Source organism: Coregonus lavaretus (assembly GCF_964263955.1).
Source record: "Coregonus lavaretus genome assembly, chromosome: 3".
Classification (NCBI taxonomy): Eukaryota; Metazoa; Chordata; class Actinopteri; order Salmoniformes; family Salmonidae; genus Coregonus; species Coregonus lavaretus.
In genome coordinates, this window is record NC_139990.1 from 3,869,928 (window position 1) to 3,942,016 (window position 72,089).

Below are 72,089 nucleotides of genomic sequence, written 5' to 3' on the forward strand. Positions count from 1 at the left end.
TTGGGTTGTGCTGAGTGACATGTTCAACACTCGTTTATGAAGGGAACACCTATAACATATGATACAGTGAGGGAAAAAAGTATTTGATCCCCTGCTGATTTTGTACGTTTGCCCATTGACAAAGAAATTATCAATCTATAATTTTAATGGTAGGTTTATTTGAACAGTGAGAGACAGAATAACAACAAAAAATCCAGAAAAACGCATGTAAAAAATGTTATAAATTGATTTGCATTTTAATGAGGGAAATAAGTATTTGACCCCTCTGCAAAACATGACTTAGAACTTGGTGGCAAAACCCTTGTTGGCAATCACAGAGGTCAGACGTTTCTTGTAGTTGGCCACCAGGTTTGCACACATCTCAGGAGGGATTTTGTCCCACTCCTCTTTGCAGATCTTCTCCAAGTCATTAAGGTTTCAAGGCTGACGTTTGGCAACTCGAACCTTCAGCTCCCTCCACAGATTTTCTATGGGATTAAGGTCTGGAGACTGGCTAGGCCACTCCAGGACCTTAATGTGCTTATTCTTGAGCCACTCCTTTGTTGCCTTGGCCGTGTGTTTTGGGTCATTGTCATGCTGGAATACCCATCCACGACCCATTTTCAATGCCCTGGCAGAGGGAAGGAGGTACTCACCCAAGATTTGACGGTACATGGCCCCGTCCATCGTCCCTTTGATTCTGTGAAGTTGTCTTGTCCCTTTAGCAGAAAAACACCCCCAAAGCATAATGTTTCCACCTCCATGTTTGACGGTGGGGATGGTGTTCTTGGGGTCATAGGCAGCATTCCTCCTCCTCCAAACACGGCGAGTTGAGTTGATGCCAAAGAGCTCGATTTTGGTCTCATCTGACCACAACACTTTCACCCAGTTCTCCTCTGAATCATTCAGATGTTCATTGGCAAACTTCAGACGGGCCTGTACATGTGCTTTCTTGAGCAGGGGGACCTTGCCGTCGCTGCAGGATTTCAGTCCTTCACGGCGTAGTGTGTTACCAATTGTTTTCTTGGTGACTATGGTCCCAGCTGCCTTGAGATCATTGACAAGATCCTCCCGTGTAGTTCTGGGCTGATTCCTCACCGTTCTCATGATCATTGCAACTCCACGAGGTGAGATCTTGCATGGAGCCCCAGGCCGAGGGAGATTGACAGTTTCTTCCATTTGCGAATAATCGCACCAACTCGCACCAAGCTGCTTGGCGATGGTCTTGTAGCCCATTCCAGCCTTGTGTAGGTCTACAATCTTGTCGCTGACATCCTTGGAGAGCTCTTTGGTCTTGGCCATGGTGGAGAGTTTGGAATCTGATTGATTGATTGCTTCTGTGGACAGGTGTCTTTTATACAGGTAACAAACTGAGATTAGGAGCACTCCCTTTAAGAGTGTGCTCCTAATCTCAGCTCGTTACCTGTATAAAAGACACCTGGGAGCCATACTTATTTCCCTCATCAAAATGCAAATCAATATATAACATTTTTGACATGCGTTTTTCTGGATTTTTTTTTTGTTATTCTGTCTCTCACTGTTCAAATAAACCTACCATTAAAATTATAGACTGATCATTTCTTTGTCATTGGGCAAACGTACAAAATCAGCAGGGGATCAAATACTTTTTTCAAGTCAAGATTTTCTATCAATAGGCCTATTGATTATCTAAAAAGTACTCCTGTTCCCTTTATGGTACAGACAGAGAGCACTTTGTTTTGGGGGAAATTGTATTGCGCAACAGCACTGGATTAAACTTTTTACATATATCAAGGTCAGTGTAACAAGAACATTGTGCAATGCAACCATATTCCAGACTACTACAGTCTGTGAACTGTCTCGTCAGATAGTCCTTCATTGTCCTGACCAATGGACAGACTGAACACTTCTAACAGTTGAATGTAGGCCTACATAGGCATACACTTAATTCATTTCACGATTTAATTGTATAAACTACTATATGTAATGGTGGTGTTTGGTTTGGTCTTGTGGCGCAGGAGATCCAGGTTCGATTCCCCGCTGGTTGGTACCGTGACTTGGATTGTTCTATGCGAAGAAGAGGGGGTCAAGGGGTGTGAAGTTGCAGGTGGTTCGGTGAACCATGCTTGAATGATGTGATACAGTATGTCCTTGCCTGATATCTGAAGACTTGCAATAGCTCTGCGAGTGAATGCTTTGGCTTGGCGAGCTAACACAGTATTGTGGTAACATGTTGTTCACTGCCTCCAATTTCAGTGTGCGGTTTACTAACATTGTTGCTTTGCCCTTGGCTCTGACCTGCTTTTACTACTAGCCTACTTGTCAAACTATGTAGTACCTATCAAATGAGTGCAGACATGCGCCACCCCGAGGAGTGGAGGTCTTGAGTAACTGCCCTTCTTTATCTCAAACTGGTTGCTGGAGTACAGTGTCGCCATATTGTCATCCCGAAGCTCTGAGAGGTAATATACTGTATATTTTAATCGATTTTACACGAGTTTAATTGTCCCTTTTCACCTAGAAAACATATGAATGGTTAGAGTCGAGTGTAGCTTTCAACACTTGTTCTGTCGGGCATACATTATCGTCTCGTGGAATGGATGTGGTAGCTTGCTAGCTAACTCACTGTGAAGTGAGTTTTTCCCCGACCACGGCTTGCTTGTGAGCGGCTAACTTTAGCCAGTTAGCTATCTCTTATCGTTGTGGCAAGGCGTAAACCAAGGCACCAGGATCGAAATAGCTATGAAATATCCTACTCACGTAGTTAAGAACATAACACACACACTAGCTTTAACATTACTGAAATCCGTATATGTGGGAATTTTACTATGGGGAACCACTGGTTCCCGTTGGCTTGGCTATGCTATGCTAGGCTCATTAACTAATCCCAGACCCAGACTTGATTTAGCTAGGAAAACCCGAGGCTTGTGCGGCCTTGTGACCGTGCGGTTATCAATCAATGAAATGTGCTTTTTGTTAACGCCAACAAGAAGAACACTGTGATGGGAAATGATGTCCTTAAATGTGTTTGAACCTTTTAAAGATGTTTCCATTTTTAAGCTATAGCTACTACCAGGAACTAGCAAAGCATTGGTGAATATCTAGCTAGCCGGCTAACTAGTTGATGCTGCTGCTATGAAATAGGTAGCTAACTACTAGTACCAACTAATCTTGGTTAGAATGATATATTTAGGGATCTATTGATTAACTTTATTGTTGTATTCATTTAGTGCCTTGTACAGGCGAATGACCAACTCATCTAGCTAGCTAGTTGGGTTTACATTTTCACAGCTGACTTTCTGATAAATGTTGAGTCAGTCTGAAGCTAAAGTAAAGAGGACATTTTGTTCAATAGCTGATGTAGCTACCTAATTTATGCAATGTCTCTTGTCTTACTACTTACTACTGTTCAATTAAAATAATGCAAATGTTTGCTTCTAGAAGCCATTAAATGAAATGATTAACAACTCATTAATTTATTGAATGACCACAAGCTTGGTGCATGCTCTGGCTACATCTTGTAGCTAATTGTATTACAGGGGATTAATAGCAAGGTAAGTAGCTAACGTTAGATATCTCATTTTAACATTTATATTTTAGTCATTTAGCAGACGCTCTTATCCAGAGCGACATACAGGTGCAATTAGGGTTAAGTGCCTTGCTCAAGGGCACATCGACAGATTTTTAACCTAGTCGGTTCTGGGATTTGAACCAGCGACTTTTTGTTACTTGCCCAAAGCTCTTAACCGCTAGGCTACCTGCCGCCACATCTCTTGCAATTGATCTCTTTCTGAGTTCAATTAGGTCTAACACTATACAGAGTAACTTCTGATAGGAAAATTAAGGCAATGGAACCAAGGTCCACAATGTAGCTAATATGTTAGTTATTACTCATGTAGCCCAATTCTAGAAGGTCAATGTTCCAGATCACATTTTTGTGCTTCACTTCTTGGTTTGCAATGGTAACTGTAATGGTAACTAGGCCTAGCCTACATTTTCCGTATCGCCCCCTTACAGTTCAACCTCCAACTGAAAAGCCATTTGATTTGATACCAAACCCCTCCTGCCAATATACCCTTCTCGCGCTGAGTAGCTCCTATAACTACCATTCAAGGTGAAACCATGTTACCTGGATGGAGATATTTGTCAGCTGCTATGTAGGCTAGGTGTACTCTCACGGATCATGTCTGCCATGATCATTAGGCTAATGCCCCTCTGTCCTTCTATTGATTAAACCCAGTTGTTTTACCGTGCTATCTGTGAGAAAGAAAATCTGAATGTAGCCTATGTTTTGATCAAGCCTAGGTCTCATTGGTTTTTCCTTTGAATTTCTTGGGTATTTTAGATTTGACTCCCTAGCTTTATATTTTCCCTTTTTAATCTACGAGGTCAACAAAGATCTGCCATTGAGGGGCTGGCACATGCCTTGTGACTGGCTCTCATTTTGACAGAATCATGTGATCTGAAGTTTGTTTAGCCATGGTACTTACTGTTGAACAAGACTGCTGACTTTAAGGTAGTGTGGAAGCAAGTGTGCTTGTTGGAAGGGGGGCTTTGGAATCTCTGGAATGGTATTCAATCCAAAAAGTAATGCTGCAAAACACAGTATCTGTTGTTTCTGGTTCACCTGGTATAATGCACACGTCTCTGTTACATTTTTCTGTTTTGCGGTGGCTTTGGCGTTTTTAGTTTTTTATTTATTTGTATTTAACCTTTATTTAACCAGGTAAGCCAGTTGAGAACAAGTTCTCATTTACAACTGCGACCTGGCCAAGATAAAGCAAAGCAGTGCGATAAATACAACACAGAGTTACATATGGGGTAAAACAAAACATGGTCCTCTGTAGCTCAGCTGGTAGAGCACGGCACTTGTAACGCCAGGGTAGTGGGTTCGATCCCCGGGACCACCCATACACAAAAATGTATGCACACATGACTGTAAGTCGCTTTGGATAAAAGCGTCTGCTAAATGGCATATTATATTATTATTATTATTATTATAGTCAAAAATACAACAGAAAATAAATATATAGTGTGTGCGAATGTAGTAAGTTATGTAGGTAAGGCAATAAATAGGCCATAGTGCAAAATAGTTACAATTTCTTATTAACACTGGAATGATAGATGTGCAAAAGATGATGTGCAAATAGAGATACTGGGGTGCAAATTAGCAAAATAAATAACAATATGGGGATGAGGTAGTTGGGTGGGCTAATTACAGAATGGCTGTGTACAGGTGCAGTGATGGGTAAGCTGCTCTGACAACTGACGCTTAAAGTTAGTGAGGGAGATAAGAGTCTCCAGCTTCAGAGAGTTTGAGTGGAATGTCTACTTGTTTCAAATTTGGTAGGTGAAGCCATTGTGAGACTGTGTGCATTGTCATAGTGTGAGGTAATATGGGGTTGTGTTTCCCTTTGTTGCAGTAATGACAGGTTCAATGCCAATTAGGGTTGGGCGATTATTAGGATAGAATAGGATATAGAAGATGATTGACGGCCATTGTCGATAGTGACGTCATCGTGATGTGACAGACTATGTAGCCTATTTCAACTTGACTGGCACCACACAGTACAGAGCTGACCGGGCAGCCAGCAGCAGGGCCATGCCAAGTGGCCTATTCCTTTGTTATAGCCTGCATAACCTATTTCAATAAATATGGTAGAAACTATTTACAGAATGCAAGAGAACAATGTAGACAGAGCTAAGATTTTCAATAAAGTTGCGCAAAATGTCAGAAAATGTTTGGTTTTTTCTCTCTTAATGTCGGATGTTCTTGGCCATATAGCCGAAGTCTATTAAATTTTTTATAGCGGACACTCCAGTGTCTAATTATTGAAATGTTGTATTTTCTCTCCATTTGATATGAATATGACGTCAGTTTTTATAAATGTTGGCTTTCTCCCGCCTCATCCCACCGCGCTACTTCATGATCCCGTGTGGCTCAGATGGTAGAGCATGGCGCTTGCAACGCTAGGGTTGTGGGTTCAATTCCCACGGGGGACCAGTATGAAAATGTATGCACTCGCTAATTGTAAGTCGCTCTGGATAAGAGCGTCTGCTAAAATGACTAAAATGTAAAATGATCAAACAATGAATTTATCTAACGGCGTTCTCAACGTTTTAAGTTGTTTTTGAATAACCCAAAAACATGATGGGCCTAAGTTAATGAGCGGTAGAACAAACAACAGCAAGATAGTTTGAACAAACCTTACAGTTGAGCAAAGATTAGTCTATTATAAAATAAATGATACATGCATCCCTCCTACTTGCCGTTGTGAACCAAACGGCCAAAAGCCAAATCCTACGAATTAATTCTATCAAAAGCATTAAGACAGTTAAAGTTATGAAGAGTATTTTCCAAATTAGGTTATTCTAGTCAAATGTTTAATGTCCTAACGTTGCAGTATTCAAATGGGAACAATTGTGAAAGTCAGTCTATAGGCGATTCTCTATCACAGCTTTATTTTGAATTACAAATATTAGTCAAATTGACCAAACAATATCAAGATGTAAAAATCGAATGAGAAGTCAGAAGAACTTGCAGCTAAACAAAGCTTATAAAAGAAACGGTGTAAATTAGACCTATTTCCTATTATTAGCAATGTATAGAACCTAATAAGAGAGGAAGATTAGGCAAAAAAATGCGAATCATTTGAATAATTATCCAGTTCTGGGGACAGTAGAGTTGTGTGCTCTGCAGCCGGGCCTTTCATGATTTACAACCCATCACACATACATGATTTACAACCCACGCACACCTCTTTCATGACAACGGAGAGAAATAGGCAACTAAAAAAGATTTGGCTCCAAAATATTTTTGGTCAATCTTCTCTTCCCTCCTGTAGCATGCGAGCTCGTACCAGCTGTCTTTTTGTGTTATTATGTAACTTTTTTTGGGGGGGGGGGGGGTTGACCAGTAAGGGGCGATACCATCGTATATCACAATGTTTTATTGCTACTTAGTCACGATAGGAGAAAGGTTAACATCACCCAACCCTAATGCCAATGGGAAAGTTATGAATATGATATAAATAATATGCTAATAATGCATGATGATGCTTCACCGGGGGTTGTCCCACTGACCTTTGGACACACCGACGATTCATTATTATTATTGTTATTATTATAGAAAATTGAATGACTTCAATTTGGCCTAGGTCTAATTTATTTATTAATGTGGGGTAGGGGATATGATTCCTTATTTCCTAGAATTCATCAACATATTGCCATCTAGCCTTTTGTTGCATATAAGTGGAAAGCATCTTCCATGAACTAGCCTTGCCTACATTTCCTTTGAAATGATTTCTGTAGCATGCTACTGACCTTTTATGTTATCATCGTGGTTATCAATGATTAAAACATTTGAAAAACTTGGCCTCACCATATAAAACACAGACATTAAACACCATCATGAACACATCATTCTCGAGATCATTAAAGAAACCATACAAAGTACAGAAGTGCTACTGTACCAGTGTACTTCCAAGTTCATATATATATATTGCTTCATTGGTCTAAAACCATAATCATCATCTTTAGCTCGTATACCGGGTTAAATAAGGGTCAACAACATTCACCAGAGGAAGGACACAAGGACCTGTTCTGTGTTCTTATAGTGGGCTGCAATTATTATACCATTAGGTCTGCAGCACACTGCATGCATCACAGTCTCAGAAATAAGAGTTCTTCTGGCAACAGTTAATGCGCCCACATACCAGGGTTTCTGTTAGCCGGCTATTGCTGATAAATAAAACTGTTTCCAGCCAAAATGATTGAAATAAAGGATAATAAATCCAATTGCAAAATAATACTTTTATTCAGTGATGGAATACCAGTCGATGGAAATGCATTTGACCGTCAATGCTTATCGGTCTATAGGTAAATTTGCATAATTTAGTGAAATTAAATTGGTCTGTGTGTATTTTCATTAGTCATCATCAATGTTCCCTCTAAGCTGCCGGACTGCCACGCAGAAGAAAAATAAGCCTGTGCAGATGGGCACGAGATTTAACTTTCTACAGTTTTCCCCTTTAGTGAACACTATTAACATTTCACTCTACTATGGGAATTGTAATCGAATCAATGCAATATTAGCCACTTTCAATGTAACATATTGATACAAAACAAACTTTGCAAGATTTAGTATGCAAAACTAACTGTGCAAGAGATTTTCTTGTAGGCAGAGTGCGTTGGAGTAGGATTCAATTGCGTTGACAGGCAGGACTCAGGCCCGTACTCTAAACAGACCGGTGCGCCATAACCAATCAGAGCTGCAGTAGGCCTATATGCAAATAACAATTGCCATATATGGATCTGTGCCTTTCAATTTGAACTGGACGATGTTTAGGCTACAGTATAAGCGGTCGTGAGTAGATGTGCTTGTTTTGAGATCAAAGTGAGAGCTGCATGTAGCCACTTGTGCACATTTGTTCATATTCTTTGTGAGTTATTAGCCCAGTTATAGCTCATTTCTAGTCAACAATGGGGGAGTGGTGGCTTCTAACGAGCACAAAATGTGTGCATTTCTAGCCATCTTTGAAAAGCGAGTCAGGTAGACTCTTAAAGGGGCAGTGTATTTTGAGACAGTCTTGAATAAGCGAAGTAGCCAATAGGCAAAGTGTAGCATAATTTGTCTGATTCTCTGTATTAATGGTATGGGAATAATACATTTTATTTTGTAAAGTGTTTTCTCAATCAATCAATCCAATTTTATTTATAAAGCCATTTTTATATCAACAGATGTCACAAAGTGCTATACAGAAACCCAGCCTAAAACCCCAATCAGCATGCAATGCAGATGTAGAAGCACGGTGGCTAGGAAAAACTCCCTAGAAAGGCAGAAACCTAGGAAGAAACCTAGAGAGGAACCAGGCTCTGAGGGGTGGCCCTTTTGGCTGTGCCGGGTGGAGATTATAACAGTACAAGGCCATTAAGGCCAGATTTTTCTCCAAGATGTTCAAACGTTCATAGATGACCAGCAGGGTCAAATAATAATCACAGTGGTTGTAGAGGTTGCAACAGGTCAGTACATCAGGAGTAAATGTCACTTGGCTTTTCATAGCCGGGCATTTAGAGGTTGAAATAGCAGGTGCGGTAGAGAGAGAGTTGAAAACAGCAGGTCTGGGACAAGGTAGCACGTCCGGTGAACAGGTCAGGGTTCCACAGGCCTACATTATGATCAAATAGCCACAGTAGCCTACTTGGCCACTGTTAAAACTGTAACTTAAAGCAGGTACAGCCTCGGTGTTCCCAGTAAACGCCTGCCGGAAGTTACACAGAATGTTCACAACATTCAAGTTTGCGCTCAGCAGATTGGCTCAGTGGTGGAACATTTTTTAGAGGGAACATTTGTCATCATGTATCTTATTTATCCAACACAACTATCACACGCACAGCATACAGAGCCTATTTTGAGCGGGATTTCTCCTGCTGCTCCTCAGCTGGTTGCGGCTGGAGTAAAACATGCTTTTATAAGTCCGTTCATTGCGCAACAATTCTAAATGCAATCGAGGGTATGAAAGTTGGTGCACAATTTAAAAAGAGCTACTATTTTTTATTTCTCAACTGGTAATTGAAGCGCGCCTCCCATTCACCATTCAAGTGCAGGCAACAGGCTATCAGCGAGTCACCCACCACTTTACAATGTGAGCTGGAGGCGGTATGTTGAAAACATGCTTAATTGTTTGAAACCTGATTGTTTTATTACATATTATGAGGCATGTTTTACCTTGCTTCAAAGTAGCCTATAGGCAAAATCATGGAAACGTGGAGGCAATTATTTTATAAAGACTTCTTAGGCGGTACGTGCGTTTCAAGTTTGGAGACGCTTACAATTGATCCTACCATTTCTACCGTTCTGCGTGCCAGTGATGATTTTCGTGGAACAGATTATTTTAAATAATAACGTTTTTGTTTCTCAAAATCATTGTCACGTGGTTAATCATAAAAATTTGAATTAAAGTGATAAAAATAGAAAAGTTAAAAGTAAACTAATGCGAGGGGGAGATTGTTGGAAAGATTTTTCAAATAGCTTACTATGAGGAAATATATCAGGGTTTCCCAACTGGCGGCCCGCATGCTGAATTTGGCCCGCGGGTAGTTTTATTTGACCCCCCAAGTTTTCTGAGCAAAAAAAACATTACATTTTTTGTTGTTGTTGTTGGACATAAAAAAAAAAAACTGTAAAAACACCAGGAACTCAGCTCTGTGATTTTAATTTGGGAACTCTTTTCCCAAGTATTTCCACGCATCATAGAGAGACACGTGATCATATACAAATGTAAGCAAGGTTTGAAATGATGTTTTAGTCAAATATATCTGTTTGGGCTTCTTGCGGTCAATTTGCGGTCTACAAATGATTTGTAGTTATGTTCCGGCCCCCGACCATCTGCTCAATAAAAAATTGGCTGCGGCTGAATCTAGTTGATGATCCCTGAACAATAGTTTTAATATATTATCATTCACAATGGATGATAAAAAAAAACACTTTCCTACATTTCCGCACAGCAATCCAGGTACTTCTATGCGTGCTCAGCCGTGCACGCTCCCTCCACATCAGGACAGAGAAACCAGACACATGCTCATTGCTCACATGGACCACTCCAAACAAAAGACAATAAAACAATTAAATCTCGTAAATGATGGCTATGAAATCAACCAAAACTTGTTTCTCACAAGTGTAGCAGGTTGTGAACTCTGCAAACAACCGTTTCCACTCCGTGAATGACAACGGTAAATCACTGTAATACATTCATTAACAGAAAAAATTTAACCAAATGACAGGGATTAACGATACATTTACTACTGGTGACATATGTAATGGGGAATTGCAAAAGATCTAAGGGCAAATAATTCACACAATGAAACAATGTAAACAATGAATGCACAAGAATTGCCGGGAGACAGCTGAGCCATTCTGCAGAGAGACTGGCCTATATCTTCACCACACACCCCTCCCCTTCTTCTTGTCTCAACATAAAAAATTATACTCACACATATTTTAGATGGTTTTCACTGACAGCGAAACTCAATAATCAGCTAGGCCTATTGCCACGCACGCTGCCCAAATTACAGGCTTCTCAAATAGGCAAAGGCCTAAAAGCTTGTGATTTGAAACAATCCACAGCTATTTTTTAAAAGAAGCTACATTTTCAATTCCTCTTTGGCTATGTCATGCTTTCTGGTGAAGTATTTTGAATTATTTGATTTATTTCTGTATAGACAGAAGTAATTATATCATTCTGGTACATTATTTCCATTGACTTCCCAATTGGACCCACCACTATGACATTTCTCTCCTGTTCTATTCGTTTTCATATCAACTTTCTTTTACATTTACATTTTTGTCCAGAAGCCAAAGTCACAATCCTAGTCATATTAGCAACCCATTCGAGTTGTTGCATCTTTACATTCCCCCTCTTTCTAAGTTTCTAACAGAGATTTTCATCTCTTGTCACATATGGAACCGCTATAAGGTGCACTGTTTAGAATGGAATTTTCCCAGGTGCGCTGTTTAGAATGTTTTCTCATGAATTGCATTTTGGCAAATGTTAGAAAAGAATGTTTTATTGGCTGCTTCATTACACGAGTTGCATGTTCTGTTAACATGCATTACCATAATCTAAATTTGATTTTTGTAATTCTTAGCACACTGTGGGTGGACACCCTAGTGCAGGGTTCTTCAATTCCGGTCCTGGAGGGCCGAAACACCTCTGTTTTTCATCCTCTCCTTCTAATCAGGGGCTAATTCAGACCTGGGACACCAGGTGAGTGCAATTAACTACCAGGTAGGAATAAAAAACAGAAGTGTTTCGGCCCTCCAGGACCGGAATTGAAGAACCCTGCCCTAGTGGATTACGCACCCAATACATATGGGTCCGGTAAATTTCTCAAATGGCCGGTAAATTAAAATTTTCCTGGTCACGTTGTCCTGCGCCACGTTTTCCTAACGAAAACCCTGCAGCATACATCAGTTCAGTTTGCTTCTAGCAGAACTCAGCTAGGCGAAACAAACGTATGCGCTCGCATATCCTACTCCCCAAAGACCTTAGCTTGAAAAATGTGAATCATGGAAGTTTGGCGGTGTCGCCGCACTGGTCCATCCATGTTAGCGCGTGTGTTTCTGTCTGTTTGATACATTTCTATGGTCTTCTGTTCTCCCCCGACCCGCAGGTCCTGAGGAGAGAGCCTTTGCGTCCACCTGAAGATGTCCGGCCCGGTCACCAGCCGATCCCGGGTTTACCCCGACGTGAACACACAGAGACCCCGCGAGTACTGGGACTACGAGTCACACGTTGTGGAATGGGGGTGAGCTGAGCTAGCCATCTGATTGGTCGGTGGCAGCACCACACCCTTACCCCATTCAGTGTCAGATACAGCAGCAGAGTGATTCCTCACGAAACCAGGACCAAAAAATATACCATGATTTTCACAAAATGTAATGCATAGAATGGTCCTTTGGAGGAAGGGTTGTTGACATATATTTGACATTTGATTCTAAAAGCATAATTCACCATAATTCGTGAGGAATCACTACAACAGAGACTTATCAGGGTCAAGTTCAGCAGAGCAGGGCACAACTGTGTGGAATTGGAATGTTCAGATATAAATATATGAAGTAGAACAAACATTCATCTCTGAAATGTAGAGTAAGGTGTCATGTCGGCTCTTCATGACATTTCTATCTGCAACATTCCACAATGTTTGCCTACTGAACATGGCCCTGGGGCGTTGCAGGTCTGATTTTAAACGTGGAATGTGCCAGCTTTATCAACATGTATCACAGTGTTAACTATCAGTTGGTGGAATCAGGGTTTATCTGTGTTAACATTGTTGTGAATATTACTCATTGTTATCTGTCTCTGTCTGTCCCTCAGGAATCAAGATGACTACCAGCTGGTGCGAAAGCTCGGCCGGGGCAAATACAGCGAAGTGTTTGAAGCAATCAACATCACAAACAACGAGAAAGTAGTCGTCAAAATACTCAAGGTACTGGTGCTGGACTTCACTCCATTGAGACCCAGTGTGTTTCCTTCAAATATATATTTTGAATGTGTTTTTGACCCGTTTATTAAGACCGTTGGAAACAGAGGGGGAGACAGGCTTGTAGGAGTAACAGTAGGAAGGGTGGACGTGGGGATGGAATGTGTCTCAATTGGGGAGAGACATGTATGTGGCTGGGGTCAGGATGTTTTACCGCTAGACCACAGGCTCTGACCCAAAGTTACTGAAGCTGTGGACGGGCTAGTCTTTTACCTGTTATTTGGCCTATAGACCATATTTACTGAGTGATGCTTTCTATATGGGCCCTATAGCAGGGTTGCCCAAAGGCGGCCTATTTGGCCCCTCAAGTTTTCTGAGAAAAACAACAACCTTTTTTTTTAAACCACATTTTCATTGTTGGACATTAACGACTGTAAAATCACCAGGAAATCAGCTCAAAGTAATTTGTGGAAATCTGTTCCCAAGTATTCCCACGCATAAATGGAGGCATATGTGATCATATCCCAATGTAATCAATAAAAAAAATCAGCCCCCGGCTGAATATAATCGAGGACCCCTGCCCTGTAGTTTTTCTCTGTACTGCTCACAGCATGGTATTTCACAGAAGCTCTGTCAAACATTCTCTTTGCGCCAATCTCTCGCTCTGTTCTTCTCTTGTGCCCAACAGCCAGTAAAGAAGAAGAAAATCAAGCGAGAAATCAAGATTCTAGAAAATCTGCGAGGCGGCCCCAACATCATCTCACTTCTAGACATCGTCAAGGATCCAGTGGTCAGTTTCATCAACCTACCAATAATACATGCCATCATGCTGCTCGGTACATATCATATGAAATTTTGGCTACCACTCTCGCTGAAAATCCAGCTGAATCTGGTATGCATCCGCTATTTAATGATAGTTTATACTGAACATATTTGGTCTCATTTATTATTATTTTTAATAACTTTTTGTTTTTGTGTTTTTCATTGCAGTCTCGGACTCCAGCTCTGGTCTTTGAACACGTCAACAACACAGACTTCAAGGTAAGAAGAATCACTGTCCTTTTTATCCAGTCAAAATGGAAGCCGAAGCTTTGACCACATGCCTCTATTACATCTCTCACAGTGGCATTCTGGTGAAATGTGTTGAATTTTTCTTCTCTTTTTGCAGCAATTGTATCAAACGCTATCCGACTACGACATACGGTTCTACATGTACGAGATCTTAAAGGTAAGACCTCATTATTGTACCCTATAACTGGTTGTGCCTCCCAAATGACACCCTATTCTCTCTATAGTGAACTATAATAGAATATGGTGCAATTAGGTACACAGTCTGGGTGAGCGAGACAGGAGCTTCGATTCCCCCCGATTGAAAATAGCCTGAGGTGTTGAAGTGTTATGTTGGTCAGGACTTCAGCTGTAAGCCACAGCACTGTAGGGTTGGACGATATTATAGGATATAGAAGATGATTGACGGCCATTGTCGATAGTGACGTCATCGTGATGTGACAGACTATGTAGCCTATTTCAACTTGACTGGCACCACACAGTACAGAGCTGACCGGGCAGCCAGCAGCAGGGCCATGCCAAGTGGCCTATTCCTTTGTTATAGCCTGCATAACCTATTTCAATAAATATGGTAGAAACTATTAACAGAATGCAAGAGAACAATGTGGACAGAGCTAAGATTTTTTTTTTATAGCGGTCACTCCGGTGTCTAATTATTTTAAAAGCCACATTTTGCCTAAAGCCTAATCCCTCCCCACCCCTGCTGTCGCTGAGGGCCTCTCGCTCTTCACCGTGGCGATAAGCGAACCCTGAGCAGGGCAGGCGAGGGAGAGGCGAGCCATGTGGAGGAGTCGTGTTAAAGACAAGAGGATTTATCTGAGTGGACCGGCCTGACACTTCGCCTCTCTCTCTCTGCTCCCAGCCTCAACCCTAGCCAAACCCATCTCCAGCCTCAACCCCAGCCTCAGCCAAACCCATCTCCAGCCCCTGCTCAGCCAGATCACATACGCTGCTGCTTTTGAACTAACTAACGACTATGTCTGAGTCTTCATGAGTTTGTTATTATTATTCAGTTGTTTACACTGTAGCCTTTATGGATGGATCAAAACCTGCAGGTTTTATATTTATTTTAATAGCATTTTAAGCATTTACCCGTTGACTGGATCTCTGAGGACAATGGGAAGATATTGGAATTTTGTTTGCCCTCAGCATCTTTCTCGTGAAGACACCTGACATAAAAAAAAAAAAGGTAACTGGCTCTAAAAATGGCTGCCGGTGGATTACAGTACTATGGACAGGGTTCACGGAGGTTCGCTGCTCTACGACAGCTCTGTCTAGACAGTGTTAGCAGCCTTGTTTATTCCTGCTGCCAAGCTGGTGTGTGCTAAAGCTGGATCACTGAAAGCTCTCCCCAGCCCACAAGCACGGAAAAGCATCTGCTCCCATCCTTATCCCACTGACTTGGCCTTCTCGCATATCTAGCGCTCTCTCTCCCTGGCCTCACTGATGAAAGATCAGCTAACGTAGCTGTCAGGATAGGAGCCAGGATCCATGGTTGTTGACCTATAGTAGTATTAGTAGTGGTTCCCAATCACGGGACAGTACTGCTGCCTGCAGCTCTCCAGGAGCAGGGTTGATGAGGATCACTGGCCTATAATGTTCATGTTTCATCTGCACAATAGGTGTGTTAGCCAAGTGTTTTCCATTATGTTTATGTCAGTGGGACTTAATGCAGCCATAAAGATGACTGGCAAGGCCTTTCTCCCCACTTAATTGGCTGGAATACGTGAGCGGGACCTGTGAGCACCGTGGCTATGTTCCGGGGTGAGTTCAGTAAGCACAAAACTGAAGGAAACGCTCACAAACTGGGAGGTACTATCTGAACATGGCCAATGAGAAATGCTTGTTTTTGTCACGGTGTGCCGTAGTGAACATGAGCCAGTTGTCAGCTGTTTCTCCTCTCTGTTCCCACCCACAGGCCCTGGACTACTGTCACAGTATGGGAATCATGCACAGAGACGTCAAGCCACACAACGTCATGATCGACCACGAACACAGAAAGGTACTGGCCTATTAGTCTCTTTTCCCTCCCTCCTTTCTCTGCTCTGATTGGCTAATGTACGTATGGTCACAGAGACCAACTTATGGGCGGAGTGTTGCCCGACAGTCTGCTGCCGTTGGGTTTAGTAGGTCCACAAAGCACCCTGTCTCATCTGTGATTGGTCCAATTGTGCCATACAAGGCATTTAGCCAATTGTTGACTAGCGTGTGAGTGTTTAACCACCACAGTAGAAAGCTCAACATGAATCTTTCCCCAATAGAGAACTACTCAGCACAACCCCTCTGAGGGGTCTAATGGGACCTTTTCATTCACTTGGTAGGATAATTCATGTTGCCTCATGAGGTAAGACAAATTCCAGAGATAGTCTTTGGTATATTTTTCTAATATGGTATAAACATTAATCATATTTATTTACTAAGGTTCGGTCCCCCATTGTGACTAGAAAACGTAGAAATCTCGTTCATTAATTGATAATTTATCTGATTCTGTATACACAAATGACAATTCATGCACCCCCCCCCCCCCCCCCCCCCCCCACATCTGCTAAATTTTAAACAAACTCCTGTGTGTTGATTTAAACCATCTAGATGAATGTTAGTCCTGGCTGTTGGATTCTAATGATGTTTTCAAACTAACTGTATTTCTTCTTCTGTTTCCTAGCTTCGCCTTATAGACTGGGGTTTGGCAGAGTTCTACCACCCTGCTCAGGAGTACAACGTACGTGTGGCATCCCGATACTTCAAGGGTCCTGAGCTGCTGGTCGACTACCAGGTCAGTCAGTCAGTCGTGCCCAATTGAACACGGCCCTATTTTCTCAGCTTTCTCCTAGAGACTATATTCCCCTGTGATCTTCCTACTGCATGAGCTGGGGAACGGTTGTCTCAGTCGTATATAGCTATGGTTCTTCTTTGGTTACTTTCATCCTCAGGAGATTGAATTAGATGCATCTGTTCTGTACAACAGGTTTATCCAGGAAATAAATTGTACAGTCAGAGCAGATGTCATTTCACAACTCGCCCAGAACACCGTCCCTAAAATCACGTTTTTTAAAATAAAAGGGGGTTTCTTTTTCTAGTAAAACTTAACCTCAATAACCCACATCTAATTTCATTCTACTGTCTCCTTTTCCTTGACATATTCGGCGATGTGTTGATGTAGGTTTTTAACGTTGTGTCCTGATACCGTTCCCTGTTGACTGTGTCCCTGTATAGATGTACGACTACAGTTTAGACATGTGGAGCTTGGGATGCATGCTGGCCAGTATGATCTTCAGGAAGGAGCCTTTCTTCCATGGACACGACAACTACGACCAGGTGAGCTCAGCCACCCTATCAAATCAACCAAACTATGCATCAATCAATTGTATTGTATTTGTTTATAGTGCTTTTAACAAAAATATTTGTCACAAATTGTTTTAATAGTAACCCCGGCCTTAACCCCCAAAGAGAAGACACTTTAGTTTGTTTAGTAAATATTTTCTTAACTTTTATTTTTCTTTAAAACCGCATTGTTGGTTAAGGGCTTGTAAGTAAGCATTTTACGTTACGGTACACCTGTTGTATTCGGCACATTTGACAAATAAAATGTGATTTGATTAGAATATGACTTTATTGTGTCTGCTGCTTTATCCCCTCTGATACACAACTAGTAGTAGTGGTCCTAGTGATATTCAGACAGCAGGGGCTGCCCTCCAGTGTTTAATGCATGTCATGTCCTATTTGTTTTGCAGCTTGTACGGATCGCAAAAGTCCTAGGCACAGAAGACCTGTATGACTACATCGACAAATACAACATCGAGCTAGACCCACGGTTCAATGACATTCTGGGCAGGTAGGTTGGTCTCAAATCGCCGAAGTTGTGTTAGTGTTGCGTCTGTCAGTGTGTCAGTTTGAGCAAGACGAGGCATAGAATCACAATGAGTAGTTATTTGGGATGCAATGTGATTTGTAGAGCAGCGATTCTGCGCATTCCGACTGCGATAGTCAATCTTAAACACGCACTGTGACCATTTATGGTCTGTCTTTCCCGTAAGCGGTGGGAGAGGTTTGAGGGGAGAGGCTGTGTCCATGTTGTATTCTGTCTATGACCATGAGGAGAGGCTGTGTCCATGTTGAATTCTGTCTATGACCATGAGGAGAGGCTGTGTCCATGTTGTATTCTGTCTATGACCATGAGGAGAGGCTGTGTCCATGTTGTATTCTGTCAATGACCATGAGGAGAGGCTGTGTCCATGTTGTATTCTGTCTATGACCATGAGGAGAGGCTGTGTCCATGTTGTATTCTGTCTATGACCATGAGGAGAGGCTGTGTCCATGTTGTATTCTGTCTATGACCATGAGGAGAGGCTGTGTCCATGTTGTATTCTGTCTATGACCATGAGGAGAGGCTGTGTCCATGTTGTATTCTGTCAATGACCGTGAGGAGAGGCTGTGTCCATGTTGTATTCTGTCTATGACCATGAGGAGAGGCTGTGTCCATGTTGTATTCTGTCAATGACCGTGAGGAGAGGCTGTGTCCATGTTGAATTCTGTCAATGACTGTGAGGAGAGGCTGTGTCCATGTTGTATTCTGTCAATGACCATGAGGAGAGGCTGTGTCCATGTTGTATTCTGTCAATGACCATGAGGAGAGGCTGTGTCCATGTTGTATTCTGTCTATGACCATGAGGAGAGGCTGTGTCCATGTTGTATTCTGTCTATGACCGCTGAGTCTGTTTCCCAGGCATTCCCGTAAGCGGTGGGAGAGGTTTGTCCACAGTGAGAACCAGCACCTGGTGAGCACCGAGGCACTGGACTTCCTGGACAAGCTGCTGCGCTACGACCATCACGCCCGCCTCACCGCCCGGGAGGCCATGGAACACCCCTACTTCTGTGAGCTGCACCTCTTAAATAGCATACATACTTAACATGCATGGTTAGAGTGGAGGCCATTGATTCCTCCTACTTCTGTGAGCTGCAAGTCATTCCTACCTTACTATATACACTGCTCAAAAAAATAAAGGGAACACTTAAACAACACAATGTAACTCCAAGTCAATCACACTTCTGTGAAATCAAACTGTCCACTTAGGAAGCAACACTGATTGACAATACATTTCACATGCTGTTGTGCAAATGGAATAGACAACAGGTGGAAATTATAGGCAATTAGCAAGACACCCCCAATAAAGGACTGGTTTTGCAGGTGGTGACCACAGACCACTTCTCAGTTCCTATGCTTCCTGGCTGATGTTTTGGTCACTTTTGAATGCTGGCGGTGCTTTCACTCTAGTGGTAGCATGAGACGGCGTCTACAACCCACACAAGTTGCTTAGGTAGTGCAACTCATCCAGGATGGCACATCAATGCGAGCTGTGGCAAGAAGATTTGCTGTGTCTGTCCAGAGCATGGAGGCGCTACCAGGAGACAGGCCAGTACATCAGGAGACGTGGAGGAGGCCGTAGGAGGGCAACAACCCAGCAGCAGGACTGCTACCTCCGCCTTTGCAAGGAGGAGCAGGAGGAGCACTGCCAGAGCCCTGCAAAATGACCTCTAGCAGGCCACAAATGTGCATGTTTCTGCTCAAACGGTCAGAAACAGACTCCATGAGGGTGGTATGGGGGCCCGACGTCCACAGGTGGGGGTTGTGCTTACAGCCCAACACCGTGCAGGACGTTTGGCATTTGCCAGAGAACACCAAGATTGGCAAATTCGCCACTGGCGCCCTGTGCTCTTCACAGATGAAAGCAGGTTCACACTGAGCACATGTGACAGACGTGACAGAGTCTGGAGACGCCGTGGAGAACGTTCTGCTGCCTGCAACATCCTCCAGCATGACCGGTTTGGCGGTGGGTCAGTCATGGTGTGGGATGGCATTTCTTTGGGGGGCCGCACAGCCCTCCATGTGCTCGCCAGAGGTAGCCTGACTGCCATTAGGTACCGAGATGAGATCCTCAGACCCCTTGTGAGACCATATGCTGGTGCGGTTGGCCCTGGGTTCCTCCTAATGCAAGACAATGCTAGACCTCATGTGGCTGGAGTGTGTCAGCAGTTCCTGCAAGAGGAAGGCATTGATGCTATGGACTGGCCCGCCCGTTCCCCAGACCTGAATCCAATTGAGCACATCTGGGACATCATGTCTCGCTCCATCCACCAACGCCACGTTGCACCACAGACTGTCCAGGAGTTGGCGGATGCTTTAGTCCAGGTCTGGGAGGAGATCCCTCAGGAGACCATCCGCCACCTCATCAGGAGCATGCCCAGGCGTTGTAGGGAGGTCATACAGGCACGTGGAGGCCACACACACTACTGAGCCTCATTTTGACTTGTTTTAAGGACATTACATCAAAGTTGGATCAGCCTGTACTGTGGCCACTTTAATTTTGAGGGTGACTCCAAATCCAGACCATGGGTTGATAAATTTGATTTCCATTGATAATTTTTGTGTGATTTTGTTGTCAGCACATTCAACTATGTAAAGAAAAAAGTATTTAATAAGATTATTTCATTCATTCAGATCTAGGATGTGTTGTTTTAGTGTTCCCTTTATTTTTTTGAGCAGTGTATATGTTTCTTTCCATGGTGCACAGGAATGTATTGAACTCTGAGGTCACGGTTGTGATGCATAGCTGCGTTTGTATGAAATATCTGCTGCATCTCTGTGGCCTTAGCTTGTTTGCTTATCATTGATGGGCTTTTCTGTCTGTGTGTCTGTGTCAGACCCCATTGTGAAAGACCAGGCGAGGATGGGCTCTATATCAGGGCTGTCGACTGGTTCTACCCCAGTCAGCTCCTCCAGTATGATGACAGGTAACACACAGGGTCTGATGATATCAGGTGTCTGCAGGGGTCATAACAGTATGTTGCTCTTCTGAAGAGATGATTCTACAGCTGGCCAAGGAGGACCATTCATTATATAAAATAGTATCAGTTCTTATGTGATCATTTTCTTCATAGGGAAGTCCCCAGACTCTTCCGCTGACCCTGTTTCCCCCCCTCTTCACCAGGCATCACCTCCATATCCTCGTCGCAGCCCCTGGCTAACGTGGCGGGCTCTCCTGTGATCTCCTCCCCCAGTGCTCTGGCCACGCAGGTCCCAGCCGCCGGGGCCCAGCCCTGAACGGTGCTCTCAGCCTGGGGCCCGGGATGGACCCGCTGCCCCTGTCTGGCCCGGACTACCAAGCCCTCAGCAGGGCCAGGCAACAATCATTTTTATGTTGAGTATAACAAAGAGAGAGAGAAAAAAGAAGATATTAGGTCCCCCTTTTCTTTTCCATAATGATATATTGAGATCCGGGCGCACAATGAGAGGGAAAAGAAGAAAAAATAAACATTACTTGCGTCTGTGTCCGGATAAAAACTGTAGCTGCATTCTTTCCTGATGACAGTGTCTAGAAATGCAACTACAATGTAGAAATTAAGCAAAATGGATAATAAAATTTATTTTATATGTCCCTAAAGTACTTTTGTTTGAGTTTTATTTTATGGGTCAGTTTAAAAAAAAAAAAAAAAATGCTTTTGGTTGTTTGTCTTGATTTTCTAGTGTGTTTTTGTTTTTTAATCAACCGTTAGTGGTCACATGAAATTATTCATGGGCTGCTTGTCACACTTTGTTTGTTAAATACATTTCTTCTGTTGGTCATATGGTTTCAACATTGAATTTCTCTCGATAGAACGGCACCCCGGTAGTTATTTTCAGTGTCATCCGTAATGTGTTTATCACGAGGCAGTTTCACAAAGATTATGCTTGTTATTTAGTTGTGGCTATTTGAGGCTCATTGAACACCCATTTTGTACAAGAGTTAAGGTGACATCTGACTTTGTGTTTATAAAATGTATTCAATAAGCCCATGTTGTTTTTTACTATGCACAGTGTAGTTTACTGGCTAGTTGAGACTTCACTGACCCATTTTTACTAAATGAGTTGTTGACATGTTTGAAGCTGAGATGGAAAATGGAGACTGTGGAAAAAGTCCAGTTGACTTGATAAAAGATCATACACTTAGGTTTCTCTAGGTCTGCTACAGTTTCTTACCTTCTGGAAAAGCACCCAGATAAATTATTGAATCTCCTTTTTTGTACAATTAAACAATAATATGCCATTTAGCAGACGCTTTTATCCAAAGCGACTTACAGTCATGCATGCATACATTTTTTGTGTATGGGTGGTCCCGGGGATTGAACCCACTACCTTGGCGTTACAAGCGCCATGCTCTACCAGCTGAGCTACAGAGGACCACCATGTAAGTAGATATCAATGAGCCCCGGAATGGAATCGCTCACTCCGTAGCTAAAGGGTTATCACGAGTTCCAATTCTGAGATTCAATTTGGTTAACGGAGTGAGTTACTGAAAGCGATGTCGTGAGAGGCTGCAGCTCAAACAGTGGGTGAGGCAGAGTTCAGTGTCTGTCAGGTAGGGCTAGGGTTCAGTATGTCAGGTCCTGTGTGGCTCAGTTGATAAAGCATGGCGCTTGCAGTGCCAGGGTTGTGGGTTCGATTCCCACGGCGGACCAGTGTGAAAAAGTATGCACTCACTACTGTAAGTCTCTCTGGATAAGAGTGTCTGTTAAATTACACATGTAAGGTAGGTCTAGGGTTCAGTATCTGTCAGGTGGGGAAATTGAGGATTGTGTTCAGAATGATTTCTTTAAAATATTTTTTTTATTACTACTGGGAGCTACAACCTGAACTTGTCCAATAAGAGATGACTTTTATTATTTTTTTGCAAAACATTTCACTTCGGTGTGCCCTACTGAACATTACCCAGGTGGCCCGGTATGATGACCTGTAGATTTGGTAATCTACAGTCGTGGTCAAAAGTTTTCAGAATGACACAAGTATTGGTCTTCACAAAGTTTGCTGCTTCAGTGTTTTTAGATCTTTTTGTCAGATGTTACTATGGTATATTGAAGTATAATTACAAGCATTCCATAAGTGTCAAAGGCTTTTATTGACAATTACATTAAGTTTATGCAAAGAGTCAATATTTGCAGTGTTGACCCTTCTTTTTCAAGACCTCTGCAATCCGCCCTGGCATGCTGTCAATTAACTTCTGGGCCACATCCTGACTGATGGCAGCCCATTCTTGCATAATCAATGCTTGGAGTTTGTCAGAATTTGTGGGTTTTGTGTTTGTCCACCCGCCTCTTGAGGATTGACCACAAGTTCTCAATGGGATTAAGGTCTGGGGAGTTTCCTGGCCATGGACCCAAAATGTCAATGTTTTGTTCCCCGAGCCACTTAATCACTTTTGCCTTCTGGCAAGGTGCTCCATCATGCTGGAAAAGGCATTGTTTGTCACCAAACTGTTTTTGGATGGTTGGGAGAAGTTGCTCTCGGAGGATGTGTTGGTACCATTCTTTATTCATGGCTGTGTTTTTAGGCAAAATTGTGAGTGAGCCCACTCCCTTGGCTGAGAAGCAACCCCACACATGAATGGTCTCAGGATGCTTTACTGTTGGCATGACACAGGACTGATGGTAGCGCTCACCTTGTCTTCTCCGGACAAGCTTTTTTCCGGATACCCCAAACAATCTGAAAGGGGATTCATCAGAGAAAATGACTTTACCCCAGTCCTCAGCAGTCCAATCCCTGTACCCTTTGCAGAATATCAGTCTGTCCCTGATGTTTTTCCTGGAGAGAAGTGGCTTCCTCGCTGCCCTTCTTGACACCAGGCCATCCTCCAAAGGTCTTCGCCTCACTGTGCATGCAGATGCACTCACACCTGCCTGCTGCCATTCCTGAGCAAGCTCTGCACTGGTGGTGCCCCGATCCCGCAGCTGAATCAACTTTAGGAGACAGTCCTGGCGCATGCTGGACTTTCTTGGGCGCCCTGAAGCCATCTTCACAACAATTGAATCTCTCTCAAAGTTCTTGATGATCTGATAAATGGTTGATTTAGGTGCAATCTTACTAGCAGCAATGATGACGGTACGTGTTTCCTTGCAGGTAACCATGGTTAACAGAGGAAGAACAATGATTTCAAGCACCACCCTCCTTTTAAAGCTTCCAGTCTGTTATTCTAACTCAATCAGCATGACAGAGTGATCTCCAGCCTTGTCCTCATCAACACTCTCACCTGTGTTAATAAGAGAATCACTGACATGTCAGCTGGTCCTTTTGTGGCAGGGCTGAAATGCAGTGGACATTTTTGGGGGGGGATTAAGTTCATTTTCATGGCAAAGAGGGATTTTGCAATTCATCTGATCACTCTTCATAACATTCTGGAGTATATGCAAATTTCCATCATAAAAACTGAGGCAGCAGACTTTTTGAAAATTAATATATGTCATTCTCAAAACTTTTGACCAAGACTGTACTATGCAGAAATCGCTCAGCCATTAACCGGTTGTAGTTACTCATTGCGTCCAGCAGGTGGCATAATTTCTTCAAGAGTAATTAAAGTAGTGAGTCAATCAAAACAAAGTGGATGACTGCTACCACGCTCTTACATAATCCAATGTCACACACTACTCCCACTCAGCTCTTACACCAGACAGCACCAGGAATGAGACATGATGACAAACATACTTTATTTCTATACAGCTGAAGGTGGTTTCTTCAAAAGGCAGACAGAAGAAGGCGACTTCAATGTGGAGAACAGAGACAAGGCTGTGTGTGTCTGGTGAGGTGTAAACTGACTACACCCTGTACAAGAGTTGACCTGATATATCAGAGAAACTGGGCTAGTGACTAGAAAACAACGCAGAACGTCCATTCATTCTGGTAGGCCTAACCAACTATGCCGATGGGGGCGGGTGGGATAAACCAAATCAAAAGTGCTTCGACAGGCCATGGTGACCCTTGAATTCAGCAACAGCTTTTTACTCCATGTGAATAGACTCAGCAAACAGCTGCCGTGTAACAAAGAGTTTGGTGCAGAGAGCGAAAGAAAGGGACATGTATTCAGTACAGGATATGACCATAGAGCCACCCAGTGCTCTACTCACAGTCTATGTCCCTTAGGTAGTTTCCCTTCGGTACAGATCTAGGATCAGCTTCCCCTCCCCAAATCCTAACCTTAACCATTAGTGGGGGAAATGCTAAACTGACCCAAGATCAGAGTCTAGGGGCAATTTGACCCTACTTCCTCCCATACACCCATTAGCCCTGTGAGCCAGTGTAAGTGCATAACAGTCCTACCTAGCCTAACATCAGTTACAAAGTGGAGATCCAGTACAAATAAACCTGTAGGTTATCATCCAAGTGCACCCCACCCTATTCCTATAACCATCCCAACCCCTCTGTTCTCATCTGCAAGCCCACTGAATATTCAAGCTAGAAAGGGGCATTATGACAAAAATATATTACAGTAAACATTCAGGTCATTGGAACAAGGAGTGAACAGACAACAGCCCAGTCCCCACTGTAGGCAGGGAGAGAAAGGGTAACCAGGCACACTAAAAAAATCCCATGATTCACATTGTTTTTATATTCATACGGCTACAGCTGGCTGTCTTTCAGACCATGAGTTGAAGCGCTACCACCGTTTGGTAGCAAGGGGCGTTGGAGGTACAATTACCAACTCAACTACAAGTCAAGTCATTTCGCAGCGAGGCACCACCCAATGGTTATGATGGAGTTCAATGTGGCGAGAGTCAACGTCCTATGCCACATCCACTCCAAGCTACCTCCACCTGGTCTTGGATAAAAAGTCAGATTCAAGGAGGGCTGGATCCATCGACCCCCTCAGTAAGCGCTGTCTTTAGGCACCAGGGAGACGTATCACACCCTTCCCTTGGTGGAGCTGCTCAGCTCAGTTCATGATTTATAAATCTCAAAGTTCAGTCAAAGTGCATCGGCTGTGGACTCGTCCGTCGTCGTCGGTATCCATTCGGGTCAGATCGGTCGGTGGCAGGCAGTTGATTGGCTGAGGTGGAGGAGGAGGGGAATGGGGGGTCACATGATGCAGCACTTGTTCTTGAAGATGTGTGGGTCTTTGTAGCGAAGTCTCTGTTTGGGTCGGTACTTCTCCAGGTAGGTCAGCTGCTTGCTGTTGATCGCCCCTCGACGCTTCCTGGAAAACAAAAAACACATTGATATTCAAGAACAAGTAGCTACAGTGAGAGATCTGAACTCAACAGACCTCATCTGAAAAGGTTAATATCCTCTCTAATAATAGGGCCACTTATTCATACAAAACACATACATAACACTCATTTAATCAGAGTAAGAAAACGTGTGTCTGACAGCCATGACAATGAACGTAATATTACTCAAGAGCAACAAGTTTCATAACATGACCACAGTAGATGATGATCAAGAGAGCTTGGCAGAATAAAGAAGAGAAGAACAGAGCGATGGAAGGAGGGATGGAAGGATACTCACTGTCTGATGAACTGGATGGCGTCCTCATATTTCATACCACTCTCGATCAGTGCCAACGCCACCAGCACCGGGGCTCTGCCAAGACAGAACACCCACAGCAGCCCAGTCAGAAACAACCACTAGCTACATCACACTACACTAACTGATATAGAAAGATTACTTTCCAGATGGGATGCAAAGGGTCCCAAAGCTTCATTCAGCCTCCCCGGCACAATAAAAATAATAATAAAAGAAAATGGTCTATTGAAACCAAATTATTTTAGGCAGGGTGCAATAGAGGGGGGGGGGGGGGGGGGGGGGGTGGATAGATAGGGGGCTCAGGCCATCTATACAATGGTAGGGGACACACTGTGCTATACCTTACTGTACAGAACAGAATAACCTGTGGATGGATAGGACAGTGACTTCTCCTGAATATGAGGGCCAGAGTATGGCTGGTTAGTGTTGCCCTTTACTGAAACAGTGAGAGCTTGGGACATGGAGGGTGAAGTTGCCCCTAGATGCTGATCTGGGATCAGTTTAGCATTTCCACCACTAATGGTTAAGGTTAGGATTGGGGGAGGGGAAGCTAGTTTTAGACTGTACCCAGATGAAAACTTCACCCCAGAGTGTTTGGGACATAGAAAGGCAAAGTGTTTGAGACAATCCCAATGTGCATGTAGTTGGCTGTGTGTGTGTATACACTCTCCCATTCACAACCTTCGCAACCTTCTCAAGCCTCACGAGGCACAGAGAGAGCCATGTGCTCTCAGGAGACAACCTTCCATTTCCAGTAACCGGTTAAAAAAGCTTAATCTCAACACTGCTTCCTAATAGGGTGAAGGGGGCTCGTTCCACCATAAACTCTAACCCTAACCCTTTTTTAATGAGGGGATAAAGATGTGTACGTCTCCACAAAAACATGGCAATTCTCAGAATAACCAGGACAAGAATATTCTGTGAACGTTTCAAAACAAATCAATCACGGGCCATCAAGGTTTTTACTGTTAGAGACACACAAATCCAAAACACTTAACCTAAACTTAAGCCTGCAACCCCCTTTTAGTGAGCCTCCGTGCTGAAAGAGTCTTTCCCATCTGAAACATATGAAAATAAATAAGTTGGGCCAAGAAAACATTGGCACCCTTTCAAAAGCTGAGGCTAGCTCCTTGGGGAGAAGGGAGACGTGCGTCAGAGATGGGGTTATACTGCCCCCAAACCAGACCTCCAGGGTTATACTGCCCCCAAACCAGACCTCCAGGGTTATACTGCCCCCAAACCAGACCTCCAGGGTTATACTGCCCCCAAACCAGACCTCCAGGGTTATACTGCCCCCAAACCAGACCTCCAGGGCTATACTGCCCCCAAACCAGACCTCCAGGGTTATACTGCCCCCAAACCAGACCTCCAGGGTTATACTGCCCCCAAACCAGACCTCCAGGGTTATACTGCCCCCAAACCAGACCTCCAGGGCTATACTGCCCCCAAACCAGACCTCCAGGGTTATACTGCCCCCAAACCAGACCTCCAGGGTTATACTGCCCCCAAACCAGACCTCCAGGGTTATACTGCCCCCAAACCAGACCTCCAGGGCTATACTGCCCCCAAACCAGACCTCCAGGGTTATACTGCCCCCAAACCAGACCTCCAGGGTTATACTGCCCCCAAACCAGACCTCCAGGGTTATACTGCCCCCAAACCAGACCTCCAGGGTTATACTGCCCCCAAACCAGACCTCCAGGGTTATACTGCCCCCAAACCAGACCTCCAGGGCTATACTGCCCCCAAACCAGACCTCCAGGGTTATACTGCCCCCAAACCAGACCTCCAGGGCTATACTGCCCCCAAACCAGACCTCCAGGGTTATACTGCCCCCAAACCAGACCTCCAGGGCTATACTGCCCCCAAACCAGACCTCCAGGGTTATACTGCCCCCAAACCAGACCTCCAGGGTTATACTGCCCCCAAACCAGACCTCCAGGGTTATACTGCCCCCAAACCAGACCTCCAGGGTTATACTGCCCCCAAACCAGACCTCCAGGGCTATACTGCCCCCAAACCAGACCTCCAGGGTTATACTGCCCCCAAACCAGACCTCCAGGGTTATACTGCCCCCAAACCAGACCTCCAGGGCTATACTGCCCCCAAACCAGACCTCCAGGGTTATACTGCCCCCAAACCAGACCTCCAGGGTTATACTGCCCCCAAACCAGACCTCCAGGGTTATACTGCCCCCAAACCAGACCTCCAGGGTTATACTGCCCCCAAACCAGACCTCCAGGGTTATACTGCCCCCAAACCAGACCTCCAGGGCTATACTGCCCCCAAACCAGACCTCCAGGGTTATACTGCCCCCAAACCAGACCTCCAGGGTTATACTGCCCCCAAACCAGACCTCCAGGGTTATACTGCCCCCAAACCAGACCTCCAGGGTTATACTGCCCCCAAACCAGACCTCCAGGGTTATACTGCCCCCAAACCAGACCTCCAGGGTTATACTGCCCCCAAACCAGACCTCCAGGGTTATACTGCCCCCAAACCAGACCTCCAGGGTTATACTGCCCCCAAACCAGACCTCCAGGGTTATACTGCCCCCAAACCAGACCTCCAGGGCTATACTGCCCCCAAACCAGACCTCCAGGGTTATACTGCCCCCAAACCAGACCTCCAGGGTTATACTGCCCCCAAACCAGACCTCCAGGGTTATACTGCCCCCAAACCAGACCTCCAGGGTTATACTGCCCCCAAACCAGACCTCCAGGGTTATACTGCCCCCAAACCAGACCTCCAGGGCTATACTGCCCCCAAACCAGACCTCCAGGGTTATACTGCCCCCAAACCAGACCTCCAGGGTTATACTGCCCCCAAACCAGACCTCCAGGGTTATACTGCCCCCAAACCAGACCTCCAGGGTTATACTGCCCCCAAACCAGACCTCCAGGGTTATACTGCCCCCAAACCAGACCTCCAGGGTTATACTGCCCCCAAACCAGACCTCCAGGGTTATACTGCCCCCAAACCAGACCTCCAGGGTTATACTGCCCCCAAACCAGACCTCCAGGGTTATACTGCCCCCAAACCAGACCTCCAGGGTTATACTGCCCCCAAACCAGACCTCCAGGGCTATACTGCCCCCAAACCAGACCTCCAGGGCTATACTGCCCCCAAACCAGACCTCCAGGGTTATACTGCCCCCAAACCAGACCTCCAGGGTTATACTGCCCCCAAACCAGACCTCCAGGGTTATACTGCCCCCAAACCAGACCGTCAGGGTTATACTGCCCCCAAACCAGACCTCCAGGGTTATACTGCCCCCAAACCAGACCTCCAGGGCTATACTGCCCCCAAACCAGACCTCCAGGGTTATACTGCCCCCAAACCAGACCTCCAGGGTTATACTGCCCCCAAACCAGACCTCCAGGGTTATACTGCCCCCAAACCAGACCTCCAGGGTTATACTGCCCCCAAACCAGACCTCCAGGGTTATACTGCCCCCAAACCAGACCTCCAGGGTTATACTGCCCCCAAACCAGACCTCCAGGGTTATACTGCCCCCAAACCAGACCTCCAGGGTTATACTGCCCCCAAACCAGACCTCCAGGGTTATACTGCCCCCAAACCAGACCTCCAGGGTTATACTGCCCCCAAACCAGACCTCCAGGGTTATACTGCCCCCAAACCAGACCTCCAGGGTTATACTGCCCCCAAACCAGACCTCCAGGGCTATACTGCCCCCAAACCAGACCTCCAGGGTTATACTGCCCCCAAACCAGACCTCCAGGGTTATACTGCCCCCAAACCAGACCTCCAGGGCTATACTGCCCCCAAACCAGACCTCCAGGGTTATACTGCCCCCAAACCAGACCTCCAGGGTTATACTGCCCCCAAACCAGACCTCCAGGGTTATACTGCCCCCAAACCAGACCTCCAGGGTTATACTGCCCCCAAACCAGACCTCCAGGGTTATACTGCCCCCAAACCAGACCTCCAGGGTTATACTGCCCCCAAACCAGACCGCCAGGGTTATACTGCCCCCAAACCAGACCTCCAGGGTTATACTGCCCCCAAACCAGACCTCCAGGGTTATACTGCCCCCAAACCAGACCTCCAGGGTTATACTGCCCCCAAACCAGACCTCCAGGGTTATACTGCCCCCAAACCAGACCTCCAGGGTTATACTGCCCCCAAACCAGACCTCCAGGGTTATACTGCCCCCAAACCAGACCTCCAGGGTTATACTGCCCCCAAACCAGACCTCCAGGGTTATACTGCCCCCAAACCAGACCTCCAGGGTTATACTGCCCCCAAACCAGACCTCCAGGGTTATACTGCCCCCAAACCAGACCTCCAGGGTTATACTGCCCCCAAACCAGACCTCCAGGGCTATACTGCCCCCAAACCAGACCTCCAGGGTTATACTGCCCCCAAACCAGACCTCCAGGGTTATACTGCCCCCAAACCAGACCTCCAGGGTTATACTGCCCCCAAACCAGACCTCCAGGGTTATACTGCCCCCAAACCAGACCTCCAGGGCTATATTGCCCCCAAACCAGACCTCCAGGGTTATACTGCCCCCAAACCAGACCTCCAGGGTTATACTGCCCCCAAACCAGACCGCCAGGGTTATACTGCCCCCAAACCAGACCGCCAGGGTTATACTGCCCCCAAACCAGACCGCCAGGGTTATACTGCCCCCAAACCAGACCTCCAGGGTTATACTGCCCCCAAACCAGACCTCCAGGGTTATACTGCCCCCAAACCAGACAGCCAGGGTTATACTGCCCCCAAACCAGACCTCCAGGGTTATACTGCCCCCAAACCAGACCTCCAGGGTTATACTGCCCCCAAACCAGACCTCCAGGGTTATACTGCCCCCAAACCAGACCTCCAGGGTTATACTGCCCCCAAACCAGACCTCCAGGGTTATACTGCCCCCAAACCAGACCTCCAGGGCTATACTGCCCCCAAACCAGACCTCCAGGGCTATACTGCCCCCAAACCAGACCTCCAGGGTTATACTGCCCCCAAACCAGACCTCCAGAGCTATACTGCCCCCAAACCAGACCTCCAGGGTTATACTGCCCCCAAACCAGACCTCCAGGGTTATACTGCCCCCAAACCAGACCGCCAGGGTTATACTGCCCCCAAACCAGACCTCCAGGGTTATACTGCCCCCAAACCAGACCTCCAGGGTTATACTGCCCCCAAACCAGACCTCCAGGGTTATACTGCCCCCAAACCAGACCTCCAGGGTTATACTGCCCCCAAACCAGACCTCCAGGGTTATACTGCCCCCAAACCAGACCGCCAGGGTTATACTGCCCCCAAACCAGACCTCCAGGGTTATACTGCCCCCAAACCAGACCGCCAGGGTTATACTGCCCCCAAACCAGACCGCCAGGGTTATACTGCCCCCAAACCAGACCTCCAGGGTTATACTGCCCCCAAACCAGACCTCCAGGGTTATACTGCCCCCAAACCAGACCTCCAGGGTTATACTGCCCCCAAACCAGACCTCCAGGGCTATACTGCCCCCAAACCAGACCTCCAGGGTTATACTGCCCCCAAACCAGACCTCCAGGGTTATACTGCCCCCAAACCAGACCTCCAGGGTTATACTGCCCCCAAACCAGACCTCCAGGGTTATACTGCCCCCAAACCAGACCTCCAGGGCTATACTGCCCCCAAACCAGACCTCCAGGGTTATACTGCCCCCAAACCAGACCTCCAGGGTTATACTGCCCCCAAACCAGACCGCCAGGGTTATACTGCCCCCAAACCAGACCTCCAGGGTTATACTGCCCCCAAACCAGACCTCCAGGGTTATACTGCCCCCAAACCAGACCGCCAGGGTTATACTGCCCCCAAACCAGACCTCCAGGGTTATACTGCCCCCAAACCAGACCTCCAGGGTTATACTGCCCCCAAACCAGACCTCCAGGGTTATACTGCCCCCAAACCAGACCTCCAGGGCTATACTGCCCCCAAACCAGACCTCCAGGGTTATACTGCCCCCAAACCAGACCTCCAGGGTTATACTGCCCCCAAACCAGACCTCCAGGGTTATACTGCCCCCAAACCAGACCTCCAGGGTTATACTGCCCCCAAACCAGACCTCCAGGGCTATACTGCCCCCAAACCAGACCTCCAGGGTTATACTGCCCCCAAACCAGACCTCCAGGGTTATACTGCCCCCAAACCAGACCTCCAGGGTTATACTGCCCCCAAACCAGACCTCCAGGGTTATACTGCCCCCAAACCAGACCTCCAGGGTTATACTGCCCCCAAACCAGACCTCCAGGGTTATACTGCCCCCAAACCAGACCGCCAGGGTTATACTGCCCCCAAACCAGACCTCCAGGGTTATACTGCCCCCAAACCAGACCTCCAGGGCTATACTGCCCCCAAACCAGACCTCCAGGGTTATACTGCCCCCAAACCAGACCTCCAGGGTTATACTGCCCCCAAACCAGACCTCCAGGGTTATACTGCCCCCAAACCAGACCTCCAGGGTTATACTGCCCCCAAACCAGACCTCCAGGGTTATACTGCCCCCAAACCAGCCCCCAAACCAGACCTCCAGGGCTATACTGCCCCCAAACCAGACCTCCAGGGTTATACTGCCCCCAAACCAGACCTCCAGGGTTATACTGCCCCCAAACCAGACCTCCAGGGTTATACTGCCCCCAAACCAGACCTCCAGGGTTATACTGCCCCCAAACCAGACCTCCAGGGTTATACTGCCCCCAAACCAGACCGCCAGGGTTATACTGCCCCCAAACCAGACCTCCAGGGTTATACTGCCCCCAAACCAGACCTCCAGGGTTATACTGCCCCCAAACCAGACCTCCAGGGTTATACTGCCCCCAAACCAGACCTCCAGGGTTATACTGCCCCCAAACCAGACCTCCAGGGCTATACTGCCCCCAAACCAGACCTCCAGGGCTATACTGCCCCCAAACCAGACCTCCAGGCTTATACTGCCCCCAAACCAGACCTCCAGGGTTATACTGCCCCCAAACCAGACCTCCAGGGTTATACTGCCCCCAAACCAGACCTCCAGGGCTATACTGCCCCCAAACCAGACCTCCAGGGCTATACTGCCCCCAAACCAGACCTCCAGGGTTATACTGCCCCCAAACCAGACCTCCAGGGCTATACTGCCCCCAAACCAGACCTCCAGGGCTATACTGCCCCCAAACCAGACCTCCAGGGTTATACTGCCCCCAAACCAGACCTCCAGGGTTATACTGCCCCCAAACCAGACCTCCAGGGTTATACTGCCCCCAAACCAGACCTCCAGGGTTATACTGCCCCCAAACCAGACCTCCAGGGTTATACTGCCCCCAAACCAGACCTCCAGGGTTATACTGCCCCCAAACCAGACCTCCAGGGTTATACTGCCCCCAAACCAGACCTCCAGGGTTATACTGCCCCCAAACCAGACCTCCAGGGTTATACTGCCCCCAAACCAGACCTCCAGGGTTATACTGCCCCCAAACCAGACCTCCAGGGTTATACTGCCCCCAAACCAGACCTCCAGGGTTATACTGCCCCCAAACCAGACCTCCAGGGTTATACTGCCCCCAAACCAGACCTCCAGGGTTATACTGCCCCCAAACCAGACCTCCAGGGTTATACTGCCCCCAAACCAGACCTCCAGGGTTATACTGCCCCCAAACCAGACCTCCAGGGTTATACTGCCCCCAAACCAGACCTCCAGGGTTATACTGCCCCCAAACCAGACCTCCAGGGCTATACTGCCCCCAAACCAGACCTCCAGGGTTATACTGCCCCCAAACCAGACCTCCAGGGCTATACTGCCCACAAACCAGACCTCCAGGGCTATACTGCCCCCAAACCAGACCTCCAGGGTTATACTGCCCCCAAACCAGACCTCCAGGGCTATACTGCCCACAAACCAGACCTCCAGGGCTATACTGCCCCCAAACCAGACCTCCAGGGTTATACTGCCCCCAAACCAGACCTCCAGGGTTATACTGCCCCCAAACCAGACCGCCAGGGTTATACTGCCCCCAAACCAGACCGCCAGGGTTATACTGCCCCCAAACCAGACCTCCAGGGCTATACTGCCCACAAACCAGACCTCCAGGGCTATACTGCCCACAAACCAGACCTCCAGGGTTATACTGCCCCCAAACCAGACCTCCAGGGTTATAATAATATGCCATTTAGCAGACGCTTTTATCCAAAGCGACTTACAGTCATGCGTGCATACATTTTTTTGTGTATGGGTGGTCCCGGGGATCGAACCCACTACCTTGGCGTTACAAGCGCCGTGCTCTACCAGCTGAGCTACAGAGGACTACACTGCCCCCAAACCAGACCGTCAGGGTTATACTGCCCCCAAACCAGACCGCCAGGGTTATACTGCCCCCAAACCAGACCTCCAGGGCTATACTGCCCCCAAACCAGACCTCCAGGGCTATACTGCCCCCAAACCAGACCTCCAGGGCTATACTGCCCCCAAACCAGACCTCCAGGGCTATACTGCCCCCAAACCAGACCTCCAGGGCTATACTGCCCACAAACCAGACCTCCAGGGTTATACTGCCCCCAAACCAGACCTCCAGGGTTATACTGCCCCCAAACCAGACCTCCAGGGTTATACTGCCCCCAAACCAGACCTCCAGGGTTATACTGCCCCCAAACCAGACCTCCAGGGTTATACTGCCCCCAAACCAGACCTCCAGGGTTATACTGCCCCCAAACCAGACCTCCAGGGTTATACTGCCCCCAAACCAGACCTCCAGGGCTATACTGCCCCCAAACCAGACCTCCAGGGCTATACTGCCCCCAAACCAGACCTCCAGGGCTATACTGCCCCCAAACCAGACCTCCAGGGCTATACTGCCCACAAACCAGACCTCCAGGGTTATACTGCCCCCAAACCAGACCGCCAGGGTTATACTGCCCCCAAACCAGACCTCCAGGGTTATACTGCCCCCAAACCAGACCTCCAGGGTTATACTGCCCCCAAACCAGACCTCCAGGGTTATACTGCCCCCAAACCAGACCGCCAGGGTTATACTGCCCCCAAACCAGACCGCCAGGGTTATACTGCCCCCAAACCAGACCGCCAGGGTTATACTGCCCCCAAACCAGACCTCCAGGGTTATACTGCCCCCAAACCAGACCGCAAGGATTATACGGACCCTTCCCTCCACGTCACTCAGTTTATGACTCTACCCCTACTACATTCTGTTGGGCTGTTTGGATATGTGTACGTGTGTGTGTGTGTGTGTACACATGTACACCACACTCTATAATAAGAATAGCAGCAGCCACACAGTGTGTGTTTACACAAAGACTGATCAGTATAATACTGTCCTATTGTTCAAAAACATGTCCCAGTTGGGAGGGACACTTACTGTCCTATTGTTCAAAAACATGTCCCAGTTGGGAGGGACACTTACTGTCCTATTGTTCAAAAACATGTCCCAGTTGGGAGGGACACTTACTGTCCTATTGTTCAAAAACATGTCCCAGTTGGGAAGGGACACCAACTTCCCAGTTGGGCGGTTGCTAGCTAGAATGGATCCACCCCTCTGTCTGCAGCCGGGATAGGCTCACTTTCCCTCCCGTCTTTTTGAAGCTGTGAAGGGAGAAAGTGAGCCTATCCCTGCTGCAGACAGAGGGGTGGATCCAGGGTCATCTCTAGTTACCATTTACTCAGAGTTGGACTGTTTGGCTAGGGCCTGATATAAACACTAGATGGAACGGGATGGAACAGCAGATTCAATTATAGGGTATTGGCCCCCACTTCGCTCCAACTGGGCCGGGCCTGATCCCAGCTAAAAGGTCATGGAAAGAGCCCAGCGTACGTATAGTGAAGAGGGGACCGTAAAAACAAATGCCTCCTTCCTGTTTCGTCTTCAGACTTCACCCCCCGGTGCCTCTAAAAATACTGTGGGATTACTGCCTTACTGCGGCACGGGGGAACCAAGGGGACTTTTGGTATTGACTTTGGCCCAGTGCTAGCTTAGCTAGCTATCCCTCAGAGAGAGGGGGAGACAGGGAGGGGGTCTGAGTCTACAGACACAGGTCTAGAGAAGAGGTTCAGTTTGCTGGGGTGGGCACCTCACCGTTAGCCCGGTCCCAGATCTGTTTGTGATTTCTTGCCAACTCCTTTGGTCATTGTTACACCAGCACACACAGATCTGGGACCAGGCTCCCTCACTGTGGCTGTGTAGAGGGAGAGTGGGTACGGGGAAAACTCACGCTGAAGAGCTGAGTGAGGAGGATACTCGCCGCCATTATCTGTCTTATCCAGAAGGCCTCTCTCCTTTCCCTGGAGATTAACAAAGGAGGAGACAAATGCTGTGTCCCAAATGGCACCCTATTCCCTATATAGTGTACAGGGAATAGGGTGCCATTTGGGACACAACCAGAGGTGCCTATTCTATCCTTGAACCTGGAGAGGTGTCGGTACAGTGAGAATGAGCCCCCCTTAACCCAGGTTTAACCAACTGACTGTCAGATCATCTTGATTAGCACTGTACAAAGCTCAGTGACAGTCAACACAACCTCTTTGAAACCTGTTCCCCGTGATACCTTGATAACCTTAATCAAAAAGGTCTCCTTGATCTGATTATAGCCAATGATTTGCATGACGACTCAAACACTGTTGTCCATTCACTACAGAGTATCCTACTAGTCCCCTTCAGAGTATCCTACTGGTCCCCTTCAGAGTATCCTACTGGTCCCCTTCAAAGTATCCTACTGGTCCCCTTCAAAGTATCCTACTGGTCCCCTTCAGAGTATCCTACTGTTCCCCTTCAGAGTATCCTACTGGTCCCCTTCAGAGTATCCTACTGGTCCCCTAATACAGAGTATCAATAATATATGCCATTTAGCAGATGCATTTATCCAAAGTGACTTACAGTCATGCGTGCATTCATTGTATATACGGGTGGTCCCAGGAATCAAACCCACTATCCTGGCGTTGCAAGTGCCATGCTCTACCAACTGAGCTGGTCCCCTCACCTGCCCAGTCCAGCCACACAGTGCACGGCTACGCAGCAGCCCGGATCCTCTAGGAAACGGGACCTTAGCAGACTCAGCCAGTCCTCCACCACCTTAGAGGGAGGAGGAGCGCCGTCGTCAAACTGCCAGTCCTGGGGAGAGAGAGAGAGTTAGACTGTGGCCTTAAGATTCAGACACACCAGTAGTGTTTTCTGGCTGAGAGTAGAACTTAGAACCTCTGAACATAATTAGCGCACCGATTTTACATATAGAATCTTGTGAAAAATGTTGGCAGTCAGACGTCTACAGCGGTTGGTCCCTAAAACACAGCGCGCTGAACGATCGGCAGACTAATGCTAGATCTACAGTCGGTGCGATGTGTGCGAGCATTAATGACACGATGCTTCTGGGAAATGGTATGGTTTGGAATCTTATACACATCACTTTGGAATGTTGTGTTGACTGTACTGGAAGTGTTCATTATCTAAGCTTCACATACAAATAAAGTTGTTTCAAATGAAAGTTCAGGCGACCACAGTGGTGGAAACATTGGTTTGCATGCCACTGCACTGCCAAGCACACTAGTATACGGTATACCGGGGTATTTGGGATGGTTTTTCAATACCATCGAAACTATTTCTTTGAAGTTTTTCAATACATTTTAACATTTGTAGCTATTTGTTTAGTAAATACCTGCAGTCAACTTGTGCAATGCGTTCGGAGATAAAGCAGATTGCATTCTTATTTCACCTGTCACATTATTTTACATTATGACGCTTACTTAGTGTCCCAGCACAGTTGAGCCAGTCAAGTGTTTGTTTGTAAATAGCACAACAGGAGAAAGCTGAAGCAGGCTAGTCCAGCTGTGTATTGACAGAGGTCGCGTTTTATATTGAAAGTTAACAGTGTTGTTTTGCTTCAACAAAGTGATCAGGGATGTGCAACTATAGTTTTCCGTCACAGAAAATACATTATTGCAACACGTTTGGCTGAAAATAGATTCATTTTCATCAGATGACAACAGAAGTGCAACGCTATTTGGCTGGCAGCCACAAGTAAATGAGCTTTCAATGAAAAAGCAAAAACTATGCATGGCCATCATAGTTTATGCCTATCATAGAAAGAATGTAGCCAGCTACATTTCCTAATGTTTTGCTTAGAGTTCATCTTGCATTTTACCTGAGGAAAGTAGGCTGCCTAGTGGCTACACGGAGAAGAAACTTACACAGTCAGAGTGCTGTCTGCAGATAGAATGCCCGTTCGTGAATTCTCATCTGAGTTCAGAAGTGCAACTGAAGCACAGTCTGATGCAGAGCAGAAATTACAGTAAGAAGCATTTTAGATCTGCATTTACAAAACACAGCAAGATACACTACTTATACACAGTGTCTTCGGAAAGTATTCAGACCCACTGACTTTTTCCACATTTTGTTACGTTACAGCCTTATTCTAAAATGGATTAAAATAGATTTTTCCCCTCATCAATATTCACACAATACACCATAATGACAAAGCAAAAACTGGTTTTTAGAAAATGTTGCAAAAAATAAGAACTGAAATAACATATTTACACATGTATTCAAACCCTTTACTCAGTACTTTGTTTAAGCACCTTTGGCAGCGATTACAGCTTCAGCTTGGGTATGACGTTACATGCTTGGCACACCTGTATTTGGGGAGTTTCTCCCATTCTTCTCTGCAGATCCTCTCAAGCTCTGTCAGGTTGGATGGGTAGCATAGCTGCACAGCTATTTTCAGGTCTCTCCAGAGATGTTCGATCTGGTTCTGGCTGGGCCACTCAAGGACATTGAAACTTGTCCCGAAGCCACTCCAGTGTTGTCTTGGCTGTGTGCTTAGGGTCGTTGAACTGTAGGATGGTGTAGGTTCGCACCAGTCTGAGGTCCTGAGCGCTCTGGAGAAGGTTTTCATCAAGGATCTTTCTGTACTTTGCTCCGTTCATCTTTTCCTCGATCCTGACTAGTCTGCCAGTCCCTGCCTCTGTAAACCATCCCCACAGCATGATGCTGCCACCACGCTTCACTGTAGGGATGGTGCCAGGTTTCCTCCAGACATGATGCTGCCACCAAGCTTCACTGTAAGGATGGTGCCAGGTTTCCTCCAGACATTATGCTTTTTTCCCCTTCTTTTTATTTTTGCTTGGCACTCAGGCCAAAGCGTTCAATCTTGGTTTCATCAGACCGGAGAATCTGGTTTCTTATGGTCTGAGAGTCTTTAGGTGGCTTTTGGCAAACTCCAAGCGTGCATCATGTTCCTTTTACTGAGGAGTGGCTTCCGTTTGGCCACTCTACCATAAAGGCCTGATTGGTGGAGTGCTGCAGAGACGGTTGTCCTTCTGGAAGGTTCTCCCATCGCCACAGAGGAACTCTGGAGCTCTGTCAGAGTGACCATCGGGTTCTTGGTCACCTCCCTGACCAAGGCCCTTATCCCCCGATTGCTCAGTTTGGCCGGGCGGCCAGCTCTAGGAAGAGTCTTGGGGATTCCAAACTTCTTCCATTTAAGAATAATGGAGGCCACTGTGTTCTTGGAGACCATCAATGCTGCAGAAATGTTTTGGTACCCTTCTCCAGATCTGTGCCTCGACACAATCCTGTCTCGGAGCTCTACGGACAATTCCTACAACCTCATGACTTTTTATTTGCTCTGACATGCAATGTCAACTGTGGGACCTTATATAGACAGGTGTGTGCCTTTCCAAATCATGTCCAATCAATTGAATTTACCACAGGTGGACTCCAATCAAGTTGTAGAAACATCTCAAGAATGATCATTTGAAACAGGATGCACCCGAGCTCAATTTCGAGTCTCATAACAAAAGGTCTGAATAGTTACGTAAATTAAAAAAATGTCTAAAAACCTGTTTTTGTTTTGTCATTATACGGTATTTTGTGTAGATTGATGAGGAAAATTTTTTATTTAATACATTTTAGAATAAGGCTGTAACGTAACAAAATGTGGAAAAAGTCTAGGGGTCTGAATACTTTCCGAAGGCACTGTATAAAAGTATGTGGACAATCCTTCAAAATAGTGGATTTGGCTATTTCAGCCACACCCGTTGCTGACAGGTGTATAAAATCGAGCACACAGCCATGCAATCTCCATAGACAAACATTGGCAGTAGAATGGCCTTGCTGAAGAGCTCAGTGACTTTCAACGTGGCACGGTCATAGGATGCCACCATTCCAACAGGTCAGTTCGTCAAATTTCTGCCCTGCTAGCGCTTCCCCGGTCAACTGTAAGTGCTGGTATTGTGAAGTTGAAACGTCTAGGAACAACAGCAGCTCAGCTGCGAAGTGGTAGCCCACACAAGCTCACAGAAAGTGACCGCCAAATGCTGAAGCGCGTAAAACTCGTCTGGAACTCGGTAGTGAGTGTTGCAACTGAGGACAAACTGCCTCTGGAAGCAACGTCAGCACAATAAATGTTTGTCGGGAGCTTCATGAAATGGGTTTCCATGGCCGAGCAGCCGCACACAAGCCTAAGATCACCATGCACAATGCCAAGCGTCAGCTGGAGTGGTGTAAAGCTCGCCGCCATTGGATTCTGGAGCAGTGGAAACGGGTTCTCTGGAGTGATGAATCAAGCTTCACCATCTGGCAGTCCGATGGATGAATCTGGGTTTGGCGGATGCCAGGAGAACGCTACCTGCCCCAATACATAGTGCCAACTGTAAAGTTTGGTGGACGAGGAGTAATTGTCTGGGGCTGTTTTTCATGGTTCGGGCTAGGCCCTTTAGTTCCAGTGAAGGGAAATCTTAACGCTACAGCATACAATGACATTCTAGACGATTCTATGCTTCCAACTTTGTGACAACAGTTTGGGGAAGGCCCTTTCCTGTCTCAGCATGACAATGCCCCCGTGCACAAAGTGAGGTCCATATAGAAATAGTTTGTCAAGTTCGGTGTGGAAGAACTTGACTGGCATGCACAGAGCCCTGACCTCAACCCCATTGAATGCCTTTGGGATGAATTGGAATGCTGACTGCAAGCCAGGCCTAATCGCCCAACATCAGTGCCCGACCTCACTAATGCTATTGTGGTTGAATGGAAGCAAGTCCACGCAGCAATGTTCCAACATCTAGTGGAAAGCCTTCCCAGAAGAGTGGAGGCTGTTATAGCAGCAAAGGCGGGACCAACTCCATTTTAATGCCCATGATTATGGAATGAGTACCAGCCACAGTGGTCTGGACTCAGGGCCTGTTGATCTACAGTCACAGGATCAGCCACAGTAGTCTGGACCCAGGGCCTGTTGATCTAAAGTCACAGTATCAGCCACAGTAGTCTGGACTCAGGGCCTGTTGATTTAGTCACAGTATCAGCCACAGTAGTCTGGACCCAGGGCCTGTTGATCTATTCACAGTATCAGACACAGTAGTCTGGACACAGGGCCTGTTGATCTCCAGTCACAGTATCAGCCACAGTAGTCTGGACCCAGGGCCTGTTGATTTAGTCACAGTATCAGCCACAGTAGTCTGGACCCAGGGCCTGTTGATCTATTCACAGTATCAGCCACAGTAGTCTGGACACAGGGCATGTTGATCTAAAGTCACAGTATCAGCCACAGTAGTCTGGACCCAGGGCCTGTTGATCTACAGTCACAGTAGCAGCCACAGTAGTCTGGACCCAGGGCCTGTTGATCTATTCACAGTATCAGCCACAGTAGTCTGGACCCAGGGCCTGTTGATCTAGAGTCACAGTATCAGCCACAGTAGTCTGGACACAGGGCATGTTGATCTAAAGTCACAGTATCAGCCACAGTAGTCTGGACCCAGGGCCTGTTGATCTACAGTCACAGTATCAGCCACAGTAGTCTGGCCCCAGGGCCTGTTGATCTAAAGTCACAGTATTAGCCACAGTAGTCTGGACCCAGGGCCTGTTGATTTAGTCACAATATCAGCCACAGTAGTCTGGACCAAGGGCCTGTTGATCTACAGTCACAGTATCAGCCACAGTAGTCTGGACCCAGTGCCTGTTGATCTACAGTCACAGTATCAGCTACAGTAGTCTGGACCCAGGGCCTGTTGATCTAAAGTCACAGTATTAGCCACAGTAGTCTGGACCCAGGGCCTGTTGATTTAGTCACAATATCAGCCACAGTAGTCTGGACCAAGGGCCTGTTGATCTACAGTCACAGTATCAGCTACAGTAGTCTGGACCCAGGGCCTGTTGATCTAGTCACAGTATCAGCCACAGTAGTCTGGACCAAGGGCCTGTTGATCTACAGTCACAGTATCAGCCACAGTAGTCTGGACCCAGGGCCTGTTGATCTACAGTCACAGTATCAGCTACAGTAGTCTGGACCCAGGGCCTGTTGATCTACAGTCACAGTATCAGCCACAGTAGTCTGGACCCAGGGCCTGTTGATCTACAGTCACAGTATCAGCTACAGTAGTCTGGACCCAGGGCCTGTTGATCTAGTCACAGTATCAGCTACAGTAGTCTGGACCCAGGGCCTGTTGATCTACAGTCACAGTATCAGCCACAGTAGTCTGGACCCAGGGCCTGTTGATCTACAGTCACAGTATCAGCTACAGTAGTCTGGACACAGGGCCTGTTGATCTACAGTCACAGTATCAGCCACAGTAGTCTGGACCCAGGGCCTGTTGATCTACAGTCACAGTATCAGCCACAGTAGTCTGGACCCAGGGCCTGTTGATCTACAGTCACAGTATCAGCCACAGTAGTCTGGACCAAGGGCCTGTTGATCTACAGTCACAGTATCAGCCACAGTAGTCTGGACCCAGGGCCTGTTGATCTACAGTCACAGTATCAGCCACAGTAGTCTGGACACAGGGCCTGTTGATCTACAGTCACAGTATCAGCCACAGTAGTCTGGACCCAGGGCCTGTTGATCTACAGTCACAGTATCAGCCACAGTAGTCTGGACCCAGGGCCTGTTGATCTACAGTCACAGTATCAGCCACAGTAGTCTGGACCAAGGGCCTGTTGATCTACAGTCACAGTATCAGCCACAGTAGTCTGGACCCAGGGCCTGTTGATCTACAGTCACAGTATCAGCCACAGTAGTCTGGACCCAGGGCCTGTTGATCTACAGTCACAGTATCAGCCACAGTAGTCTGGATCCAGGGCCTGTTGATCTACAGTCACAGTATCAGCCACAGTAGTCTGGACCCAGGGCCTGTTGATCTACAGTCACAGTATCAGCCACAGTAGTCTGGACACAGGGCCTGTTGATCTCCAGTCACAGTATCAGCCACAGTAGTCTGGACACAGGGCCTGTTGATCTCCAGTCACAGTATCAGCCACAGTAGTCTGGATCCAGGGCCTGTTGATCTCCAGTCACAGTATCAGCCACAGTAGTCTGGATCCAGGGCCTGTTGATCTACAGTCACAGTATCAGCCACAGTAGTCTGGACACAGGGCCTGTTGATCTCCAGTCACAGTATCAGCCACAGTAGTCTGGATCCAGGGCCTGTTGATCTACAGTCACAGTATCTCCAGGGAGGGAGGGACAAACCTGGCTGGCTGTCTGGGGAGCTTTTATAATGCACCACTGACTCATTCCTCTTAACAATAGTCCCACATAGCTACAACAAATACACAATGCAACCACAAACAGAGACACATGCAGGCTAGCATTACATACACACATACAGTCACACACACACACAGGTATAAGAACAAAACAGTGTGAGACACAAACACACCATTTGGCATCAGCAGGTGTCTATCATTTCTAGTAAACAGTGTGGAATGACCACACTAACACCTCCTAAGAGAAGAGGGAGTTGGCCTTTGATTAGGAAGCAGAGACCGAGAGCCTCTTACCCCCACTGGACTCCACCAAGCCCACACACATACACATAATCCCTAGCAGGCAGCTGGGGTGGCAGCCACCACCAAAACAGGGGTTAGGTTATTTCATTTACCTTGGGCCATGTCTTACTGTTTTCCTAGGCTTTCTAGCATCAGCTCATGAAGGCTAAATATTTGCAGTGTGGTACATCATGTAAACTGCTGCATGATGCTGGCTGAGGTAATGTGGGCTCAACAGGGCAGGAACAACAGGAGTACTGGCCTACTTCGGAAACGAGGTATGGTCACACACACGCTCACCTCGGATGCTGGCAAACACACTCACACACACAGCCCCAGGGTTCCGTTCCGGTCAAAGTGACCTCGGAATGCTTTTTAGAATGTCATAGACACAAGATGACCTGCTCCAATACCATGCCATCAACACACTGTTCACATTAACTATCCAATGAGACCCTAGCTTTGAAATCCTGTAGCCAAGGCAACTCACAGTGGATACATTGAATAAACATACAATTCACTATAATCAATTCCTAGTTAACAGTGATATCCCAATGGAGTTTAGACTTCAACTGAAAAGCGCCACATCCCCTGTTTCTTACATATTATAACAGTTAATCAATAGTTGAAGCAGCCTTTAAAGAATAACAGCCATCCTCCCAGGTCTCCCACCATGTGAGTGGAGTTCTAGGCAACACACCCTGCATGCCAGACAGGTCGAGCTATGATAACAGAATACAGCTCTATCCATCAGGCCAGACAGGTCGAGCTATGATAACAGAATACAGCTCTATCCATCAGGCCAGACAGGTCGAGCTATGATAACAGAATACAGCTCTATCCATCAGGCCAGACAGGTCGAGCTATGATAACAGAATACAGCTCTATCCATCAGGCCAGACAGGTCGAGCTATGATAACAGAATACAGCTCTATCCATCAGGCCAGACAGGTCGAGCTATGATAACAGAATACAGCTCTATCCATCAGGCCAGACAGGTAGAGCTATGATAACAGAATACAGCTCTATCCATCAGGCCAGACAGGTCGAGCTATGATAACAGAATACAGCTCTATCCATCAGGCCAGACAGGTCGAGCTATGATAACAGAATACAGCTCTACCCATCAGGCCAGACAGGTCGAGCTATGATAACAGAATACAGCTCTATCCATCAGGCCAGACAGGTCGAGCTATGATAACAGAATACAGCTCTATCCATCAGGCCAGACAGGTAGAGCTATGATAACAGAATACAGCTCTATCCATCTGTCTGGCCCTAGCTTCATTGTTGTTGTCGATATTTTGGGGCACTGGACAGCTGATTGCTTGATCGAGTACAAGCCCTTTAACTAGATACTAACTGTAAGTCGCTCTGGATAAAAGCGTCTGCTAAATGACTAAAAATGTAAATCTCTCCAGATTTCCCCAATATCCCTATGGAAATAAAGGAGAGGGTGGGAGGTAGCAGAGGTGTCATTCCCATAGGGGGCACAGTGCCCCCTCAGATCTGTCCTGTTTAGAATTTGGTAATTTCTCTGTAATACTACTAGCCACCTAGCAATTGTATGAAGTTGGCTTTAGCTAGCCCAGATTGGGAACCAATCTCCCAACCTCATAACTACCAAGAAGCCATTTCAGGCTATCAATCAAGTTATAGTAGCTAGCTTGTCTAACCATCTTAGCTGGCAAATTCCTTTCAATCTTTTACCTAGATTTTAGCAGAGAAGCATATTTTGTTTCTTAAACAAAATAACCACCAGTCAGGATACAGACAGCTCAAGAGATATGCTTAGGTATGCAGAAAAAAAGTACCTAGAATTAAGCGTAATGATTATGGCTCTAGATTGCGCAGATTTATGTTTATTGTCATGAATCTTGCCGTGGAGGCAGAACTGGGCGATTTCCGTTAGATGGAGCAACTGCAAAGTCAAGACTGGCTATATCGTAAAAATTAATGACAACAAAAATGTGCTTTTTAAAATCTTAATTTAAGGTTAGGGTTAGGCATTAGGGTTAGCAGTGTGGTTAAGGTTAGGTTTAGAATCAGATTGTATGACTTTGTGGCTGTGCCGGATAGTGACCACTCTGTAGAGCTGCAGGAATAAGCGGTTTCAGGTGTTTGAAAAATTCTAAATTCTCCACCTTCAGGACAGGGGCCTAGCCCCTCTCCGGACCACCCCCCAGCCATCCTCACGTACTTTGTGCCCCCTCAGATTGTTGGGGTGCATGTCGCCCCCGAGAGAAAGGCTACTCCCTCCCAGTCACTCACTTCTGGATGCTGGCACGCTATTGGCAATTGCCATGATCCTCAATGTTTTCCAGCGCTCTGGCAGAAAGCTAAGTATGGCCTTCACATAAACAGCAATCCAGGGTCTTGTGTTTACGTAACCTCGTCCCCAGGCAATTGCGCACATAAGCCTGGGATATCAACGATTAAAGGTTGGCCTTAGTGGGAGTGACCATAGAATTCTATGGGGGTGACCTACTGAGTAAAGTATTTGTCATCATTGTGTGTTGTGGGAGATGAAGTCAATGCCTTTCTGCATTGGCTAACGAAGGCCAAGTTGACACGTTGGTCAACCAGACTCTTCACGCATTTGGGTAGAAGTGTCTGGCAACAAGATTAGTGCTTACGTAACGAGAGAGCGAGAGAAAAAAAACGAGAGATGTGGAGGCTGTGCGGAATAACCAGGCTCTGCAGCTGCCATGGCAACGGCGGAACGTTGACGTATGGGTAATCAGGAACTGTGTGTCTTCGAGTTCAGATACAGATGTTGGCTGTTATCAGGATGTTGGGGGTATATCAGTATTTATTCATGTATGTGTGCGTGTGTGTGTTTACGTGCATATAAGGACCGGGCGTGCTCCAGGGATTTGCCCCCATCCCCGACTGAACACAGAGCAGTTTGTTTGATAACACTTTGCCCCCTCCTTCCCTCCCCCGTCGTGTCCTTCTGGGAATCAGTAAGGGAAGTCCTGTTTGAGACACTCCCCTTCTCTTCACGGGGAAATGTGAGGGACATGTGACACTGTGGTCTGTACTCACCACCACGGTGATGCCGTCCTTCTCCAGTGGAGCCTTGTCATAGGTCACCTCACACACTCTAACCACCGTCGTGGCTCCGTACTTCTTAAGGTCCTACGGGGGGGGGGGGGGGGGGGGATAGGTTAAAAGTAACTCACACTGTGTGTGTGTGGGGGGGGGGGGGGGGGGGCTTGGAGCAGTGTCGAGAAAATGTGATAGTGCAACCAAAGCCGAGAGAGAGAGACGGGGGGAGAGAGAGAGACTGGGAGAGAGAGAGAGAGAGAGAGAGAGAGAGAGAGAGAGAGAGACGGGGAGAGACAGACGGGGAGAGAGAGAGACAGACGGGGAGAGAGAGACAGACGGGGAGAGAGAGCGAGAGAGAGAGAGAGAGAGACGGGGAGAGAGAGAGAGAGAGACAGACTGGGAGAGAGAGAGAGCGCGAGAGAGAGAGAGACGGGGAGAGAGAGAGAGAGACGGGGAGAGAGAGAGAGAGACGGGGAGAGAGAGAGAGAGAGAGACGGGGAGAGAGAGAGAGACGGGGAGAGAGAGAGCGAGAGAGACGGGGAGAGAGAGAGAGAGCGAGAGAGAGAGAGAGAGAGAGACGGGGAGAGAGAGACGGGGAGAGCGAGAGAGACGGGGAGAGAGAGAGAGAGCGAGAGAGAGAGAGCGAGAGACGGGGAGAGAGAGAGACGGGGAGAGAGAGAGACAGGGAGAGAGAGAGAGACGGGGAGAGAGAGAGACGGGGAGAGAGAGAGAACAAATAGGAGGGAGGATGAGAGTGAAAGAGAGAAAGGAGAGAAAAGAACGAGGGAGAAAGAGAGGGATAGAGCGGTCCTCACCTCGATGAAGCTGTTGAGGGTGGAGTTGGTGGGGTTGTGCGTGATGAGCAGCCGCATGTTCTTGTAGCACACCTCGGCCGGCGCCGGACGGTTCATACGGGCCATGTTGACAACCGTTACCCAGCTGGGGGGGCGAATGCAACACGGACAGGGACGCACAGGGGACACAAACTGGTGGACCACGGTCGCCACGGTAGCTGGTGGGCTAAACTCCTCCGAAAACTCCTCTTCAACCCTGCAGACGTTATCAGTTCTTTCCCTCCTTTGAAAAGATCCGTCCTCGGGTTGGTCGATCCTCTGGGGTCACTATGGTTGGTTTAGATGAGGAAGAGCGTAGCCGCGGTCTTGGGGCTTTCACTGAAGAGTAGTGGAATAGTTAGTCCAATCACCCCATTAGAGTTCCTGAGAGAGGGTCTTAAGGTGAGAGATCTAGGGGGGTGGAGAGTCCTGGGAGGCAGGGAGCCCTTCAGTGCAGGGTAGTAGGTAGAGAAGGCAAAGCAGTGGGCATCCTCCCCTGGATCAGCCTATGCTCTGGGATGTTGAGCGTGGCAGTAGTCTCCAGTCTTCTGCAAGAACGCCATCAAAAGCACAGTGCCAAGGGTGTAAAACTGTGTGGTGCCAAAGGGGAAGGGGCAAAGAAAGACAGAAAATAGAGTTAGCCCTGATAAATCTGAGACCCATTGGCTGCCTCCTGATGAAGGGCTGTCTGGAGAACAGATTACACAATGATATTTCCCTCACTTTCTCTCATTCCCCCCAACTAGCACTATGTAAATAAACTATGATTGATGATGTGCAACATCAATTAATGGTCTAATGTTTCAATGAGCAACAAGGGCATTCATTTCACCTTCAGTCAGTTTTAATTTCCCCAACTAATTTGCCACATTAGATATGCTGGAAATCATTCTCAAGGTTCAACATAATAACAAGCATGCCAATTATAAAAAAATATCACAGAAAACTGAGCTTATCATCTGCTCTACCACTTACAATTTTGTCTTGTGTAAAAAAAAAACATTTGAAAAACATTGTTTACAATTGCCCACATTAGTCCTGATTCAAATATAACATTAGCCTAGCCTACAGTGATGCCTTATGGAACATTGCATTGATAACAAAACACACACACACACATTCATACAGATTAACTTCATAACCTAAAAATCTAATTCAACCTGTGCAATCAAAAGCACCACTGTTATAACATACTGACCGACCTACTGTAGCCTCCCCCCCACCACCCCCGCAAAGTCGCACCTTTGTTCACTCCGGCGATTTAAAACTCCCGGTGTGAACAAAACATAATACTAGTCCACATCATAGCCATATACTTAAGATAAATATGGCTCTGGTCCACAGCCACCGAATCTTCCGACCGCTCCTCGAATAATGAATACGACACAGACAGACCAAACAGCTATCTTGCAGAACCGCTTTCAGTTTGTACAGGGTCGATAATAAACCCTACATAACCCTCAACGAAAATGCGCACACTGGTTATATGAGAGAAGAGACGTATATGACCAAACTAGATTATGCGCCCGTCTCTATCTCTCTCTAGTTGCTCTCTCCCCTCCCCTCCCTGTGCCACTTACCTTACGCAGCTCCCTGCTCGGAATTCAGCCTGTTGTTCCCAAGAGAATAAGAGGAGGTAAACAGTCTCTACAGCCGACACCAAATGCCCTTTTCTCTGACTCGGTTGAGATAGTTCAGACTTGATTTATGGCACGTAGCACACTGTAGCCTACTCAGCTCCACTCCGTCGGGTCTGATGCTCCTATCACAGCAAAGCGGACACAGCCTCCTCTGCTCATACGAGCGGGGAGGGAGGGAGGGAGAGCCGCCCACCACTATCTATTCCACCCCATTTCCATTATTCAGTTCTCATCTCAGTATCTGTCGCTGAAACCGCCAAAAGTTTCTCACTTGCAGCAAGAAATCAACATTGTCAGGAAAGTCTTAAACTGTCTGCCACTACTAACTCTTGTATTTATCCCCACCGATTATGCTACTTTACGCATTCATGTCGCCCGAGTTCGTTGAGATTACGAGAGAGTGAATTTGCGAATGGAGAACGCTTCTATATTCCCAAACACTTAATATCTGTGGCAATGTTACATAAATTCTTGACATGTTGTGAATGAGATATTCTTGAAAGAGGTCACATTTTAAAACATTACAAGTGCCTCTTAGGACCCAAATAAATAAACAACCAGTAAAGTAAATTTGAAGAAGGGAGATATAACAGCCCATGCTAGATTAAGCAACATAAGGATTTGGGTTGCTTGGAGAAAGATGCTGACCCGACATTTCATGAGGACCCAGGGGAAAACACACTGAGTCCTTAAAAAGAGCATTGGGAGGGAGCAGTAAAACAGACAATAAAGGGGTCGGGTCCCCCACCAAATAAATCCATGACATGTTTGGCTGGACATTTGCACTCCAAATAAACAATGAGAGTAAAGCGATCTAACTTTCCCATCTGTGATTTTCATTGCCTCCGCTCATGCCTCATCTGTACAGCAGCTCTCTCTTTTTCCCCTGAGCTCCCCGTCTAAACTATTAGCCATACAGTTCGAAAGGCCTGGCCTCTACCTGTCTTGCATGCCCAAGCAACTGAACCACAAGTAAAATGGAAAACCTATTCTATACCACCCTGACAATCATGCTTGAAAAAACAGTGAAGTCCAAACCTATAATCTTAAAGTGAAGTGACAAACTGCGATTCTAGGTGGGTAGATGAGTAGCACAGGCAAAGTTAAACAGAAGCACACAATTACAGGCTGAGGTCCCCGAGTAGGGTCCAGTTCCATTACAGGCTGAGGTCCCCGAGTAGGGTCCAGTTCCATTACAGGCTGAGGTCCCTGAGTAGGGTCCAGTTCCCAGACGTCAGTACAGTGGGAGCTATGGTGGAGCTTAATTGTGTGGTGCTGTGATGTGTGTTTGTGCCGGTTAGACTCGAGGGTCACATGCAATCAATGTGTGTGTGTGTGTGAGAGAGTGAGAGAGAGCGAAATCAGTAAACATCCTTAGAAAAAGTACAAGGGTGGTGGGTGAACACGTGCATACACATACACACAACAGGTGGACTGACTGGCTAAATGAAACGATGGAATCCTCAGTAGAGGAAATAGCACCACTGTCCGCCCCACGGCTGTTGTTATTGTTTATGTTGACGAAGTGGATGTGAGGAGCGTCATCCAACGTGGTAAAACAAATGGCAGTATATATATATTCTGCTGTTCTATCGAGGGGGGGGGGGGGACAGTGTTGGTTGTTTGCAGTACCTTCTTTGTTGTTGTCATATCGCAAACGTACGTGGCCGTTTCACTATTAAGGATTCCAGCTTGAAGTATCTGATCTAATGGATCTAGGGGTGTTGAAACCACAGAACTAGAATGTGTTCTTTTCCATTCTATTACTATTGTAGACACATGCATTATCCTCCATTGAGCTCCTACGCCCTTAATCAAATGGAGTGGCAGTCTCTTCTTCCTTCAGAACAATTACCCAGCTCTTTCCCACAAGGGTAACATCAATAACTATTTACGCTGACCATTTTAAGAGCAGCTGTTGGTATCTGGGACCTGGGTATGACGGCACTTCAATAAACCGCAAACCAGGGAAAGGAGAGGAGCGAGCAGCGTTGCAGTCAAGTTTAATTGATGGCAAGGAGGTTGGGGATTGGTGGAGGTGGAGAAGGAGGAGGGGGAGGAGAAGGAGGAGGACAAGGAGGAGGAGAAGGAGGACAAGGAGGAGGAGGAGGCCCCTGTTAGCAGCATCCAGGGCTGGTTCGCTGGGTCAACTGCACACCTTTCAGGACCAACAAGAGTTTAGATGAGAGCCCATGTGCTATCCCCAAACCCCCGCCCCCCCCACCCCGGATCAGCATTGGGGGTTGCAAGTGCAGATGCATCCCTAGTGCTCGTGCACCCATGTCACGTTGCTGCAACGTGTCCCCTTGGAACCTGGAGATAAATATTTCTGCACCTTGACGGTGGCGGTGGTCACAGAGAGGCCTGTCTGGAGGTCTCAGCTCAGAGTCTGGTTTCTAAATTTGGAGGAGACTCCGACTTGGCGGGTGGTTGGACCGATAGGTCGATTTGCTATTTTGAAATGCCAAGTCATATGACTGTGCCGAGATGGTGTCCTCCTTAAAATGCTAGCGTTTCTTATTATGAAAATGACCTCTTCAAAGAGTGACGGTTTTTAATCTTGTGGAGACACACGATATGAGAGGTGTAAGGACAAGTGAGTCTAGCATCATGCGACGGGGTGATAGTTGTGACTGACTGTAAGTGGTTCGGGTGTGTGTTTTTGCCAGTGTCAGTGTGTGTGTGTGTATATGTGTTTTTGCCGGTGTCAGTGTGTATGTGTGTGTGTGTTTGCGTGTGTGTTTTTGCCAGTGTCAGTGTGTGTGTGTGTGTGTGTATGCGTGTGTGTTTTTGCCGGTGTGTGTGTGTGTGTGTATGCGTGTGTGTTTTTGCCGGTGTCAGTGTGTGTGTGTGTGTGCATGTGTATGCGTGTGTGTTTTTGCCGGTGTCAGTGTGTGTTTGTTACAGTGTGTAACCTCCATGTCCAACAGGGTTGTTTTGACACCAGGCACTTCAGTGAGGTGATTTTGATGAACGGGGACCTGATGCGCTCTGGACTGAAACTGAACTAAAAATAACTCTGCCAGCAGCTTTAGGCAGAGAGCTGAGGGCTGCACAGTATGAGATAACATGGGAGAGAGGGGAGGGGAGTGTGTGTGCTTGTTTTGAAATCAAAGATGCGCTCCATGAAATTTGAGCAATCCGCTGACTGCTGCCATTTGAAAAGGTGAAGATTAAGATGGCATAGGCTAAACTTGGAAATTAGGAAATGAATATTCTTGGCATGGAAATGGAAGGTTACATTAAATGAGTAGTGTCAAATCAGTCCAGGACTAGCTACAGAATTGGAACGGGATATGTGATGCTCCCTTACTCATTACAGCTTAGCTAGTGTAAAGCCTCTGAATACATTTTTCAACTAAACTTAACGTGGCGATAACGTTACTTCCTCTCCACCAGGAAGTGACCAGGGTCTTCTCATCTCCCATTGCAGGTGGAACGTAAGAATTTAGAAAATGCTCTGCTATTAAATTGTATCAATTTTTACTCCATGAGGTAAACCAACAATGTGTACACCGCCATATTGTCTGTTTCTGATCTTCTCTCATTGATCGAGACAGGTGAGTGTCATTCAAAGTGACGCTAGATTTCTGAGTCGCACTCATTTTGGGGTGGGCACCCACCTGTCTCGAGCAATGACAGAAGATCTGAAATATGCAATATGGCTGTGTTGTGTTCTGAGGGGAGAGACCTGGGAGCTCTCTGTACATGGCTGGGTCGTGTTCTGAGGGGAGAGACCTGGGAGCTCTATGTACATGGCTGTGTTGTGTTCTGAGGGGAGAGACCTGGGAGCTCTATGTACATGGCTGGGTCGTGTTCTGAGGGGAGAGACCTGGGAACTCTCTGTACATGGCTGGGTCGTGTTCTGAGGGGAGAGACCTGGGAGCTCTCTGTACATGGCTGGGTCGTGTTCTGAGGGGAGAGACATGGGAGCTCTATGTACATGGCTGTGTTGTGTTCTGAGGGGAGAGACCTGGGAGCTCTATGTACATGGCTGGGTCGTGTTCTGAGGGGAGAGACCTGGGAACTCTCTGTACATGGCTGTGTTGTGTTCTGAGGGGAGAGACCTGGGAGCTCTATGTACATGGCTGGGTCGTGTTCTGAGGGGAGAGACCTGGGAGCTCTATGTACATGGCTGGGTCGTGTTCTGAGGGGAGAGACCTGGGAACTCTCTGTACATGGCTGTGTTGTGTTCTGAGGGGAGAGACCTGGGAGCTCTATGTACATGGCTGGGTCGTGTTCTGAGGGGAGAGACCTGGGAACTCTCTGTACATGGCTGTGTTGTGTTCTGAGGGGAGAGACCTGGGAGCTCTATGTACATGGCTGTGTTGTGTTCTGAGGGGAGAGACCTGGGAGCTCTATGTACATGGCTGGGTCGTGTTCTGAGGGGAGAGACCTGGGAGCTCTATGTACATGGCTGGGTCGTGTTCTGAGGGGAGAGACATGGGAGCTCTATGTACATGGCTGGGTCGTGTTCTGAGGGGAGAGACCTGGGAGCTCTATGTACATGGCTGGGTCGTGTTCAGAGGGGAGAGACCTGGGAGCTCTATGTACATGGCTGGGTCGTGTTCTGAGGGGAGAGACCTGGGAGCTCTCTGTACATGGCTGGGTCGTGTTCAGAGGGGAGAGACCTGGGAGCCCTCTGTACATGGCTGGGTCGTGTTCTGAGGGGAGAGACCTGGGAGCTCTATGTACATGGCTGGGTTGTGTTCTGAGGGGAGAGACCTGGGAGCTCTATGTACATGGCTGGGTCGTGTTCTGAGGGGAGAGACCTGGGAGCTCTATGTACATGGCTGGGTCGTGTTCAGAGGGGAGAGACCTGGGAGCTCTCTGTACATGGCTGGGTCGTGTTCTAAGGGGAGAGACCTGGGAGCTCTCTGTACATGGCTGGGTCGTGTTCTAAGGGGAGAGACCTGGGAGCTCTCTGTACATGGCTGGGTCGTGTTCTGAGGGGAGAGACCTGGGAGCTCTATGTACATGGCTGGGTCGTGTTCTGAGGGGAGAGACCTGGGAGCTCTCTGTACATGGCTGGGTCGTGTTCTGAGGGGAGAGACCTGGGAGCCCTCTGTACATGGCTGGGTCGTGTTCTGAGGGGAGAGACCTGGGAGCTCTCTGTACATGGCTGGGTCGTGTTCAGAGGGGAGAGACCTGGGAGCTCTCTGTACATGGCTGGGTCGTGTTCTGAGGGGAGAGACCTGGGAGCCCTCTGTACATGGCGGGGTCGTGTTCAGAGGGGAGAGACCTGGGAGCCCTCTGTACATGGCTGGGTCGTGTTCAGAGGGGAGAGACCTGGGAGCTCTCTGTACATGGCTGGGTCGTGTTCTAAGGGGAGAGACCTGGGAGCTCTCTGTACATGGCTGGGTCGTGTTCTAAGGGGAGAGACCTGGGAGCTCTATGTACATGGCTGGGTCGTGTTCTGAGGGGAGAGACCTGGGAGCTCTCTGTACATGGCTGGGTCGTGTTCTAAGGGGAGAGACCTGGGAGCTCTCTGTACATGGCTGGGTCGTGTTCTAAGGGGAGAGACCTGGGAGCTCTATGTACATGGCTGGGTCGTGTTCTGAGGGGAGAGACCTGGGAGCCCTCTGTACATGGCTGGGTCGTGTTCTGAGGGGAGAGACCTGGGAGCTCTCTGTACATGGCTGGGTCGTGTTCTAAGGGGAGAGACCTGGGAGCTCTATGTACATGGCTGGGTCGTGTTCAGAGGGGAGAGACCTGGGAGCTCTCTGTACATGGCTGGGTCGTGTTCAGAGGGGAGAGAACATTTTGAAACTGGAGGTAGACTAGGACTACCTGAATTTATCCATTATGAATCCACACAGATTCTTGCTTTCTGTGGCAAAATGTTTCGCTATGGTGTGCCCTGCTGAACATGGCCCTGAACTGAACTAGGCCACCTAAATGGCTTATGTAACCTGTCACATGGTGGGGGTTAGTAGTTTTAGTAGTTTTTACCAGTCGGGGGTCAGGCGAAAATGGTTTTGGCTTTCATCCCCTCAATATGGCTCCTGAATTCCCTCGTCCTACATTTACATAAGTTGACCCTTGAGTGTAACCTTTGCCGACCGAAGCTGGTCCTCGACTGACTGTCATCACGAGGGCAACAGAAGAGACATCCGCCATCGATCAACAACATACAGAACTGGAGCAAAAGACCAGCCATGGTACGTCCATGCCTGAACAGATTAACAGAAAATGTCCTCCATAGTAAACTGAGTAGGCCAAGTCAGCAAGCAAGCCACAGTGAAACACATTAGTCATCATGGCTGAATACATTACCAGAGTAATGATGGGGATAGGGAGTCCCTAAATACTGATCTGAATAAGGTTGCCTTCATAGGCCCATTATGGAGATTGTCTGTGACCTGCTGTGAGGCAGGCAATGGTTGCATCCAAATAATCTCTCCTTCCTCCTGAAGTGTGCACTCGTTCACTAATCCCCACACTATTAAAGTAATTGGATTGGTGTTGGCATGGGGATAGAGGGAGTTTCCATATACCAGTAATTTCCTTTCAAATCCATTTAGGGAAGTGAACAAGTGCACACTTAGCGAGAGAAAGGAGAGATAATTGGAACATCCCCCCTGCTGTGAGGGTGTTAGTAACTTCTGCAGACAGGAGGGAGTTTTTAGAAACCACTCATTTACAGCAGGGATCCACTTAAACTTAATTTCTCCTTTCACTCCTGACACTGCAACCTAGTAGGTAAGGTGACAATTCAATCTTATAGCACAATCTAGGTTAATCTACTCCTTCCACCCAAAACCAAAGCATCCTAAGGTGATTAACTAGACCCAGTTAGAATGTGCTTGACATTACACTAAGCATTCATATTTTTATAAGGCTAAAAACACTGGCTTAACAGCTATAGCCTAGTGGCTAATTTCAGTTTATAGCCAAGTGCCTCAGACACCACCACAGAACCATATTAAAACTACTTGGCAAGTTGGCCTTCCTCCCCAGGCCAGGCGGGCGTTTTCAGACAAAACACCCCACAATGACTGGGTGTGTTAAACAGGGGGGCTTTGTGCATCTAGGTGGCATTGACTTATTCAGTGTGTGTTTCATTCTCTGTGGGTATGACTGTGTTACATAGTCTGAGGAAAAACAGGTCAGTCAGGCTGAGTCGTGACTGAACACAAAAAAAACATGATTCACTGACAGACTGCTCTCTCTCACCCTCTATCCCCCCACTCCCTTTCCCTCCCTCCACCACGTTCTCTCTCTTGTTTCCCTCTCCCTCTATGCATTTCAATTCAGTCAGCTATCACAGAATGACTCTCCATGTGCGAGCAGAGCAGCAAACAGATCTGACAGTGCTTACTACGACATTACAATGCTCGCAGCAGCAGAGGTACCAGGGGAAATCAAATCACACTAAAATTAAAAGATGGAGGGGGGATGCTAAAAACATTAGCACAAACTAATAGCGAAATCACAGAAGCTGTTAGCTAAATGTTAACAAGCATAAACTAATTGCAAAGACAGGCTAATCCAGCTCAAGTTATACAAGCATAGCTAGGAGCTACCGAATGTAATTTGCCAGTGTGGACATTTACAAGCGAAAGCGAACTAAGAAAATGGTGCAAATGAACAAAGTTGTGATGCATGCTTTTCTGAATGAAGAGCAGCATGTCGAAACGGAGCAGAGGGGAGAAGAAAAAAACCCCGCTAGTATGAAGCAGGGGGGAAAATGGCAGCTGTACAGACAACCCATCCAGAGCTCTTTGACTTCTGGCAGAAAGTCATTTTAAGATATCTAATGGCAAACATTTAGTAGAGAATTGCATACAAGTGTAACTTCATCACCTCATGTGCGCCGCACAACAGAGACTCGCCTATATATATATAGAACGCTATGGACTCACCAGCTCCTGCCGTCTCCCGTTGTGCTATTTACAAACAAACAAGTGACTGCTTCAACTGTTCTCGGGAACTACGTTAAACTTCATAATGTAAAATAATGTGACAGGTGAAATGAAGAACGCAATCTGCTTTATCTCCTAACGTATTACACAAGTTGACTGCAGGTACTAACTTAAAAAGTAGCTACAAATATTCAAATGTATTGGAAAAACTTCAAATAAATAGCCATCCTGTGGCTTTTTCCAAATACCCGGTATACCGCCCAAGCCTACCTAGCACATCCTTTGTTTTGTTGTTTTCGACAGCTAAATCTGATGCCGATTCCAGTCATTGTTTTTAATCAAGATTGTGTTTAACCTCGTGGTCACTTGACTGAACTGTGTCAAAGCCAAGGCTATTGGTGCAGAAGAACAGGTGCAGAGTTACTGGCAGGAACACACTATATACCAGACAACAGCAGAGCACCACTTGATAGAGAGAGAGAGGAAGGGGTATGGTGCAAAGGGTGAAGGCAAGTAGGATGGAGGAAGGACAATAGGAAGAAAGGAAGAAGAGATGGATTTAGAGTGAGATCATTCCAGAAGGAGAAAAAAAATTGTGGGGGTTCGAAAGAGAGCGATGGGATAGAGGAAATAAAGTGAAAGAGATATAGAGAGTTGTTATGTAGGCTAGAAGGAGAGGGTTTGGCAACGAGATTTTTATAAATCTGTATGCATTTTTCACGTTCTAAAAACAAATTTTTTTTTCTATTTAATCCCAATTGTTTCCTTGTTGCTCTCGGAGTCGGAATTCCCACAGTAATCAGTAGGTCATGATTGTCCCATCGTGGTTTTGGTGGGTGGAGGGGTTAGGGAGTTCTAGGGAAGGAGAACCACACCACAGGAAGCCCCTCTGCCTGTCCCAGGGGAAACATCAGCAACACTCACGGACACAACGCACACTGCAGAGAGACCCCCCCCCCCCCCCCTGAGTCCCCTTTCAGACCCTTCCCTCGCCCCTCTCAACCCCTCGTGCTGTCAGTAAGGGGTCAACAGTGCGTCCCGAGTCATCATGGCCAGCGTCCCCAGAGAGCTACAGAAAGTACTGGTCGATAGGAGGAGCTGAACATTTTACATTACATTTTAGTCATTTAGCAGACACTCTTATCCAGAGCGACTTACAGTTAGTGAGTGCATACATGAACTCACAACAGGACTACTAGGCCCAAGTCTCCCTACACAGAGCTGCTCAGGCTTCCCTGGAATTGTACCGAGGGATAGCCTTGTCACATATCAACACAGAGGGATAGCCTTGTCACACACCATCACAGAGGAATAGCCTTGTCACATATCAACACAGAGGGATGGCCTTGTCACATATCAACACAGAGGGATAGCCTTGTCACATACCATCACAGAGGGATAGCCTTGTCACATATCAACACAGAGGGATAGCCTTGTCACACACCATCACAGAGGAATAGCCTTGTCACATATCAACACAGAGGGATGGCCTTGTCACATATCAACACAGAGGGATAGCCTTGTCACATACCATCACAGAGGGATAGCCTTGTCACATATCAACACAGAGGGATGGCCTTGTCACATATCAACACAGAGGGATAGCCTTGTCACATACCATCACAGAGGGATAGCCTTGTCACATACCATCACAGAGGGTTAGCCTTGTCACCAGACGTGGCACCACAGGTTTCAGAGTGGTGAGGCAAATATATTTTTTCTGTGGCACAGAACTAGTAACCTAACCAGGTAAAACGCCTGACCCTATACGGCAGTGGTCGATCGCCAAACATTTATGTAAAAATAAAAATAAAAAAAACATCAATTGTATTCGTTTAGCGCTGTTGACGGTAGGTGCACTTGCGCAGGGAAGGCAAAGTGTTCCCATTTTGAACCATTTCATTTGTCTGAAGGTAGAACTCCGCCTACCCGGCAGGCCCAGAGAGCAAATCAAGTGCACCTATAGGCCTACCACTGGCCAATCAGATAGCTCAGATCACCGTGTCTGAACAGTTTCCTCGCACAATAGACTGTAAAAAGAAGCCTCATGATTAGAGAGAGAATACAACAAAGAGCTGCTGTTTTTATGAGTAAGTAAATGTTTAAGTTTTTATTCAGCACTGTCAACACTTTGTTCAACAGTTTTATAAGCCATAAAATGTGCGTGTTTCGATAAGCTTGCGTTGTTATTATTTGCGGCTTGTGTCTTTTTTAATATCGAGGAATATTTCATTTTCTATGGTTATAAGAGCAACAACATGAATTGGTGCATGAGGCAGAAATTAAGTTTCGCCATTAGCTGGAAGACTGTCCCCTTTTCTAAGCGGAGGGAGGGAGAGAGGAGGGACGGTGACTCGGGTGAGCGGCAACTTCACCGTTGCACCCCTCACTCCCCTCAGACTGACCATCAGATGCAGGCCATCAGTCCAGTAAATATATATATATATATTTACAGTACCATTCAAAAGTTTGGACACACCTACTCATTCCAGGGTTTTTCTTTATTTTAACTATTTTTTTACATTGTAGAATAATAGTGAAGACATCAAAACTATGAAATAACATATACATTTACATTTAAGTCATTTAGCAGACGCTCTTATCCAGAGCGACTTACAGTTAGTGAGTGCCTACATTATTTTTTTTCATACTGGCCACCCGTGGGAATCGAACCCACAACCCTGCCGTTGCAAATGCCATGCTCTATCAACTGAGCTATATCCCTGCCAGCCATTCCCTCCCCTACCCTGGACGACGCTGGGCCAATTATTCGCCGCCCCATGGGTCTCCCGGTCGCGGCCGGCTACGACAGAGCCTGGATAAATAACACATATGGAATCATGTAGTAACCAAAAAAAGTGTTAAACAAATCAAAATATGTTATATTTGAGATTCTTCAAATAGCCACTCTTTGCCTTGATGACAGCTTTGCACACTCTTGGCATTCTCTCAACCAGCTTCATGAGGTAGTCACCTGGAATGCATTTCAATTAACAGGTGTGCCTTCTTAAAAGTTAATTTGTTGAATTTCTTTCCTTCTTAATGCATTTGAGCCAATCAGTTGTGTTGTGATAAGGTAGGGGGGTATACAGAAGATAGCCCTATTTGGTAAAAGACCAAGTCCATATTATGGCAAGAACAGTTCAAATAAGCAAAGATAAATGACAGTCCATCATTACTTTAAGACGTGAAGGTCAGTCAATATGGAACATTTCAAGAACTTTGAAAGTTTCTTCAACTGCAGTTGCAAAAACCATCAAGCGCTATGATGAAACTGGCTCTCATGAGGACAGCCACAGGAATGGAAGACCCAGAGTTACCTCTGCTGCAGAGGATAAGTTCATTAGAGTTACCAGCCCTAAAACACTTTAGCGAGCAGGCCTTCCTAATTGACCTGGCCCAGGTATCCTGGATGGATATAGATCTCATCCCGTCAGTAGAGGATGCCTGGTTGTTCCTTAAAAGTAATTTCCTCTCAATCTTAAATAAACATGCCCCATTCAAAAAATACAGAACTAAGAACCGATATAGCCCCTGGTTCTCCTCAGACTTGACTGCCCTTGACCAGCACAAAAACATCCTGTGGCGTACTGCATTAGCATCAAATAGCCCCCGCGATATGCAACTTTTCAGGGAAGTTAGGAACCAATATACACAAGCAGTCAGGAAAGCAAAGGCAAACTTTTTCAAACAGAAATTTGCATCCTGTAGCACTGACTCCAAAAAGTTTTGGGACACTGTAAAGTCCATGGAGAATAAGAGCACTTCCTCCAAGTTGCCCACTGCACTGAGGCTAGGAAACACTATCACCACCGATAAATCTACAATAATCGAGAATTTCAACAAGCATTTTGCTACAGCTGGCCATGCTTTCCATCTGGCTACCACTACCCCGGCCACCAACTCTGCACCCTCCGCTGAAACTTGCCCATGCCCCCCCCGCTTCTCCTTCACACAAATTCAGACAGCTGACGTTTTGAAAGAGCTGCAAAATCTGGACCCCTACAAATCAGCTGGGCTAGACAATCTGGACCCTTTCTTTCTAAAACTAGCCGCCGAAATTGTCGCAACCCCTATTACTAGTCTGTTCAACCTCTCTTTCATAACGTCTGAGATCCCCAGAGATTGGAAAGCTGCCGCGGTCATCCCCCTCTTCAAAGGGGGTGACACTCTAGATCCAAACTGCTACAGACCTATATCCATCCTGCCCTGCCTTTCGAAAGTATTTGAAAGCCAAGTTAACAAACAGATCACCGACCATTTCGAATACCACGTACCTTCTCCGCTATGCAATCCGGTTTCCGAGCTGGTCATGGGTGCACTTCAGCCACGCTCAAGGTCCTAAACGATATTATAACCGCGATTGATAATAGACAGTACTGTGCAGCCGTCTTCATCGACCTGGCCAAGGCTTTCGACTCTGTCAACCACCGCATTCTTATTGGCAAACTAAATAGCCTTGGTTTCTCAAATGACTGCCTCGCCTGGTTCACCAACTACTTCTCAGATAGAGTTCAGTGTGTCAAATCGGAGGGCCTGTTGTCTGGACCTATGGCAGTCTCTATGGGGGTGCCACAGGGTTCAATTCTTGGGCCGACACTTTTCTCTGTGTATATCAATGATGTCGCTCTTGCTGCTGGTGACTCTCAGATCCACCTCTACGCAGACGACACCATTTTGTATACATCTGGCCCTTCATTGGACACTATGTTAACAAACCTCCAAACGAGCTTCAATGCCATACAACACTCCTTCAGTAGCCTCCAACTGCTCTTAAACACTAGTAAAACTAAATGCATGCTTTTCAATCGAACGCTGCTGGCACCCGCCCACCCGACTAGAATCACCACTCTTGACGGGTCTGACCTAGAGTATGTGGACAACTACAAATACCTAGGTGTCTGGTTAGACTGAAAACTCTCCTTCCAGACTCACATAAAGAATCTCCAATCCAAAGTTAAATCTAGAATCGGCTTCCTATTTCGCAACAAAGCCTCCTTCACTCATGCTGCCAAACATGCCCTCGTAAAACTGACTATCCTACCGATCCTTGACTTCGGCGATGTCATTTACAAAATAGCCTCCAACACTCTACTCAGCAAATTGGATGTAGTCTATCACAGTGCCATCCGTTTTGTCTCCAAAGCCCCATACGCTACCCACCACTGTGACCTGTACGCTCTTGTTGGCTGGTCCTCACTACATGTTCGTCGTCAAACCCACTGGCTCCAGGCCATCTATAAATCACTGCTAGGCAAATCCCCGCCTTATCTTAGCTCATTGGTCACCATAGCAGCACCCACCCGTAGTCTGCGCTCCAGCAGGTATATCTCACTGGTCATTCCCAAAGCCAACACCTCCTTTGGCCGCCATTCCTTCCAGTTCTCTGCTGCCAATGACTGGAACGAATTGCAAAAATCTCTGAAGCTGGAGACTCTTATCTCCCTCACTAACTTTAAGCATCAGTTGTCAGAGCACCTTACCGATCACTGCACCTGTACACAGCCCATCTGAAATTAGCCCACCCAACTACCTCATCCCTATATTGTTATTTATTTTGCTATTTTGCACCCCAGTATCTCTATTTGCACATAATCTCTTGCACATCTAGCATTCCAGTGTTAATACTATTGTAATTATTTTGCACTATAGCCTATTTATTGCCTTACCTCCATAACTTGCTACATTTGCACACACTGTATATATATTTTCTGTTGTATTCTTGACTTTATGTTTTTTACCCCATATGTAACTCTGTGTTGTTTTTATCGCACTGCTTTGCTTTATCTTGGCCAGGTCGCAGTTGTAAATGAGAACTTGTTCTCAACTGGCTTACCTGGTTAAATAAAGGTTAAATAAAAATTTTTAAAAAAATTGCAGCCCAAATAAATGCTTCACAGAGTTCAAGTAACAGACACATCTCAACATCAACTGTTCAGAGGAGACTGTGTGAATCAGGCCTTCATGGTCGAATGGCTGCAAAGAAACCACTACTAAAGGACACCAATAAGAAGAAGAGACCTGCTTGGGCCAAGGAACACGAGCAATGGACATTAGACCGGTGGAAATGTGTCCTTTGGTCTGGAATCCAAATTGGAGATTTATGGTTCCAACCGCTGTGTCTTTGTGAGACGCGGTGTGGGTGAACGGATGATCTCCACATGTGTATTTCCCACCGTAAAGCGTGGAGGAGGAGGTGTTATGGTGTGGGGGTGCTTTGCTGGTGACACTGTCTGTGATTTATTTAGAATTCAAGGCACACTTAACCAGCATTGCTACCTTAGTGGGACTATCATTTGTTTTTCAACAGGACAATGACCCAACACACCTCCAGATTGTGTAAGGGCTATTTAATAATAATATGCCATTTAGCAGACGCTTTTATCCAAAGCGACTTACAGTCATGTGCACATACATTTTTACGTATGGGTGGTCCCGGGGATCGAACCCACTACCCTGGCATTACAAGCGCCATGCTCTACCAATTGAGCTACAGAGGACCACTACCCTGGTTGTATTTTACCAAGAAGGAGAGTGATGGAGTGCTGCATCAGATGACCTGGCCTCCACAATCCCCCGACCTCAACCCAATTGAGATGGTTTGGGATGAGTCAGACCGCAGAGTGAAGGAAAAGCAGCCAACAAGTGCTCAGCATATGTGGGAACTCCTTCAAGACTGTTGGAAAATAATTCCAGGTGAAGCTGGTTGAGAGAATGCCAAGAGTGTGCAAAGCTGTCATCAATGCAAAGGGTGGCTATTTTGATTTGTTTAACACTTTTTTGGTTACTACATGATTCCATATGTGTTATTTCATAGTTTTGATGTCTTCACTATTATTCTACAATGTAGAAAATAGTAAAAATAAAGAAAACCCCTTGAATGAGTAGGTGTGTCCAAACTTTTGACTGGTACATAATAAATATATATATATATATATATATATATTATGCTCACTCAGCTGTGCCTCACAAGTAATACAGCAAATTATCTATTACCAGTGTGTGATCATATAGCTAAAATTGTGAAATATAATTTCAAAATGGTCTGAGAAGAACAACATTGGCAGGGCAATTCAAGCATAGTCAATAATATTATATTATGCAGTGATAATGTATTGGGCCTATAGCCTACTGCACAAACCTCATTGCTACAGAACTGTTTTTAATTGGTTAATGTTGCATAGGCTTATGTTTTTTAAGTCATGTTTAAAAAAAAAATCTGAGTGTGGTAGATCTCAACTTGCATTTAGACTCAGAAAGTGATTTTGACTCAGAAAAAGTTGATGACCACTGCTAAACAGTATGACATAGTGATTCTTCAGTTGTAAAACGGTTTTATATGGGCTATGATGGGACCAGAGTTGTTCTAAATCAGGTCACATGGTTTCAAAAAACTCCTGGAAAACCTCCTGGACCTAGGGAGTATTAAAACCCTGTCAAACTGCAGCAACCTTGTACTTATTCATATGAATTCTATTTTAAAACACGAATAATAGATCGGGGCGTTTCCTTTACACAGACACAGAGACAACAACTACCATTGGACAATAGAACTAACAGGGCTTGAGCTTGCTTTATGCAGGGTTGCATCGTGGAGGACTATGCAGCTCTAATTAAAAAGTTATTCACACACATCACTATTGTGTTGATTGATTTTCCAGTTAATCATTTAGGATTGAAATGGTTTAGGTAACTAGCCAGCCGAAGTTTGAATATAAACCAAATTCGATCACATTCACATTGTCTCTTAACACAAATAAATGTGCTATAAATACGTAACGTTACTGGTTAGTTTACCCTGGCCAGAGGGGACAGGCCGTATAGTAGGCTACAGTTGGTTGATTAGACTGAACAATAGTCTTGCTTTTATCCCAAACAGCATGTCAAATTGCTAATGTTTTGGTGTAGGCTTCTGCAACATTTCTGTAAAGAGTTTTTGCATTTGTCTGTAGGGAGAGATTTGTTTTCACATTTGCTAAATAAATAGCCCACCAGAGGAAAGTGGAGAGCAAGCTTTGCATTCTTTGTCATGCAGAGTGCCCGGCCTGCGCAACCTGTGATTTCCGTCAATCTGATTGGTCAGATTGACACACACACACACACACACACAAACAACCTGCAGCACTCCAATGTGAAGCACAGATTAATTGTACGCAAGTTGACAAATTCAAACAAATCAAAAGTGATTAAAAGTCCTGGGGCAAATGCCAGCAAGCCACACGTTTGCCAGCGGCTTTGCTTGCCACACACAATCACAGAGTGATAGCCTTGCCACACACAATCACAGAGGGATAGCCTTGCCACACACAATCACAGAGTGATAGCCTTGCCACACACAATCACAGAGGGATAGCCTTGTCACACACAATCACAGAGGGATAGCCATGTCACACACGATCAGAGGGATAGCCTTGCCACACACGATCAGAGGGATAGCCTTGCCACACACGATCAGAGGGATAGCCTTGTCACACACCATCAGAGGGATAGCCTTGTCACACAATCACAGAAGGATAGCCTTGTCTCACACCACCATCAGAGGGATAGCCTTGTCACACACTATTACAGAAAGGCCATCAGATGGGAATTCATGTTTATTTGAAAATAAACATGGATAGAATTTAGAATGCTTTGATTTGGTATGTAAAACTATAAATATTCACATTACTAAATGTAATATACTTTGAATGTTTCCAATTACAACATCATTACTGAGAATGAAAATAGTCCTATACCACTCAGTGGACATGAGGATAACTCAACCTCACCAATACTTCCCTTGCACCAGTTTTGGGCTACACTACAGCTTTGTTTCAGAAACCAAAGGAAGCGGCTCACATTCCTGATGTGTTTTCAAGGGGATATTCCCATTCCCTGCATCTGCAGCTGGAAGATTTCAAATGACACACACAAAGCTAGGCTAATGTCACAGAGCTTCCTGTCTCAGAGAGCCACAGCTGGACCCACAGGAGCCCCAATCTGCAGAGAAAACACCATGGCTGCCATTTGGGATACACATCATGAGAGAGGGGAAAGACCAGGCCCAGGCAGGGGAAAATTACACCCTCCTCACCCCCTTCTCTGTTTGAACTTCAGAGAAACTTCACTCTCCCCACTCTATCTCCCCACTCTCCCCCCTCTCTCCCCACTCTCCCCACAGCCTCACTCCAGTACGGCCTTGTTGGATTGGAGGGCCACCTCAAATCTGCATTTATTCAGCTTCCTCAAAATTGGCTTAAGGATCAAGGCCAACTCTCATTCCTCAAAGTGAGTTTAGGAATGTATTCACTTTCCTGGAAATGATCTTGAGTGTATGTATGTGTCTATACGTGTGTGTGCTGTCTACTTGACATTGTGCCCCAAAGTCTGAGAGTTGAATTAGTGACCTAGAATGCTAGCTTGTAGGAGGGAGAAGGGGAGGGGCCACCTCCTAGGGGAATCCTACCAGAGCTTTTTAATTGGCTAAAGTGCAAATCTCCAATCTGAGATCTCGCTCTAGCGGAACACTTCCTCTGTGCCACAGAAACCTCCACGTTTCAATACAGACCAAATGCAAAACTTTTAACCCAACAAATCTGACATCTCACTGTAACAGAACTTTGGTGATGGGCAAAAACAATGGGCTGTCTGGTACGAGCCAGATGATGAGTGTGGGTTTCCACAAACCTACCATCCCTCCCCTGATTGGAGTAAACTAACAGACAACAATGCTCCTACTGCTACTTGAAGATATTTTATCTCACATGTACGGTACATGTAGTTAAATAATTACACATACAGTGCTATGAAAAAGTATTTGCCCCCTTTCTAATTTTCTCTACTTTTGCATATTTGTGATACTGAATGTTATCAGATCTTCAACCAAAACCTAATATTAGATAAAGGGAACATAAGTGAACAAATAACACAACAATTACATATTTATTTAATTTATTTCATAAACAAAGTTATGCAACACCCAATTCCCCTGTGTGAAAAAGTAATTTCCCCCTTACACTCAATAACTGGTTGTGCCACCTTTAGCTGCAATGACTCCAACCAAATGCTTCCTGTAGTTGTTGATCAGTTGCTCACGTCGCTGTGGAGGAATTTTGGCCCACTCTTCCATGCAGAACTGCTTTAACTCAGTGCCGTGTGGGTTTTCAAGCATGAACTGCTCGTTTCAAGTCCTGCCACAACATCTCAATTAGGATTAGGTCTGGACTTTGACTAGGCCATTCCAAAACTTCCAATTTGTTGCTTTTTAGCAATTTTCATATAGACTTGATTGTGTGTTTTGGATCATTGTCTTGCTGCATGACCCAGCTGCGCTTCAGCTTTTGCTCACAGACGGATGGTCTGACATTCTCCTGTAGAATTCTCTGATGCAGAGCAGAATTCATGGTTCCTTCTATTAAGGCAAGTCGTCCAGGTCCTGAGGCAGCAAAGCATCCCCAAACCATCACACCACCACCACCATGCTTGACCTTTGGTATGATGTTCTTACTGTGGAATGCAGTGTTTGGTTTTCGCCAGGCAAAATTGTACCCATCTCGTCCAAAAAGTTGACTCAAGTTTGCCAAAAAGCACCTGGATGATCATCAAGACTCTTGGAAGAACTTTCTATGGACAGATGATTCAAAAGTATTACTTTTTGGATGACATGGTTCCAGTAATGCCTGGTGAAAACCAAACTCTGCATTCCACAGTAAGAACATCATACCAAAGGTCAAGCATGGTGGTGGTGGTGTGATGGTTTGGGGATGCTTTGCTGCCTCAGGACCTGGACGACTTGCGTTAATAGAAGGAACCATGAATTCTGCTCTGTATCAGAGAATTCTACAGGAGCTGAAGCTGAAGCGCAGCTGGGTTGAACTGACTTGAATTTTATATGGTATTGCTGACAAACCTTTTGACTTTAAGTGAAACTGAGAAATGTTTTGATTTATACTAATAATTTTAAGCCTTTTATGATTTTTTTATGGGTGGCAGACAGACTAATGATTTAATTTCTTCTTTAAGTAATTATCTCTTACAATGTTGTAGCAGAGCTGTGATGGGTTGGTTGAGCATACAGCTCCATACACTGTTGTTAGCTGCTTGTGTGACATCATTTTACCATCCTTGTTTACAATGTCCTTCAGAAATATTTTACCCTTCTTGTATATTTTTTCCAATACATTTTTTCTCTCTCTATCAGTACATTGGAGTTTAGCCATATTATTTGCTGTAGTATTAGATCTGCCTTTTGTGGAGGATGAAATTGAAATTGTAGCTAACTCTGTATGACTTCATTTAAAAAGGAGGATACTTTAAACAGGGATCCACTGTCAATCCACTGTAAATGTATGGTTTTAATCTGCAAAAAGGTAAAGAGCCCACTCTTAAACATAGGATGGGCCTCTCTTAGTACAATGCTGGAAAAACAGTTTGGATTTAGATACAATCGAAGTCTTTAAGAGAGAGGTTTAATGCCTTAATATTTAACAGTTTTAACCCTCCAAACTCATGTTCGTTATCACTCAAAGTATTTTAAAAGATTTCAAATAGAATTAGACTGAACCCAGGTCTAAAGCTGATACAGGGGATGACAGCCATCTGGCCAAACTGACTGAATCCTGGAGAGAAGACAGAAGGAAAGTCTGAGCCCACCATGGAACGTTCCACTATGGTAACTGCTTGTAATCTACATCCAGACTTTTAAACTTCTCTCCCAATAATATCTTATTTCGCCTGAAGTGTTGCACTGACTCGTTCACTTATTTCCACTAATCTAAAGCATTGGCTTGGTGGAGGCATGGGGTAGTCTAGTGGGAGTTTCTACCATATTTTTTCTACCAGTCATTTATTTTCAAATCAGTGAATGGAAGTGAAATAGTCACAATTTGGGAGGAAGGACATAGTCCAATAAACATACAGCCGACCCCATGGTGGTTCAATAGTTAACCCAGCCACCCATCCTCAGCCATTGATTGGTAAGGAGCAAGATGCACCAGGGGCCTCGTTTAGAAATCTTGCGTACGACGAAATCCATCTTGAACATGACATGACAATATGCAATTTACATAGATTTCACATGGAATATGTGATTTATAAATTAAACATGTTTATTTGTGACCAATACAAGTATCTGAATGGGTGTAGACATTATATAAACTCATATTTTACTAAATGATCATACTCAATTATATACTGTAGTATAAAAATCTAAGAACATTTGCTAAATTAGGCCCCCTAATGAGAGCCTAAAGGACATCCTCCCTAGTGTTCTGTTAGGCCTTGTTATGTATATGCACGGAGGGTACCATTAACACCGCTGGGGACAACAAACGTTACTTGGACACCAATGCTCTGAAGAAAAATCGGAAGAAGTTGGGCTACTTGATGATGCGTTTGCTTAACACGCACACATTTGCAAATTCACCTTTTTGAAAGCTTTTCATTGCACCTTTTCCTTTTCAATTACGATAAAACATTTTGGTTGAATGCCCTCCACTTCTTTCCAAAATTCACCTAACACTTAAACTTAGTGTCAAAGGTCACGTTTGGATTTGATCTCTCGACTGGTTAATTTGTTATCATCATCAACTCTTTCCTCCCTGGTGGTGGGGCGAGTCAATTACAGTTTCAGAGAACGGAGGTCTGACCCAAATCGTTCTTGGTTGGACGGCAGCGAGTCCCGAGGAACACGTTTCTAGGAAAACCATGGACAGAGACGTCATGATGAAATTCAGAGAAATCATGGGATATAGGAGTGTTGTCCAACCTGGTCAAGAGTCCCTGTAGGCTAACAGTAACATAGGCTACATTAAAACCAGGGTGGAAGATTGACTCTAGGGTCGCATGAGTCTTGCACTACCCCAGGGCTCACTTCCAATACAAACATTTTTACATTTTAGTAGACATTCTTATCTAGAGCAACTTACAGGAGCAGTTAGGGTTAAGTGCCTTGCTCAAGGGCATATCGACAGATTTTCTACCTAGTCAGCTCTGGGATTTGAACCAGCAACCCTCTGGTTACTGGCCCAAAGCTCTTAACCACTAGGCTACCTGCTGCCCTAGGGAGTTAACAACACAAAAAGGTGCTAGGGTTTGTCTCACGTCCAGGGACCTGACAATACGATATTATCACGATACTTGGGTGCCGATATGATATGTATTGCGATTCTCACGATTCTATATGTATTGCAATTCGATACTGCGATTTTATTGCGATTTGATGTTCCAAACATATTGCATATTGCTATATGTTTGCTACAGAGAGAGTATGAGAAAAAGTTTTGATCAGTCATTAAAATACAAGTGCTGTAAACATGTTGCCTCACTATTTAGAAAGAAGATGGAGAACAAGTTATAGGATGAAAAATACCAGAGTTTTGGCGCAGGTACAGCCGACTAGCACTAGCTAATGCTACCTAGCAAAATAAATAAATATAATAAACAATAAAAAATGTACAGATCGATACTTGGAGTCAAAGTATTGATATAATAACGTCCAAAATAATATTGCAATATGTAACTGTATGGACCCCCCCCCCATCACTAGTCCTCCAGTCCAATGGCTTCCTCCTCCACTCCGCTCTGCGTGTGGCTAATCACCTCTTATCAACACCGTATCACGTGACCTCAAACGTTCCCCGGGTCAAGTGCTTTCGGATGCTAATCAGATCTGGCCGATGGTTCAAAGCCAGAGGAGGAAAAGTGTTTATTTAGTTCTCTTTCTGTGGAGACCGATAGGGATCGAGTGGACAAGGAAGAAAGAGGGAGGGGGAACTTTCTAAACAAATTCAACATCTTATTTTGATATGCCACGTCTTTCCTAAAGAGAAGGGTATTGACCCAATGCCAGCACCACTGGCACCACTTCTGAGATTATGGGAACAGAGGGGCACAACGGATTCCCCTTCAGGGGCCACTGTGGCATAAGCTGGTCCCAGATGTTTGGCGTGACAATGACTATAGGAGGAGTTGGCGGCAAGACAGCACAAGCAGATGATGGGTCCAAGCTACCGCGGAAGGCTCTGGTCAGAAAGCAAAGCAGTGAGGGCAAACTGGTTCATAATAGTAGCTTTAGTTTTTCTTGGATAAAATAATAATGTATTAGAGGCAGGACAACAAAAAGCACTGGTGTGAAAGGGAGTCCTGCCTGAGTCACTTCACCTTGATCTTCACAGCAGTACCTAGGCTACAGCTGCACATAAAAGAACAATAATGCCTTTGTTTTAATTCAGTAGCCTACCTCCTTGAAATGAGCACCCTTGAATGATTCATATAATGATTCATATTCATATCTAGATCATGTAAGCAGCATTTCCAGTGAGAAGTATGAGACTGTTGTATAATTTCAATGTAAAATGTCTGATATTACGGGCGGTAAATCTGAAATTATTAATTCGATTCGATGCAAGTTAATCTTTGATGACCAACAGTGAAAGAACCACCACACAATCTTCAACTCAACAACCTCCCCATTCTCTTAAACTATTTGTTCTGGGGATGCTGATAATATTGTTAACTCTGGAGCATGAAAATCTCTGCCCCAAAGTTCCCATGGGATCATGGCTCTTCGCATTCTCTTGGAAATCCCACTTCCCGTCTATTTGAAATGTTGTGGTTAATTTTGCTCACATCAAATGTCATCCTATATG

At 46.1% G+C, this 72,089-nt stretch overlaps 2 protein-coding genes across 3 annotated transcripts; one reads left to right on the forward strand and one right to left on the reverse strand.

Annotated features, from left to right (window-relative positions):
- Nucleotides 1–2,340: 2,340 nt before the first annotated feature.
- LOC311119283 (casein kinase II subunit alpha-like) lies at nucleotides 2,341–21,521 on the forward strand. Of its 2 annotated transcripts, none has more exons than XM_084157724.1 (13): nucleotides 2,341–2,420; nucleotides 12,130–12,264; nucleotides 12,834–12,945; nucleotides 13,628–13,729; nucleotides 13,930–13,980; nucleotides 14,108–14,167; nucleotides 15,926–16,009; nucleotides 16,670–16,780; nucleotides 17,221–17,322; nucleotides 17,739–17,839; nucleotides 18,731–18,879; nucleotides 20,707–20,796; nucleotides 20,994–21,521. In XM_084157724.1, the coding sequence occupies exons 2-13, from the start codon at nucleotides 12,164–12,166 to the stop codon at nucleotides 21,104–21,106; spliced, it is 1,176 nt and encodes a 391-aa protein (XP_084013850.1). In that variant the 5' UTR covers nucleotides 2,341–2,420; nucleotides 12,130–12,163; the 3' UTR covers nucleotides 21,107–21,521. The 2 variants fall into 2 exon arrangements, with proteins under 2 accessions (XP_084013850.1, XP_084013851.1); XM_084157725.1 differs by lacking the exon at nucleotides 2,341–2,420 and adding an exon at nucleotides 11,605–11,723.
- Nucleotides 21,522–24,500: 2,979 nt separating this feature from the next.
- LOC311115988 (protein tyrosine phosphatase type IVA 3) lies at nucleotides 24,501–49,285 on the reverse strand. Its single transcript, XM_084157365.1, has 6 exons — nucleotides 49,200–49,285; nucleotides 47,940–48,547; nucleotides 47,122–47,214; nucleotides 37,301–37,431; nucleotides 26,315–26,389; nucleotides 24,501–26,003 (listed from the first exon to the last, which is right to left on the reverse strand). Exons 2-6 carry the CDS (start codon nucleotides 48,042–48,044, stop codon nucleotides 25,886–25,888), a joined length of 522 nt encoding a protein of 173 aa, XP_084013491.1. The 5' UTR covers nucleotides 48,045–48,547; nucleotides 49,200–49,285; the 3' UTR covers nucleotides 24,501–25,885.
- Nucleotides 49,286–72,089: the final 22,804 nt, after the last annotated feature.

Bases quoted from the DNA above. Each gene is read 5' to 3' on its own strand.
- LOC311119283 (XM_084157724.1), top strand. From the start codon at position 12,164: ATGTCCGGCCCGGTCACCAGCCGATCCCGGGTTTACCCCGACGTGAAC. The intron at 12,946-13,627 runs GTACTGGTGCTG...TGTGCCCAACAG, and splicing joins TAGTCGTCAAAATACTCAAG to CCAGTAAAGAAGAAGAAAAT. The intron at 14,168-15,925 runs GTAAGACCTCAT...TCCCACCCACAG, and splicing joins ACATGTACGAGATCTTAAAG to GCCCTGGACTACTGTCACAG.
- LOC311115988 (XM_084157365.1), bottom strand. From the start codon at position 48,044: ATGGCCCGTATGAACCGTCCGGCGCCGGCCGAGGTGTGCTACAAGAAC. The intron at 47,215-47,939 runs GTGAGGACCGCT...CCCCCCCCGTAG, and splicing joins CCCTCAACAGCTTCATCGAG to GACCTTAAGAAGTACGGAGC. The intron at 37,432-47,121 runs GTGAGTACAGAC...CTCTCTCCCCAG, and splicing joins AGGACGGCATCACCGTGGTG to GACTGGCAGTTTGACGACGG.